We start from the raw sequence: 71292 nt of genomic DNA on the forward strand, positions 1-71292 counted from the left end.
CATGATCTCTAGGTTCCCTGGGTCTTATAGTAGTATGTGTAGGTCGATAGCCCTGCTATGCTTAATAGGTCTCGGCAGAAGTCGAGTGATTTCCTGTCACTCGTGAGCTATAGGATAGAAGTCGAGTAATTCCCGATTACCTGCGAGACATAGGATGTTTTTATATTTCAATATATGAGTTATTGGAATCAAGATGGAAGGAATGGAGATTTGAGACCGGACGGGAAATGATGATGAGATGTAGGATATGGCAACAGGACAGGGTTCCTGGTGTCTAGTCCCGTCTGAGTCGGTTAAGGACTGTTCGTTGTTGGCCCTGCTGATCGAGTTTGAATAGTACTAACCGCATGCCGGGAGTAGGTGGTAGTCGAAACCGGTAAGCCTAGTACTGCCTCACTTCGAAAGTACAGAACTTCTAACCACCCCTTAGGGTAGTGGAGTGGCCGCGAAGAATTGGGATGCATATGTTTACTTTTGGTGGTCTCTCGTAGGGCTCGATTGACTATATGCAGGTGGGGTGGTTCTGTAGTTCGAGGCAGGGAGGTGAATGGTTGGTCCGTATGGTCCGATGGGGCTAATACGTGCCATGTTGGTTAGGTCCATCTTGCAAGGTTAAATCGGATCGATTCGCCGTCAGTCGCTCTCGGACATGAGCACCTTGATCACCGAGTCGCATCGTAGTAAGATACTATGGAATATGGCAGATATATGATGATAATTATCTTGAGTTGTGGCTTAATATTCTACCATGTTTGCTCTATTAGTACTGACAAACTTAGCTAATTAATAATCTATATAGAACTTCGGGCTAAAATACTGAAAGTAAGGATTTACTCTTAGATGCTTTCTGGCAAAACAAGTCCACCAGCCAAAAGTTTTGCATGTCTAGATAGTGGGCTAAGTATACCCATTGTCGGGTAAGTCTTGCTGAGTATTAGTATACTCAGGGTTTGTTGTTTACCCCATTTCAGGTATAGAAGCTAACCAGGATTAACATCGGTGGGCTCGATGTGATGTCCTCACGTTTTCGTAGTTGTCGTTTTGTTTTATTGGTTCTCAAACAAACTCCCTTCTCACAGGTTATATTCGCTTTCACTGCTATCATTTATTGTATGTAAATTCTAAATTTAAAGATGCTTTTGTAAATATTTATGTTGTTATCTATTTTTGTGAAATTATATCATGCTAGTACCGTCTGCGCTCGCCGTCGTGCGAGACTACTGGTGATGTTTCGATCGGACCGTGGGTTGAAACAGGCTGCCAAGTTATGTTTAATTAAGCTAATGCATCTGATGTGTTCAAATGATGGCCATTACTCTTAATTAAGTCAGTTTAACTTGGCGGTTCTGTCACAGCTTACATGCCTAATTGTGTGGCGGCTGGATCAGCATTGTTGCTTTCCTTTGGGTTGTTGTCCCCATCATTTGAACCACCATCTCTGTGATCATCTTTCTTGCTTTGTTTATGACCGGCCTCATCTTTACACGATGCTCCGATAGCAGATCCTTCTAAATATAAAGACACATAAAAAATGTCATGTAAAAAACACAAAAAGTTGCTACTGATCCAACATAAACATGCTACTGACCCAATATAAAGATGCTACTGACCCAATATACAAGTTGTTACTGATCCACATATCATGTCAAGGGGTGTTACCTTTTTTTTCATTGGCCACGCCCATTTTGTCTTGTGCTTTATCTTCATCTTGAAATCCAACCCTCTTGCTTTGCACTATCAGAAAAAAAATTTCTATTGTTAAAAAAAACAAAACCATATGAGATGCTGCTGGACACTTAGGCACATGATGCTTCTACTTTTGTGGCAAAAATGCTCGCTACCTTGCTTCTCAGTACCTCTTGGGTGGCTTTGTGATCCAGTGGTATTATCTTCATCATCATTGCTATTTCCATCAACTTCATCTCCATCTTCACCACAAGACTCGGAGTCGCCATAATCTTCTAATTCATGATCGCTACTAGATGTTTCTTCATCACTCCTAACCTCGTCAATTGGTTCTTCCAAACCATCATGTTTTCTTTTCCTCCTAAGCTCCCGGGTGCCTTTAGAAGTACTAGGTTCTGGACACCCCATTGGCACGGATTGGGCCTGTGCTTATTGTTGTTGAACACCTTGGCGCAAGTTTAGAGCGAGATTCAACACAGCTTGATTGATGGCCATGCTGAACAAACTAAGTGCGCTTTTGAGAACCTCCCGATTCTGCATTGATATGTTTAAAAAATCATGGCACAACTAGATCATAAAAAAAGGTCAAGCAAAAAATAGTGCATGATAATATGAAAACAAAAAGATGGAGCCCAGAAACATACTACTGTGAGGGATTCCGGCATGTTTGAATCAATGAATTGATGAATCCTTTGTGGTGGAATCAACATTGCACATGAATATTCTGGCTTTAGCTACACAAAAGAAAAAAAGAAAACAATGTGCATGAGTGAAAAAGGTTACTGGTTTGATATAAGTTGCTACTCCGCATGTATAAGTTGAGAATATAACATATGAACAAGTTGCTAATTCCACATATGTAAGTTGTAGAGAAAAAAAAGATATGCATGTATAAGTTTTTTTGCTTTATTATTCTTACTTGCAGTTTGCCAAACTGAGAGTCGGATACCCTATCCATGAGGCAGGCTTTAGACACAAGCTTCCCCATCCAAACAATAGCTCTTACTTGAACATCTTTGTTGACAATATCACCAATATCAAGTGAATCCAGATATAATATCTGCAGGAGGGGAGAGCATATTGAACAAAAAAGAAAAAAAATATATATGGTCAGATCTTGAAAAAGGAAAGACTGGAAAAAAATAGGAAAAGTAAATATGGTATAAGTTTAGTATCCATACAGTTAGGAAAAAGAGGCACCCGGATACAGACTTTCGTATCCCCTCCTTAAAATCTGCAATTCCTTTAATGAGACTGTCCACTACAAGTTTACACCAGTTGTATCCTTAGATTTCTTCAATGATTGCAATAGAGTGGAAAGCCGCACACACAACTTTGTGCTCGTTGTTGGGCACAAAAGGGAGCTGATGGAAAACATAAGTCAAACCTTCAACCATTTGTCATCTGCTGACTTCTTTCCCTCACCGAACAACCACTTTTCAACTTCTACGAATATTGTTGCATTCTGATCATTTTTGTGGACAAAAAGTTTGTAGAACTCAATGAATGTTTTAGAATAACTCTTCTTTTCATAATCAATCAAAGTTGCCCCCATTGGTAAACCGAGCACTCATTTTACAGCATGATCGTCCACCTTTATTGTCCCTCTGTATGTAATTGCTAAGTCAGATTTGTTGATATCAAAGTAGTTGATTAACCAAAGAGACAGCTTCTCAGGTACAGAGTTGCACTTGATTTCAAGAAGGCCACCAAAACCAACACTTGCAATGCGCTGTTTCTGATTAGCATTTAGACTTTGATTGATCTTGCTCAGTTTCTTTGCTGATCCTTGTTTCCTTTGATCCTAAAAGAAAAGGTGCATTAAATGAGTTACCACACAGGCATAGATAAGTTGCAACATTATTCATGTATAAACTGCTAAGTACACATACTACAAGTTGCCACAAAAATCATGCATAAACTGCCAAGTAGACATACTATAAGTTGCCCATAAAAAGATTCATGCAGCATTGCCAATAAAACTGCCTACTAAACAAGACAAACAGCCTTGGAGGGCGATGATACCTGCTCTAGATGCTTTTGTGCTTCATCAACTTCCACCGTTGCATCATTTTGTACACCGCCACTAGAAGTAGCCTTGTCCGCTCTAGAAATAGCCCTGGTTGTTCTCTTTGGAGACGAGGCTGTGTTAGTAGCTTCGGTTTTGCACTTCCGTGCCATGCTATTGAAAAGGCAAAAAGAGCTATATCAAACAACAATGACCCCCTTGATAACAGAATAAAGTTGCTACATATGGAATGAATAAGTTGCTAGAAAGAAACCAGAGACAAGCATCAAAAGCACATGATTCAGAGGACTGAATTCCAACATCAAAAGCATCATAGAACTGAGCGGAACCCAGCTCGAATCACTAAAATCGAGGAGAAATCCTCTAAATTTGAGCATCAAAGCATCATGACATAACACAATCTGAATATCTCAAGTCTGAATGACTATAGTAAATATGGATCAAATAGATGGCAAAATGATTTCAGCACAATTTGCCACACAATCTCAGAAACTATCTTAGATGAATGGATACAAAAATTACCACAAAATTTTGCACACAATTTGCCACAAAAAACTATGCAGCAGGGAAATGAGAGAAAAAAGGTGTGTGTGTGTGGGGGGGGGGGGGTGTGGGGGGGGGGGGGGGATAGAGGAGTCACCATGATTTGCCGATGGGCGGGTGTGATGCTGTGCCAGAAGTAGCACGTCCCACGCCCGGCGCCCCTTCTTCTCCAATCCTCGCCGACACTGCCCTTCTCAGGGAGTCGGCGCCTCCCCCGCGGCTCGACATCCTCGTTCGCGGGCGGCTCACAACTTCATCTGCGACATCATCGTCGGAGCTTGCGAACGCAGAGGTAGAAGAAACAGTCAGCCTGGGACCACGCTGCGCGGTCGCCTTCCTCTCACTCGACGCATGCCGCTGGTGGCGCCGTGGCCGGCACCATCCCCGGGGCCTCCTATCCAGCGCTGCTGTTGGATGTTCTTGCCATGCCGGTCCTCCTCGGCACAGCCACGCTCCGCCGTGGCTCCTCGCGCGCAGCCCCTCCGCATGCGGCTCCTCGCGCCCAGCAGCTTTGCCCGCGGCTCCCCATCGCGGCCGCTCCACTGCCGCTCCGCTCCCAGTGCCTGTCGGGGGGAGGGGGTTGGAACCACCGAGATTTGGTTTGGTTAGTGTGGGGGGGGGGGGGGTGAGGGGGAAGCAGATGTAATGGGCTGGTTTGGGCACGGCCGGCTGGGCTGGGTGGTCGTGCTCTCGCCCAACAGTGCGACCGGTCGCCAGGTAACTTTTTCCTTAGGGATTTGGAAAGCTGTTACAATCGGTGGTAACGGATCATGACTGTACTGGTCTCTTCACAATCCAACACAAACTTTATATATTTTTAGCTCAAAATTGTATAAGATAGGATTCCAGCTCTTTTTAGATCCGGTCCTTATATTATATAGGCTAAATTTTGAGAACTATTACCACCCCTAGTTACAAATGATCTAGGTTTATGCACCTAGCTTATGAAAGGTAGTTTAGTACGTACACTACTACAAAAACGATTTGTAGCAATGGCTCGTTTTTTTAGGGGCGGACCCAAATTTGACCTGTTGCTACAAATGACCCTCGGTACTGTACAAATGACCCGTTGCTACAAAACGATTTTTAGGGGCGGTCGGGGGGGGGGGGGGGGGGGAGCCGCCCCTACAAATGGTGTAGGGGTGGCTCACCCCCCAACCGCCCCAACAAATGGAGCCATTTGTAGGGGCGGCCGGTGGGGTGAGCCCTATAAATGGATTTTTAGGGGCAGTTCACCCCCAACCCACCCCTAAAAATGTATGTACAAATTCTGGGCACCTTCTTCCTTCTCCCGACCCCCATTGTTGGTTAGGGAGAGGAGCTCCCCCAATATCCAAAAAAAAGAAAAAAGGGGGGAAGGAGGTTTTCAACTTGATTTCCATCGAGTTGGGGGCTTTAGGAGGTAAGTTAATGCTAAATTCTTGTCATTTGTAAGGGTTTTTTTTTGTTAGATTTATGGCTCAAATGGAGCTCTCTTTGCCTCTCACAAGATCTAGATCACCATGGTGTGGATTAGCCATTTGAGACACTATTTACCTCAAACTTTTGGATGAAGTTGTGCTATTTTAGTAGGAGAACAAGATTATCTAATCATTTGGACTAGATCTATATGTTTTACCCTCATTCCTAAGCAAATTATTTACTAGATCTATGGAGGAGAGAGAAAAAGATTTATTTTTTCCTTTTTTTACACACATGCATGAATTTTATTGAAGATGTAGTGGTACAATAATAGGTTTTAATTTATGCATGATTTTTTGTTTTAATTTTCTCATTTAGTACTATGTAAATTACCTTTTTTTCAATATCTACGCAATTTAAGAAGTATATTTTTATTGTCATTTATGGTTTTCCTTGGAGACAAGAATTTATGAATTTTTTAATCCGTTATTTATTATTTGTTGCTGTTCACAGATGGATAGGGCATGGATGTACAATGCAAATAGGATAGACGCATATTTCCGTGGAGAGCTTGATAAATTCGTTAAAGTTGCGGCGAACCACGCAAGAAAGGAGAAGACACAGTTGATACATTGCCCGTGCAGAGCCTGCGGGAATTGGAAAGTATTTAGCGATCCAACTACAATCAGATCGCATATGATGGTGAGTGGTTTTGTTAAGGACTACACGATCTGGAAGAAACATGGCGAGACGGATGCTCCCCCTCCGACAAAAAATCCACTGGATGAAATCAAACAAGGCGAGGAGTTCGACAGAATATTTGATGATTATTATGATTTTGACAGAGATGATGATGGTGTCAGCGTTGATGACGGAGCAGGTGGATTCCATAGTGATGATGTCAATGACAGGCCCATCGATAGTGATAGTAGTGAAGATGAACTTGACGATGGAGATTTTCTGAGCCAGTTGTTGCGCCACACCAAAGCGGAGGTATTGGCTGCTAGTGCCAGGGGGTTATCAAACTTCGAGACTGTGAGAAAATCAACAGAGGAAAATATATATGACCGATCAAAGAGATGCCCGAAACACTGGACCGTCCTTCATTTCATATTGGAGCTGTTGACTCTGAAGGCTAAGCATAGTTAGTCAGATGGTAGTTTCAATGATCTGCTATGTATCTTGGCTTGGTTGCTTCCAAAGCCAAATAAAGTGCTAGCCAACACATACCGAGCCAAGAAGCTTGTTAGCCCATTCACGATGGGTGTTGAAAGAATCCATGCATGTTCAAATCATTGTATTTTGTATCATGGGGATACTTTCAAAGACTTGAAGAAATGCCCTGTATATTCTGCAAGTCGGTACAAAAACAATGCGGGTTACTGTCGTGATGACAATCAAGGTCCATCCATTGAGGCAGACGATGCTACTTTAGGCATTTCTGAGAAGCAGAGCAAAATTTCCGCCATGGTTATGTGGTACCTCCCAGTTTCTGATCGCCTTAGGCGTTTCTTCTCGAACCCAAACAATGCTGAGCTGATGCATTGGTGGAATTCAGATCAGCGCAAGAAGGGTGACGGAAAGCTCCAACATCCAGCTGATGCTCAGCAGTGGAAGGAATTCGATGACAAGTATTATCTGAAATTTGGGAATGATCCGAGAAATGTTCGGTTTGGGTTGAGTACGGATGGAATGAATCCATTTGGTGAAAGAAATAGCACCCACAGCACATGGCTAGTGATACTAATGATGTACAACCTGCCTACATGGTTGTGCCAGAAGAGGAAGTATCTTTTGCTATCCGTGCTTATACAGGGCCCCAAACATCCTGACATCGATATAGATGTTTTTCTTGAGCCTTTGATGCAAGAGATGGAAACTTTATGGAAGGTGGGTATTGATATCTTTGACGGTTTTACATGGCAGCCCTTTAATCTTAGAGCTATTATATTCGTCACCATCCATGATTACCAGGCATTGTTTATCTTGTCAGGACAGATCAAAGGTAGGACGGGATGTACGGTGTGCGTGGATAGCACTGTATTGTCTTTCCTTGAAGGTTGTCGAAAGGTAATTTACCTTGGGTACAGACGCTTCTTGGTGGAAGGACATAGGTACTGAAGTAAGAAGTTCTATAATCATTTTGATGGCAGGCCTGAATTCCATTCTGCTCCAGTGCAACGAGACGGGCACTATGTTTTCAAAATGGTTCGGACCATCCAGGTCATTTATGGGAAGAAGAAGGAAGATGGGAAGAAGAGAAAGAGAGATAAGGCACCTATCGATGGCGTACCATTCAAGAAACAGTCCATTTTCTACAAGTACTTGCCGTATTGGGCGAATCTTGAGGTTCGCCATGCAATCGATGGTATGCACCTGAAGAAGAATGTGTTTGGGAACACAATAGGGCTCCTCCTAGAGACATCTTCCAAAACAAAGGATACCTTGAAGTCGCGTCAGGACTTGGTAGCCATGAAGATAAGACAAGATCTTCACCTTGTGGATAAAGGGAATGGAAGATATGAACTCCCCCCAGCTAGCTACAACTTGACACGTGATGAGAAGAAGGCAATGTGCGAGAGCTTAAGAGGGATCCGAGTCCCGAGTCGCTTCACGTCCAACATAAGAAAACTAGTCTCGATGAAAGATTTGTCACTATCCGGCTATAACTATCATGATTGTCATGTGCTGCTGACGGTGTTCCTCCCGATTGCAATCAGAGTGATCAAGCCAGTATATGTAAAGATGGTAATCACTCGGTTGTGTTACTTCTTTAATAGGATTTCACAAAAGGTGATCGATGAAGATGAGTGACAGGATCTTAAAGAATTCATTGCGGAGACTATGGCGCAGCTTGAGATGTGCTTCCCTCCGGGTTATTTTGATATAACCGAACACCTAATGGTCCACATTGTCGATCAGATACAAACACTTGGTCCACTTTACCTACATGAAATGTGGACGTATGAGCGTTTTATGTCTATCCTCAACCGGTACGTACTGAATCGTGCTCATCCTGAGGGGTCCATGATAGAGGGATACAATACTGAGGAAGTCATTGAGTCTTGCCTAGGTTACCTAAAGGATAACGTGTCCCTTGGTTTGCCAATTCCATGATTTTTGGGGAGGTTGGAAGGTGTGGGCACAGTCGGCAGGAAAATCTTCATCGACAAAGATTTCAAAAGTATGCAATAAGCACATTATTGCATCATGCAGCATCTCACGGTAATGACACCTTTAATCGATGAACACTTGAGCATGATTCAGGCAGAATGTAATGGCCGTTCAAATGATTGGGTCATGAGAGAGCACAAACGTCGACTTACTACATGGTTGAAGGACCTAGATCTACTAGATAGGGAGACTGTCGAGGAGCAAACGATCAAAAGATTGGCAGCTGGCCAATCTAGCCAGGTCACATCATGGCAAGGGTATGATATTAATGGATATCTATTCTATACTGCCGCCAAGGACAAGAAGACCGTGTCCCAGAACAATGGTGTTCGTATTGAGGCCTTGGATAAGAGAACATGTCAAAATACAACATATTGTGGTGTCATAGATGATATATGGGAAGTACACTATGGTTCCAATATACAAATCCCGGTCTTTCGGTGTCGTTGGGTCAAACACCCCAAAGGTGTTGAGGTGGACGGCTACGAGCTCACAATTGTAGACCTCAACAATATTGGTTATAAAGACGACCCATGTGTACTTGCTTCACAGGTCACACATGTACTCTATGTAGCTGATCCTACAAAGAAGACAAAACATGTCGTCGTCCCTGGAATACAAGATATCATTGGAGTCGAGGGTATCGACGATGTGGAAGAATATAATCAGTATGATCAGATGAACCTCTTCACAGACCTACCACAGAAGATGAAGATTAGAGAAGTAGGCATACGAAAAGATGACAAGCCGTGAGCATGCAAAGATGGCGAATCGAGAATTGTTACCGCTTAATTATATGCAGCTAATATCTCATGCATTTATGTATTTTGAAATTTATATAAATATGAGATATATTAATGTTCGATACTATTTGTATTTGGTCATGCCTTACTCTAATTATGACACTTGGACTCATTGTGGATATGTTTCGAAAATGAACCCGTACGGTACCCAATCATCCAACAAACTCGATACGACTGCATGAAAACACATAAACAAATGATACTAACATAAATTCATAGCCACACATATAGTGTTTAATACATAGTCACAACTCACAAACCCACACTTTGAGATAGAAGATTTAACAAATTCATAGCGAATACATAGTCGCAAAAGATGAATTGCATGCCTACGTTACATCATCTAACGAATATTATTCCGAAGCAAGAGGTACTGAACATAGTTAACATCGCCAATCTTGTACCCCAAGGTTTCGTCAATGAAAATCAATGCACGGATAAGTGCGCTATCCTTTGCTTCACTTCAACGAGGAAGTGCTTTGGCGTAGATGGTGAACATTGGTTCTGCGGCAGGAGATGGCGTAGATCGAAATTCAAAAGAAGCCTAGTACAGACCTTCCCTTGTATATGTTGTTCCCCCCTCAGTCGAATAATAACCCAACTGCTCCACGGCTTGACATAAAATTTCTTCTAAACTCATCGCCATCAAGGTGTTACCAAATATATCCTGCAATGGAGATGGAATACAAATATTATAAACTTCTTCGCACAATCAAAGAAACTATCATAATTCTTTAAATTAACAAAATTCACATACTATGGCATGTAGATTTTCTCGTGAAAGGCTCTCACAGAGACTAACAATATCATGTTGATTCTGTCGAAGTGCTTTGATTTTGAACTCTAACAAATCTGGAATTAGATAAACATAGATCTCAAGTCCCAAAAGGCAGGCTTCTATGGCACTTCTTTCATAAGTCATCTGAACTGGTGATTCTTTCCCACTAGCCACTATTGGAATTATGGTACCTAGATCTTGTCTTACTGGTACCTCGAAAGAGATTGTCATTTGCTTGAACTGTTGGCGTTCTGTGGTTACCACCTGATGTGGTGTACCACCTAGGTATTGTAGTACCTCAGTAAGCCATTTAAACATATCGATCCGCTGCATTAGAGGTAACTGTTGACGCGAAAGATCGACACACCAAGCCTGAGAGCACCGTTCACTAAGCTTAGACTGCAACTCCTTCGAAAAACCAAGCGTGCCAGTCAATTTGACCTGTAAATTGATAAGGAATCGGCAAACGTTAAATTTGAGAGCATATCGGCTAGATTTCTGAATATCCCTCACACAGCGTATCGGCAACTGTTGCCGATGTAGAAAACGACAAGACGAACAAGATTAATTGATATTAATGCAATATGAAAGGATCGGCAAGCGCTGCCGATATAATGATGATGGATCGGCTGGATCTAACCGATGCGTGTGTGGGGTGGTGCAAAAAGCCACGAATGTGTAGATTTAAGCAACACTATCACAAAACTACACTCAAAATAGATCTAATCGGCTTTATAAGATCTTGAACTAGAACAATGAATTCTACAGCCGATCAAACGTATTCCGAGCTGGATAGATTTGATAAAATCTAAAATGATAGGAAAAACCTACAGATCTAGCAAATATCGGTAAACTGTGAATAAACCTAAACGAAGCAACAGCGATACGCTGGTTGAACTAAAGCTTAGATTTAATCGATAAAAATAAAAACTTACCAGCAAACCAAGTCGCTCGAATGTGAGACGCCCTTGATTAGCCCGAAAGAAGTCGCAGAAAAGCAAACAGCGAAGTTGCCGAAAAGAAAGCAAATTGCAAGGAAATTATAAAGGTTTGTGTATTGGATGTGTATCCAACTTTTTACAATGGACGAGGACACATATTTATATCCCTGCGCTAACCGAATCCTAGCCGATCACGGCAGATACAAAACTTGATGCAAAAGAAAAAGACTCCCCAAATAACAATATCTCCTACTAAATCGAGACCCGTTGGGATTTGGTCAAACCTAACCTCCCATCGGTCAACAAAGCCTCCATCGGCAACAAACTATCAGCCGATTTTCTTGCCATATCCCCAGACTCAAGTATCATGAGAGCCATCACCGACGGCCTCACGGTCACCACCGGCTCGAACATCACCACCACCACGAGAGCCATCCCCACAGGCCCCGGTACCACCACTGCCTCCACCACCAGCACCGACCTCGGTTCCTCTGGCCAGATTAGTGCTACCTCGAGTTTTGCGGTCTTCCTGAAACAACAAGGAAGGGTCCGAAATTGTGAATAGATGGCATGCCGCAAACAAGAAGTCTGATGAAAAGGCTAAGAAGGATAAGTCAAAGGAAAATCTAGCAACTTCTAGTGCCAGTAGATGGTCTAGCTTTTCTACACCCCGCACTGACACGGAGCACAAAAAGGTGATTGCGGTTAATGACGTTCCAGACTTACACGATGCTCCTTTAGAGTTTACGTATGGAAAAGACTTGCTACTGGACTGGGCACTAAGGGATTGTCCTAGTTTCATGCAGAGGATGCATAATTGGTACAAGAGGGCATGTATACTTGGGCAAAAAACCATATTTGCTCAGCACCATCTGGATGTATTCGGAGTTAAGAGGCCACAAGTCTATAATATCATGTTCGATTTTGCAGACATCTAGCACATCTTCCGCCTCAAAGAACTTGGTGTCGAAATGGTTCAACTATGGTGCATGTAAGGCTGTCCGCACTGGACACTGTAAACCAAATGCTACGCCACCTTTCAGTACCCCTTTAGCGGAAAAAGGTCCACAGCGGGTACTGGAAAGGCGACCGCTAAAACACCGGATGGCTCGTGGTTCGCTATTTCCAGCGGAGTAGAGGGCGTCTGCCATCCGCCCGCGCCGGCCCCACTCGTCTTCGGCCTTTGCTGCGCCCGCGCCCGCGCTGTTCGCTGCCGCGCAGGCCACAGCCGCCGCCGCCGCGCCTGCTCGCCGCCAGCCTGCGACCATGGCCTCCACGCCGGGGAGCTTGAGCCCGAAACGGATCCAGCCACTGCCGTTCGCGGATCCGGTGAGGGAGACAGGGAGGAGGAGGAGGAGGATGCCGGAATCGAGCTCCTCGTGCGGGTCTCCAATGCCGCAGCCACCGGCCCCGCGCGGATCCGCCGCCGCGGCTGACCTCGGCGCAAGACGCCGCCGCCAGCGCCCGCAGCACCGCCTCGCGACGCGGAGCGGTGCGCGCACCACGCAGCAGAGCATGGCCACCGGCAGGCACGCATAGAGCATGTAGCACGTCGCCGCGCCTCTTCCAGTGGGGTCCGCGGGCACCACCTCCCTGCCGCCCGCCATGGCCGCCACCGCGCAGGCCAGCCGAGACGTTCCGCCGCCTCGCCATGGCCACCGCTGTGCAGGCAGGCCGGCGGAGGGAGGGAGGCGACGTGGGGGAGAGGAATGGGGAGGGAGCAAGGGAGAGAGAGAGTGTGGGAGGATAAAAATACTGACATGTGGGTCCTCTACGTGTTAGTTGGTATAGAGGAAAGATATAAAGGATGGATGAGTGCAGAGAAACTGAATATAGAGGAGAGAATCTTGATGACTAGGATGGAATATTCATTTTAGAGTATGGATTTAGAGGACGATGAGTGCGGATAGCCTAAGTGCCTCATTGATACTAATATGCTATATATTACGGTCTAAAGTACTGTATATGCATAAATATTTAATGTCATACATTATATTCTACAGGATGCAAACAATAGATGCTATTATTTTAAAGGATAAGGTCCGGTACCTTGACCCCGTAGCGATTTGCGAGTCTATGCACGCCGCGCCAAAATGGATGAAGGACCACGATGACCATCTAAAGCCATTTAAAACAAAGCAGGCCAAAGCTAACGAACGAAAAAGATTTCACCAAGAGACCATGAGGAGGGTTGCGGTGTACATGTCGCTTATGATGGAACAATGGCAAGACATGGATGTCATATTTGCGCCATACCACGTCCAGTAAGTCTAATGCCAATTATTTGATAAACCATTGCTCCGATCCATGCCTACAAATTGTACATAATATTTTTTGTTTTGCAGAAATCACTGGATTGCATTCCAACTACAGCCAAAGCTTGGAAAAGTCGTCGTATATGACTCCTTGGACTGGGACACCGAGAGATACCAAGAATTCATAGACCTTATACAATTGTGAGTGAATTTCTTATCTTCCCTATGCACATCCGGCTCGTTTCTCTACAGAAGTATGCCAATATAAATTAACTATCCATTTTTTCAATTTAAAACAGGGTTTACTCGTTCTACGTTTATAAAGGAGGAGCTCATCCCGCCCACAGACCGAAGGAAATGACTATTCGCACAAATTTCCCGTGCCGCAAGCAACCGGCGGGTTCCGTGTACTGTGGGTACTACATGTGCGAGAATTTGGGGGTGCAAGGGAGATATACTACTGATCCCGAATGCATAAGGGGCTACTCTTTATTAGGGATAGATGCATATTTGTACATTGGTTTTTATTGTAACTAGCACTTGCTTAATTTTTTCATGGATTCAATAATTGCAGACTCACCCGGAAAAACACGGACGCCAGCTCCATGAGAGACAACTTCTAAATGTAGTCGACGATTTGTGCAGTTTCATTCTGCATGAAGTGGTGAATGTGATAGACAAATTTTTTAACGAAAGACAAGAATTAGCAACGGACAATAAATACATTTCACTTCGTGAGTGGCACAATCAAGGGCACGGTTAACGCTAATGTAGCATCCCTGGTGAATAGGGCAAAAACATGTATTCAATGTGAACTGTAATGATGTACTCTATTGATATTTTATTTTCATCTAATATTAATTTTGTATGCGTAAGTATTTTATGTCTAACATATTCGGCGTCTCGATCATGAACAAGCTTGATAGATCGAGACTGGCGGGAGTTCAAATTTTAAAGAATAGCAGTGAAGTTCGGACGTTAGCACTGGCGGACGTATAATAGTTCGGACGTGACGGTCCGCTTTAACAAAACAAAATACGTACAATAGTTCGGATGTGATTGTATAGAACAAAATTGCGAATTCAAATCCCATCAAGCAAAAAAAATTGCGAATTCAAATATTTTGGCGGGAAAATGATTTTCAGGGGCGGGTGGGGGTCACCTGCCCCAGAAAATCGATTTGTAGGGGCGGGTGACTCCCCCACCCGCCCCTGGAAATGCATCTTCAGAGGCGGATCTCGTACCCACCCCTGCAAATCGCCATTTTTTAGCAGCGAAAAGCAGGGGCAATTGCGCCGTCCGCCTCTAAAAATGGCGTTTCGCCCGCCCCTACAAACCGTTTCTACAGTAGTGGTAGCTCCTCTCACTTTGCATGAGCTAGCCAATTTTAATTAGACGCTATATATCTTCTACTGAAGGAATATTTCTAATCCTGCTGGCAGCTACCACATAAGAGATCATCTTCACCATCACCTTGCTGGAGCGGAAGCTAGTTCCAGTATCAGATTCAGATGGTTCTTGCCGTGTGAATGAGGTCTTTGTTTGGAAATGTATTTGGCAGGCAGGGGGATCGTGCATGCAGTTGCTGCTTGTCCAACCAATTGTAGGCTGAACTTAGCATATACAAGAATAAGCATCATCAATAGTACAAATAACTCTTCTTTTCTGTTGTTTCTGTTCTTATCTTTGATTGAGGTGCAAATGTTTGCAGTATGAAGATACTCCAACCAATAATTGCTAGATGTGTGCAGATGTTTACAGGTACGAAGAAATGCATTGAGGTGTTCTTGATGCCAACAGAATCATCAATCCATGGGATTATGTATGTAGACTAGTAGAGCTAGTGATGACTGGTGAGTTTGATTTTTGTCTTAAGGCTAATAATTAAGCTGATCTTATTTTTATGTATACCTGATTGTTCACTCTCGCCACAAATGCACACGACGAGTTCTGGAACTTGTTGGGTGGTGGGCCTCACAAGGCTTACTTGGGCCTCAGATCCAGATTCCAGAGGAACGAAACGGCCCAGCGATCTCTTTGTACACCAGTCAAACGCTGCTAAGCAGCCTTCCTTACGAGACGAATTTACTGGGTGGCCAACCACGTCTTTCTTTATTTCCATCTATCCGAATCGAGTTATTTTTTTTGTGAATTCGTACTGTACACATGAAGAGAATTGAATATTTAGGCGAAAAGTTGTTGCAGACCCAACATTTGACCTACTGATCGAACAACAAATTTGTTGTGCACGCATGACATCTAGGCCATTATTTGCATTGCTTGCAAGATGGCACTAGTACAGAGAAAGCTCATTTGTACAGGTTGGGAATCTTTTTTAGTCCTGGTTTTCCAACTAGGAACGCGTCTTGTGGTCTGTAGGACTTGAACCTAGGACCTCTTGTCTCGTGTGTAGCTTACGACCCCACCAATGTGCGTTTCTTTTAACTAACACATGAAGGACCAAATAAAGCCGGGATAAATGTGAAGGACCAGAAACCCTTTCTTTACTAGTGTTGATATATAACACTTAAGTTTATATATTTGCCAAAATAAAGAAAGGAAATATGCAAGCATGCATATGTAGGATCGGAGTAGTTTATCATCGCAAGACACAGTAAAATACTCTCGATAAGTTACTAAATCCAAAATTAGATAATCCACGAATTCTTGTTTCTTTTCTTTGAAAAAAAAGGATATTTGCATACCTTATAAAGTTTGCATACATTCATTTCGAAAATACGGGATATATAACGTTGCGTTTTGATCATCCAGTACATATATACAACCACTGTTGATTGCTACATCATCATATTAATAATGACATGTTTGGAAAATGGTAGTGGTATAAAAGGGTTACAGGAGGCATGGTATCTCATATTTATGAAATAGGATCGAACAGCGTAGTATACAAATTAAATGATCGAAATCTCACCAGCCATTAATTAATTATTCGGCATGGACCTTGCCACTACTTGGTTCTATATGCATGTATAGATATTTGAATTTCATAACTTGTTCGTGAAAAATTAAGACCATCGATCATGAGGTACATACGGTACATGTATTTAGAGCAGCCATATATCTAATACACATATTACCAGGCGTGGGAAAGCATCAGCCCCAACCGCAGACCTTTCCACCGCTGCTCGATGCGCTGAGAATCTGAGATGACCAAGACACGGCAGGGTGCCCAGGACTTGCATGTCGTCCCTTCGCTCGTGCTTCACCCATATATCCAGGTAGGAGAGGGCGGGGAGCCATGCAGGCCTAATCCATGTGGGCATGCGCATCACATCATTGAATCCACCAATGTGAAGCTTGCGTAAGTTGCCTAGTGGCTGTGGCTCCGTCATTGAGCCATCGAGAATAGCTGCATCAAAATTAACAGAAATACGAAGACATTCAATTTTGGTCAGTTTGCCTAGGGATTCCAACAGAGCTGTAATACATGCCGTCCATCCATCATTATTAGCCTCTTCTGTAGACAATCTCACCCAGACATCAAGTACCCTCAGTTGAGTCAGATGGCCCAGCTCTTCAGCAATGTATTTAGATGCCACAATTAACCCCTCTAGCACTTCAAGGGAGATCAGCTTATTCTTCAGCCCATCTGGCAGCCTTGTGCCGCCCCATCCATAACAACCTAGGCACATCAATTATCCTAGACCTGTAATAACACTCGGTGGCAGTTCTTCTACTCTAGTTTTAGATAAATCCAGCGTCTGTAGAAACCTCAGCTTCCCTATCTCTGCGGGGAGCTGAATAGGGCCAACATCCTTGGTACTTGGTAGACCATAGCTAATGGGACACCTCCACATTTCTTCAGAATACTTTTAGATACTTCAAAAAATTGCCTAGGACATTTATCTTTTGATCCAAATATTCTTCCATAGAATAATATTTCAGAGCTCTCATAAGAAAGTGGTTTGAGCCTATAGCAACCGCCGACATGCTCAGCAACACCAATAATGCGGGTGGTTGTAATTATTCTACTTCTCATATTATTCTCCATCAGAGCCAGCCCTATTACCTTATCCCATGGTTCTTTTTCCCATATGTCATCAATAACAATGAGGTACCTATATGTATGACAATGGATAAGGCATATATAAGTATAGATATATATTAGCGATTTAAGTGAATAGAGTTAACTTATGTGGTTCGATCTTTCAACAAACCAACTTAAATTTTCCCATACATGCTGCGCTAGTATAGTATTTTCATCAAATCATAGAAGGCTCATGTGCAAGTGCAAGTGCATGTATAATGAATTTGAGGTACCGTACAAGTAATAAAAAAACCACTTCATACACATCACATAAGGAGATGGCAGGCACGTACCTCTTGTTCCGGAGAAAATCACGGACAAGATCAATGAGGTGCTTTATTTCATCCAAATTTGCACCAGGATGTTCTCCTCCTTTGTGAAGCTCATACAGGATGTCCTTGAGAAGCTTCATAGCGTCAGGATTGCGAGACGCTTCGAGAGGAAGGGCGTGTGCGCCATTAGCTAGGCGGCTAGGCCTAGGGCAACTTGCAGTAAGCTCGGATAAAAATATCGTCGTGTCCACCCTTTTTTTTCCCGCTTACATTCGGGCTTGCTGAGTTCACATTTGAATATCCATTAAAAATGACAATATTACAAACAGCTGGTTGTGTATTATTGTGCAACGGTTGTTGTATGTGTATGGAACAGAGATTATTTATTATATATATATATATTACTGCATGGTGCTGAAATAAATAAATTGTATGCATGTGAAAGAAATTGTATGACAATTATTAATTAATCTATACTATATCAAGATCGAAAATAATTGAAAACTTTTCTCACCCAGATTGGACCCGCCGCACCTCTCACACTTAACCTGCATGTCGGGATCGAGGAGGGTGGGAGGGGGTACAGATTCATACAAAATTGGATGTTAGGGGATGTTTCTACCAAAAACTATTTTTTTCGCTCGCAGCGATCCTACCCGCCCGCGTAACCACCCAAATCATCAACCGCACCTCCGTGTACATGTTCATGGCCTTCTCCTTTCCCTCTGTTCTGTACCACTCCGGCTTGCCGCGTGCCACCGCCTCCTCCTCCCCTCCTCCCGCTTGCTGCGCCACTGCCTCCGTGCTAGCCACCCGCACGCATGCCGCGCGCACTCCACCGCCGCCACCTGCTGCCCACCCCACGTGAGGCTCCAAGGACTCGTGGAGGTTCTGGAGGGCTCAAGCACGCGGTTGCAGCTTGGGGTGGTAAAGGGCCTTAATTTTTTGCCTAGATAATCTAAAGGCCGGGTCCTAAAAGGATAGATCTCTAATCTTATTCAATTTTAAGCTAAAAAAATGAAGGGCCAAATAGGATTGTGAAGAGAGCATTAGGGCCATGGCCCGTTACCACCCCTAGTTGCAGCGAGCCTATTTGTATCATCGAAGCTATTTTATTGGATCAGACATTGGATCTCGACAATCACATTATTCCCGCGCTCCTCATGCAATCATACGATATGATCGTCTTTTTCTACCTTGAACCCGGCAATGATTCGGCCAGGATTATATTGAAGTCCATCAAAGTTTCACACTACTACAAAAGCTATAATTACTGGCGGTTCTATAGGATTTTTAATGGAGGTTTTCAAACCGCCACTACTCAAGTGACTGTAGAAATAGCGATTATCACCGTCAGTTATGGAACCGCCAGTGTTAACTCGTTTTCACTGGCGGTTGTTTTAAAGAACCTCCATTATAAATGGTATCTATACCTAAGGTTTGCAGCATGAACCTCCATTATAAATAGTATCTACACCTGAGGTTTGCAACACAAACCTCCATTACAAATGTTATCGATACCTAAGGTTTCCAACATGAACCTCCACTAAAAATAGTTTGAGGTTTGCACAATGAACCTCCACTAAAAATAGTATTAACAACCGACAGCAATATGAACCACATCCCTAGGGTTTGCGAGAAACATTTCAAGCAAGGAATTATTGGCAAGTACCACATCACCAAAGAAGGAATTCCTTTCTTCAACTCCTCACCCTCTTTTAACCTATCACTGTTCTTGAATCGAGGGCTTTTGCATATTGGACATGCAAGAAAGTTTGCATACTTATTGCGGTAGAGGATGCAATGGTTTCGATAGGCATGTATCTTTTGCACTTCCAATCCAAGTGGACAGATGATCTTCTTTGCATCATATGTTGTAGAAGGCACTAGGTTTGGCTTAGGAAGGACATCTTGTAGCAGACATATATAGGAAATCATCAAAACTTGTATCAGACAAACCATGAGTTGCCTTCAATCTTGGGAGGTCAAGTGTGAAATGCAACAACGTGTGCTTCTCATTACAACCTGGATACAACAACTTGTGCTTCTCATTACAATCCTCGGCCGCTTGAACAAAAGAAAAGACACCATTGATATACTTTGGACTCCCTCTGGGCACATTGTACATCCACGCTCGGTCCATCTGCAATTAAAATAACAAAGACAAGTTTCGAGTCAAATTCACCGTCCTGAATTTTGGAGAGATAATTAAAATAACAAAGATACATCTAGAGGCCGCAACATTCCCCTCGGTCAATTTGCTCTTATTTCTAGAGCTAATTGCCCTTATTTCTAGAGCTAATAATCTACAAAATCAAGACATTGGCAACATTCCCCTTGGTCAATTTGCTCAAGATTAGCATACTGAATGAACTATAGTCTGAAGCCGCACCTCCACTAAAGGAAAATGGGAAATAGATTCATGACTAAGGAAAAGAAAGAAGTACCGTGATATTATCCACAAAACCAGTTCGTTACAGCATAAAAGGAGAAAAACATCCTTGGCATATTTGCACTAACTGAACTAACATGTGCACTACCAGTTCATACCAGTACACATTGCAATGGGATACACACAAAGGCTACCCCAAATTCAGAGCGTTGGTGTTGCTCACCTCCTTGAGCTCGTGAGCAAGTGCGCCGGCGACGGTTATGTGCGAGAAGCCGTCGATCCCGTATAGCTGCTCTGGTGTATCCGGCCGATCGATGTCCTTCACCACCGAAGAGTCTGGGCGCTCTTTTCTGGGCACATGAGAGCGTTCTTGTTTATCAGGCAGCAGAAAAAGGCATAGAACAAGAACAACAGAACAAAGTAGGCGGGAACAGAGCATTCTTGTGTCACGGGGGAGGGGGGGGGGGGGGAGTGTTTACTTGCCGGCTTCCTGTCTCGGGCCGTCGCTCCGTCCGTCGTCCGCCTTCCCAGCCCGTCGCTCCGTCCGGCGTCCGCCTGCCCTGCCCGTCGCTCCGTCCGGCGTCCGCCTGCCGGCAGGGGCGGAGACAGGGGGCGGGCAGGGGCCTGGCCCCCCTATCATCCCCAAATTTACATTGTAAATTTAAATTTTGATTAAATTTTTATAAAAATTTATATGATTGGCCCCCCTAACAATGAAAAAATTATCATCCTGGCTCCGCCCCTGCCTGCCGGCCTCTACCTCGGGCGGCCACGGCGCACGCCGGCCGCGCCGTGCGTTCGAACGGCCGGACCAGCGTCGCTCTTCTAAGTACCCGTCGGCCGGCCGCCACCACTGTTCTGGACGATGGGAGCCAGCGCTCGAGGGCTCGAAGAGCCTCAGGAACCCCGAGATGGGCTGCTGGGCCGTGATTCCCACCGCGACGCCGATTATTAGCGGCGGTCATTAGAAAAACCTTGGGTAAAGATGACATTTATAGCAGCGGTTACTGGAACGAATCTCGGGTAAAAATCATCGCCGTTTTCTACCGGCGGTTCGTACAAAGAACCTACAGTAAAGATGCCATTTTTGATTGCTTCCCTGTCGAACCTACGGGACAAAACATTTTTACAGTCACAAACTTTAAACTGCCAGCAAAACCTAATTTGGAACCACCGTTGTTTTCATCATTTCTAGTAGTGTCAATTGCTAGTCCCCCTCTTTTTCTTCTTTTTTTCTTCACTCTTAATTCTTACCTCTCCTCTCTCTACATGGTGGCTAATTAGGTCTTTGTTGGAGAACCAACTCGTTACCCGGCACGCGCGAGCAACAATCTAGTACTACTCCTATATGATTGAAGATGGAAAACTATCAGCTCCGTATTTGTGATTGCAACGAGCTAGAGGATGAGATTGTGAAATTCGGGACAACAATAATCGAAGCTTGTTACCTCCTTTTCCCCCACCCCCACAGCCAAAGGAGGAGAGGAAGAAGGAAGATGAAGAGAAATAAAACTCCCTAAGAGCTTGTTTGGCTGTATATGGATTCATTCCGGGATGGAAATGATAGAAACAATAAAAGATATATAACAAGAGAACGGTATTTATTCCGAGTCGGAAATTAATTGCAATAAAATAGGCTCATGATAGCTACAATAGGAGATTGAGAATCAATCTATGAGAATCAATAGAAACTCGCACGGTCTTGTCTTGTGTGGTTTGTTAAAAAAAACATAGAATTGCTGCGCATCGGGATGGAGCGTTTTATCTATTTCGCCATAGTTGGAAATGAAGCATTTAATCTTATCAAATTAACATCTTCTAGCAATCAGATTGGTACACTTAGGGCCTGATGATTGGTTCTCGTCTGAGTGGAGCCTATGTCGCACCCAGGAGCCAGGTTTAACACAGCCAGGCTCAACGCATCCACCCTAGGGATGTAAACGGATCGGATACGGACGGATATTAATGATATCATATTTGTTTTTATATTTTTGTTCGAATACGGAGTCGAATACGGATAGTGCTAGTTTTTGCCGGATAAGATTGCAATGGATGTCGACATCATAAAATATAACTTTTGAGCATTCGGATACGGATCGATTACGAATATTGAATACTCGGAATCGGATATGGACGGATAAAAACCCTTACAGACCGGATCGAATTCGAATACAGTCGAAAAATATCTGTACCATTTACATCCCTAATCCACCCCCACGGTGATTGGTTGCTCATTTGCATGCTGGTAGGATGTGCAGGGAAATTGATTGGTTGGCCTACTGGCTGCACCGCTCATCTCTATTTTGCTGCCGCAACGCATACGTCTAGGCATGCGGCGAGCCAGACCCGCCAGAAACACCCATTTTTGCAGCATCCAAGGAGCCTGGCTCGAAGGCGCACTTTGCATCGTGGGAATCGCTCCGGCGCTGCTTCAGCTAGCCAATCATGAAGACGTTGCATCTCGAGAGCTTGACTGCGTTAAAACCAGCCAACCAATTAGGCTGCTCTGTTGGTGCAGCCAGCGTGGGAGGCCAGGGGCATATGGCCCAACGCATGGTGAGCAAGTCTTCCCTTTTTATTTCTCATTTCTTCCACCCCTCAAAAATATTTCTCATTTCTTCCTTTGACATCTTTTTATTTCCTTTAAGCTCTAACTAGCATTTTAGTTTACGCTCTTTAATTTGTTTTAATTAGTTCTTGTGTGCTTAGTTCTTGATAATCTTTGCTAGCTTAATTAGCTAGTCTTTAATTATATTTATTCTTGCTAATTTGAATTAATTTATCCATGCTTAGTTAGGGTGCTTTAGAGGTTGATTAGCTCCTCCTCGGTGCAAGTTTATCTTTGCCGTGCTTTCCATGTTGCTTCCGCTTTGTCTCAAGAATTTCTAATCGTTTCTAGGTGAGCATGTCACCAGTAGACTTGTGTCATCTTGGCGATTAGAAAAGAGGTGTTTTGTGCAGTGAATTGGAGTCGGCTTTTTCGAGATTTTTTTTTGATCGGCTCTTATTCACCCCCATCAAGTCGCCTGTTCCGGTCCCACACTTATGTACCCATCAGTGTTAGTGAAGCTTTGTTAGTTTATTTTGGAATATATTTGGCAGATGTGGGTAGCATGCAGTTGCTGCTTGTTCAACCAATAATAGGGAGAACTTCGAATATAAGGTTGCTTAGACGAATGGTATATACCTTTTGTACAAAAAGAATATTCCCCTCTGTTGAAAGATTAAAACAATTTAATTGGAGTACTGTACTACTCCACAATATTTTTTCATTTTTGCAATGTAATTAACTTGGAACTTTATTACTTGCAGTAATAAGTCACGATAATCGGATAATGGAAAGTCTACTTGCGGCTACTTTTCTCACCTGTCAGAAATAATTTCAATACCACTTATCAGGGGCGGACGCAGGAAATTAAAATAGGGGGGGCTGAGGGCTGACACAACCATAAATTATAGTCTCAATTCTCATAAAAGACCAGCATCATGATAGACCAACATCATATTCCAAAGTAGCGTATATGAAAACATAGAGGACTAATACAAATTACATGTTGAAAAAGTAGCCAAAGACAAATTCACAATTTCTCCACAGCAAGTATGTTTAATACCCATTATTCTTCATGCGGAGCAATCTGCACATGACATAAAAGAAAAATAATTGGTGAGAAACGGCATATAACAACTTCAAAATGGTTTTGAATATTGGAAAAGAATGAACAATGGAGCATACCACTACATTCTGTTTAGGCAACAACATAGGATGTTTTTTCATCTCTTCAAAATGTTGCATGATTTTTTCATTACCAATGCTTCTAAATATCTGCTTCTCAATGTAGCATATCATCAAGTCATTGAGCCATTCATCTTCCATTTTGCTACGCAAGTCTGTCTTTATAAGGGACATAGCTGAAAACACCCTCTCAACTGAAGCCGTGGCCACCGGAAGTATCAAAGTTAGCTCAATGAGCCGATATAGCAATAGGTAAGATGTGTGCATTGTTTTCTTAACCATAATTTCAGTAACTTTTGAAAATTCTGTACATCCACTAAAACTTTGAGTTCTCCTAGCACGGTTAATAAAGTCCTTAAGTTGGCCTGGTAGCAATAAAAGATCCGCAACATTGAAATCTTCAGCATAAATTTCAGCAAGTCTCACAAGCTTAGCCACATCAAAACTAGAGAAATTGTTCCTTCGATTAAGAGAAGCCATGCATACTAATAACTCTGAACTAACTTCATTGAACCGATGATTCATCTCTGACATAATGGCATCAATGGCAGCCAGAAAAATCTCAACATTGTAGTAATACATATTTGTTACCTTTTGCCTTCTACGTGCAGATGTCCCTCTAGCATTTACTTCCTTATCCATATTGGGCACTTTAATATCATTTTTGTCACAGAATAACTTCACACTTTTGAGTAATGGTTCCCATCCATTATCCCTCATATCCTGCAAGCAATCTCTCACATCCATTATCATATTCATTGCTTCAACAATATCTTGATCCTTCCTTTGCAAAGCCTTTGACAAACTGTCTGTAATGCTCAATAATTCTATCATTAAGTGCATGATGAACACAAAATCAAAGCTTTCCATTTTACCAATTAAACCAAAAGCCCCACCATTACATGTTGGTTTAATAGAATCCTTCTTTACAACCTCTAGTACCTCCAAGATAGCCTCCCACATTACCAAAATTCGAAGCAATGTTTTAAGATGTGAGCTCCATCTAGTATCTCCAGGTCTAGCTAGACTACTTTCTTGATTCATACCTCTTCCAGTTGTAATCTCACCATTCTCCAACTTTTCTAGCAACACATCATGATATTTTGCAACCAATGCATCCTTTCTCATACAAGATGCACCCACAGTATTGACTATTAAAGGAACATAGTTAAAAAAATCAGCAATGGCGGGGGTAGAAATTGAAACGGCAACAACCACTAACTGCAATTGGTGGGCAAAGCAGTGCACATAGAAAGCATAAGGATTTATATCCCGAATCAATCTCTGAACACCATTAAATTCACCTCTCATATTAGAAGCACTGTCATAACCCTGTTCACGAAGCATAGAGATGGATAATTTATGGCTGGAAAGCAAATTGACCAAAGCTTCTTTCAATGCGGCTGATGTACATTTCTCAATATGTTTAAGTCCAAGAAACCTTTCCACGATCTTTCCTTCATCATTCACAAACCTGCATAACACATTCCATTGTATGTTACTACCAAATAAATTCTAAAATTGTGAAATCAAAATGACATATTCTAGGAGACCACTAACCTCAAAATCATAGCCATTTGCTCCTTTATTGATACATCTCTAGACTCATCAATTAGCACTGAGAAATGCCTACCCCGGATCTCATCCATAATCACTGCAGTGACCTCCTCTGCACAAGCTTTGGTAAGGTCCTTTTGTATGTGAGGAGACAACATTTGACAATATTTAGAACCTTTTTCATATGCATCCTTCACCTTATTTTTCTTGTTCTTGTACCACTGAACCATCTCTCTAAATGTACCTTTGTTCAGAGAAGTAGAAGACTCATCATGCCCACGGAAAGCTTCTCCTTGTTCAATGAGAAATCTTACAATTTCTAAAGAAGATGTCAAACGAATTTTATATCAAGCTTCTTCCTCTTTAGTGTACTTAACAACTTTGTTAGTCACACTAGTCCTCTGATCCATGAAATCATCACACTTCATAATTGCATTGTTTTGAGAGTGGGAGGCAGCATGCTTATCAAATCTTTCCAAAGCCTTCTTCCATTTCTCATAACCTTTTTTTGCAAAGACATCACTCCCAAATTTTTCAGACTTGCCGGGCACAAAGAAAAGATAACAGTACAAGCAAAATGCAGCATCCTTTGATTCACTATACTCCAACCAATCATATTTTGCAAACCAACTTTGTTGGAAGGATCTCCATTCACCACTTTGCCATTTGCGAGGAAATGAAATACCAACCAGTTCAGTTGGTCCTCTCAAAGCATATGCCCTTTTCATTTGATCTCTAATTTCAAATGGATGCTCATCAATTGGTTTGTGCAGTCCTGGGTCACTAACAATATCCGAAGAACTAAATTCCACCCGTGGTAATTTCGGTGGTCTTGTGTTCTCATTATTCTCTAGGCTAGGAGTACTGCTGCTGCTTGAATAACAGTTGAACAATGTTCTTTTTGACATCTTGCAATCTAGGGATGAATTTAAAAATAAATTGGCTAATCAGTATACTAAAAAGAACAATTTCACTATTGATTTTAGTTAATTGCATTGCATTTCTATAGCTACAGCATGCCAGCATATACACCATACTTTTTTCTTCTTGCAACAGAGCGCTGGCTCGGCGGTCGCCTGTTACGAGCTAGCGGAGTCGCGGCTGGCGGGCTCGCGGTGTGGCCGGCTAGCCACCGTGCACCGGCGCGGTGTGGTGCTCGCGGCCGCCGAGCGCAGTCGCGCCGCTCCGCTCCCCAAGCCGGCCGGCCCCTAGCGGCCTAGCCCGAGGTCACCAGGGTTGGTGCGCCTTGGCGGCTGGCGGGAGCCGGGATCTGGAGGGCGGAGCCGCGGAGGCGCAGTGAAGGCGGCCGGCGGACGGCCGGACGGCGACTCGGCGAGCAGGCGGCGCCGGCACGGGCTCAGGCACGCTCGGCCGGCTCGGGAGTGGCCGGTCGGGCAAACAGGGGCGGCGGCTAGTGCTCAGAAGCTGGGAGTGGGAGGGGATAGGGTTTTGGCGGTTGCTGGGCCGCGAGGGGCCGGATGGGCCATTTTAGTTGGGCCATTGTAATTTGTTTGGTCTATGGTTGGCTGTTCCTCTGGCCCAAGTTGGCCCAACAGCGCAAAAATGTCTTCTTCAACCTCCAGCCAAAGCTCCAGCCCCTTGAGCTTCTTCCCATGACGGAAAAAATGGAGGGGAGTGCCGGGGGGGCTCCACTGCTGCACAGGGGGTAGGGGGCTCGAGCCCCACCTGCCCCCCCACGTTGGATCCGCCACTGCCACTTATTCCATATGTCACAATTCATGATAACCGACTAAGGATGCGAGTGGGTACCAATGATGTTTCAATACCACTTATTCCATAGCCTGCTCCACAGAGAGCGCGGCTTTGCCGCGCCTATATTTCTAGTCTAAAAGTTCATGTGGGCACATTCATCACTTTGTTAATAATCAAGTTCTACTCTGCACAGATGACGAGCACATTGTGTGGTTCAGCCTTATGACCAGCCCATTTGAAATAGAAGCAAACGCCAAAATAGCAGTGCCTACAATAGAAGCAAACGCCAAAATAGCAGTGCCTACCCGCATTTAAATATGAAACTATAGATATGAAGATTTCCCAAATTACTATTCTTATACAAAAATAATTAAGAACAAAAGTAACATGGGCCTCTCATGTTTATTGATCCATATATCATTCTGGACAGTAGAGCTTAATACAGGAAGTAGTATTTGTTGTCAATACATAATGCAATACAAAATAATTCAAACACATAGTGTCCATGGATATTGATATTTTAAGAAAGACCCACAAGAAATTTTCAAAATTTGCCATTACAAATATATCTTCATGTACTCGTCCATGCTGGTGTACTGAACTTCTGGGTACAGCAGAGTAGCCTCTGCTCCATCATCTCCGATTTCAAAGTTTGTCAAGCAACCTTCATAGAAAAAATGGTAGTAGTGGGTTACTCCGACTTGATTGGCAAGGTCAGTACCTGCATAAAATATGTGTAAAATTCATATTGCGTTCTGTAACTGGGAGAGATGTACAAGATGAGAATTCATAGACCCACAATATGTTCCAACAAAAGAAAGGACAATACATATGCAAGTGCTATTATTTCAATGATGGGTGATTTTAAAGGCTTATACTAGTCGATATAACAGGTTAATATTTGAACCAACCTTACATAAATCAACAGTAATCTCATGTAACAAACGAAGAAAATACTGATGATATGTTTCTTGCATGTCCTACATAAGCCCTTTTATCTATTATGTGTACAACTATACAGTTATTAGCCCTTTTATAAATCATCTAGTTACTCTAATACTGAATGTGACCCTTCCACCATTTTTTGTGCCATTAATTACACAAAACGTATTCTTAATCATATACACATTATCCTTAAACATACAGTAGTTTTTGCAGTTACCTTTCATTGAAGCCAAGAATTCATCTGCATGAACGTGGATTTTCTCCAGAACTTTTCCAGAGAGCTTTTCCCATTTTGCAATCACTTCATTCTGAGTGAGAATGTTTTCTTGTGGTCTTATGTATATTGTCTTGTTCAAGGTGCGAGGATCATCGATGGACTTAATTGTATATGTTGCGACATCATCTTCATCCACAAATATCGCTGCATGGTAATAAATATGTCAGAAGTATGTATCCATCCAGTCATCAGAACATGACACTAGGATAGGATGATTAGTGAAAATTTTTGCACTATGTTCTCAAAATAGGACGAAGTTGTAAAAAGTGGGACATGTTATTACTTCCAGTTTTTTATTTCCTCTGTTTAATACGTCCATCTTGGATAGGGCATGGTTTATTACAAGAGACAAGCTAGGCATTATTCACGTTCTATAGAAAGAAAAAAAAAGTCATGTATGATATTCAAATTTTTTTTGAAGAGCTTCATGTACATGCATTTTGATAATCCAAATATGTGTTTATTGTTAAGTAAAGAACATATTAATGAAATTTGAGCTAAATGTCAGATCTGAGAAAAATAAATTAAAGATGATAGGAATGTGAACAAGCAAGTTTGGTGTTTACCTTTGATGTTGCCGTCGCCGTATACATGAACTTTCTCTTTGGGTGGCAAAAGGGTGCGCAGTTGACAGAGGTTAGGACAAGAGTAAGCAGCAAAGAAATTAGCAGAAACATACGTGTGGGGAATGTTCGCCTCTTCTACTGCCCTTCTTATCTCCATCTTTTCATCAAACGTAACGCTTCCTGGTTCAAGAGCATGCCTCATCCTCGATGGGTCCATGCCAAATTCCGATGGTCTGAAACGCTGCATTCACAATTATGTATTTTTAATATGATTTCGCTACTCCACTATTCATTGTTTTATATTCAACTGAGAGAATGAGAGAGATCTGCCCATGTATACAAAAGATATAAACAAGCAAAAAAGTATTTATTGTTCTTCCAACCATTTTTCCTAGCACAGGTGCCACTGCAAAGTCGCTAATGCAACTTATTTTGGTGCTTGTATGGGACAGTTCTCAACAATTTACGAGTGGGAAAAATCAAAATCATCTTTCCGTCTTACCAGAAATATCCTCTATATTTCTCTCTATAATAGAAGTTTATTCCCTAAGTACGTCCTTGCCTTGTACAAACTACATCGGTTCCATGGTTATTTTATTGATTGTTTAAAAATTATTCACATGGATATAATATTTCTCCCAACATATTAGCACTACTACAAAACAACTAATTTGTCCCGGTTGGAAAACCCCTGTTGTCCCGGTTTCTCAACCAAGATCGCCAGACCGGGACAAAAGGGTGGTCCTTTTGTCCCGGGTCTGGCAACTGGGACTAAAAGGGACCTTTGGTCCGGGACCAAAGGTCACTTTTTTTCTAGTTATGCATTTCTCATTTCTTTTTCATTTCAGTTACACTTTCTCATTTCAATTACACTTTTGTATTAGAATTCAGGGTGAGTAAGGACTCCACTAATATATACATATATATTCATTTATATAATATTTGTCCTAGATGGTTTTCATATATAATGTAATTCACATATATATATATGTATACACATATCTATATGTGTGAATTTCTTTACATATGAAAATGTCTAGGACAAATATAATATATATATATATATTATTGGAGGTCTTATATATAATACATACACACTCATAAATAGATATCCTTAGATATATACACATATATATTTACATAGGTATATTTATTTTTAATTACATATATACACGTACATTATCATATTTGCTGCGATTGTCAATGTAAGACTGTCCATCATAGTAGAATTCACCTTTTGGATCGAGGACTTGCTCAACAATAAATCTGGACAATTGTTCTTGAATCGCCATAATCTTTTGCTCTGGTATTAGTTCATCGCGCATCGCCTCGACCTATGGAAAAGTGGGAAAATTAATTTGGACTAATTACAATACGAGTTCAAATACTAACAAGTTTTTTACTTACTGTTGATGCCTTTAACAGATCAACACATGAATGGGCTAGATCGCGCGGCGCGAGGAGGGGCTCGATGCAGCTCCTCCTACGTGGAGCAGTCTGACCGGTCCCGGTCACCGGTGAAAATCGGCGACGGCCTACGAACACTCGCTGGGAGGGACCCCGTCAGGGCAGGCACACGTAGGGTTGCTCTAGGATCGGCAGGCCACCTAGAACACCTTCAGACGTCGCGGAGATGAAGGAAGAACAGTAGATAGAGGTTGGAAAAGCTAGGGTTTGGAGAAAAAATAAAGAAGATAAAATTAGAGTTTGTATTGATTTGATCGATTGGATACCCTCAATCCGCCGTGACCCTCAATCGGCCGTGACCCTCAATCTCTTCTTGTTCTCGTAAGACATCATAATTTGGCGGTCATAGTCTGAAGGCGGCTCTTTAAGAATAAATTTTCTCTTATTTGCTTCACACATTCCAATAAAAAATTTCAAATCTCCCGGATTTATTACTTTCTCCTTTAGCTGTGGCGGCTTCGGTTTGAAGTGCTCTTTAACCCTTTCAGCAGTTATCCTCTCGGATTCTTCAAGACTCCTATCCCATGGTTTAATAGGAGCCTCCTTTGTTTTTTCTTCTGTTCCTTCTTCTTTGGAGGCTCCTTAATTGGTGCTTGCTTCTTTGGCGGCTGTTTTTGCTTCTTCGGCGGTGGAGGAGGTGACCATGGAGGCGACGGTGACGCTTGAGTGTTCATTGGCTGCCCAAGAGAATGTTCTGGTGAAGCTTGCAGAGACAGTGCTGTGCTTGGAGAGGGTTGCGGAGATGTAGGCCTTCGAGAGGGTTGTTCATTCGACTTTAGGACGATGTAGCGCTTGTACCATAGGATGTAGCCATGAATGGCCTCTGCTAGTGTCATCTCCCCGTTGCCTCCAGGAATATCAAGCTCGAGCGTCCCCCAACCCTCGCACACCTGCTCCACGCCAACACTAGCGTATCCTGCCAGAATTTGCTGCCCTTGGTACACGTCTCCTGGTTGGGTTGGCATGGCGATAACGTATGCTACCATGAACGTTAAGTTCTTGACGGCACTCTGCAAGTCACAAGGTATCTGCTGGGTGATCTCATCCACTAGAAACCGCTGCTAGGCCATCGTTTCAATTGAGGCCTAAATTCCCGTTGTCTCGACAGTGACATCTGTGGAAGCGCAGCTGCTTTTCCGCTGAGATAGATGATCGACTGTGACATTAGGTTCTAGAGGCACCGCTTGCGCTTGCTGTTGCTGGCTCATTGCTATGGCCACTGCATGTGGAACCTCTCCCGCCAGTCTTTGATCGTGTGAGAGGAGTAAATCACTAAGTAATTCAATGAAATATTCACTTAGTAATTCACTAAGTCATTCTCCAAGTAATTTACTAAGTAATTCACTAAGTAATTCTCCAAGTATTTCACTAAGTCACCATGCAATTATCTATAATATTTTGTAGTCACTAAGTAATATACATGAAATATTCAAGAAATATTATAAACATTTGATTAAGTAATTCAAATATATGTAGTGTCACTAAGCAATCAAATGTACATGTAATGAGTATTTCAAATAGATTTCACTAAGTAATGAGTAATTCAAATACATTTCACTAAGTAATTCAAATACATTTCACAAAATAAATTCACTAAGTAGTGTGTCACTATGCGATGAAATGTACATGTAATGTTCTAGACGTCGGTTACGTTTAGGTGTCAGCGAGGATTGGATCGGACAACGTAGATGGACGAGGTCGAGAAGGGGACTATGTTTGGATTGGACTATGTTTAGATGGACGAGGATTGGATCAGACTACATTTAGATGGACGAGGATTGGATCGGACTACGTTTAGATGGACGAGGATTGGATCGGACTACGTTTGTAAAATATACATGTAACACACTTTACACACACATATACATACACACATGCATACACATTCATACATTTACAAATTAAATATAATTTCACTATAAATTAACACATTAAACAAATTAACATCCTAATTTATATTTTACAAATTAAACAAATTCACACATTAAACAAATTAAATATAACTTCAGACTACATTTTACAAAGTAACACTATAAATTAAACAAATTAACACCTAATTTACATCAAATTAAATTAAACAAATTGACACAAGAAATTTCACAACATAGTTCACATTAGGGTTAAACATAATTCACAAAAATTCACAGTTAAACAAATTTCACACAATGCATCATTATGGTTAGGGGCGGCGGCGGCGCACGGCCGGTCTAAGGCGGTGCGTGGTGCGCAGCGCACGTACGGCGGGCGGCGGCGGCACACAGGCGAGGGCGGGGCTCAGCGACGGCGCACGGGCGAGGAGCGGGTGAGCTGGAGGCGGAGCTCGGGGACGACGCCAACGCAGTGGTGGACGACGGTAGGCGGAAGTGGCCGGGGACGACGGTGGCGCGTCCTCCTCTGGGAGCATGTGGGGAGGACGACGGCGGCGCTCTGGGCGGGGACGTCCTCCGGGCAGCGCTCAGGGATGATGACGGCGGCGGTTGGGCAGGGTCGGGGTCTTTGCAGGGCGGCGGAGCTCTCGGGGCAGCGGTGCTTCCTCTGGGCGGCGCTCGGGGACGACGGCGGCGAGGAGGAGACGGTGCTCGGGGACGACGACGTTGAGCAGTTGTAGGCGACCGCCGAGGGAGTAGGGGACGATGATGTCGCAGATCAAGAATGGCTAAGTGTTGGGGGAACATGGGGCGAGAGGAAGAAGGGGAGATATATAGGTGGAGGGGGGCTTTGGTCCCGGTTCCAGCCACGACACGGGACCAAAGGGTCTTTAGTCCCGGGTGGTGGCTGGACCCGGGACAAGGGGGGGCGTTTTGTCCCGGGTCCAGCCACCACCAAGGACTAAAGACCCTTTGGTCCCAGGTCGTGGCTGTAACCGGGACCAAAGGGGCTTTTTGGCGGGCAGGCAAATTCCCAGCCTGCGGCCCACCTTTAGCCCCGGGTGGATCTATCACCCGGGACAAAAGAGGCCCGTTTTCCATCTTTCCCACCAAACCTTTCTCTTTTTCATTTGTTCCTTTTTATTTCTCTTTTAAAATAGGCTATCATTTGTCAATTGAGTAAAAAATAAATTATGGATCCAAAAATTATCAAACAACATTTCTGATTTTATTTAGACTTGATATACACAGCAAAAATATTTCATTTTCATTAAAGTGATTGGATCCACGAAATATATAACTTTGTACATATTATATTATTTATTTTGACCATGCAAAAATGTATTAGGTAAATAAATTTTTTCAAACTATTGTTTCTCGATAGAAAATGGGTTCTATCACGACATTAATGTTTAAAAAGTGAGTTTTACACAAAATTAATCCATTTCATGGAATTAATGAGTAGTGTGTGGCTTTGTGAGATAGTGTGTGTTAGTGAAAGAGTATAGTGTGTGTCTAATTTCTTGAAATAAATATACTTAGTTTAGTAATTCAACTAATTGCATGAAAATTATCCTTGAGTTTGATAATTATGTGAAAAATATAAAAAATGATATATAAAGGATAATGGTACAATACATATATAATCAAAATATTCGAATTGCCATTACTTTTTTATAAAATAATATAAAATTATTCTAGTACATCAAGTATCAGCAGCTACTGGTACGGTAACAGACTTTCTCTTCACAAATATCCCTTGATTATGATCACGGCATAAGTATGGAGCATCCTCATTAGCTAGCAGGATGCATGGATCAGCATTGACTTCGAAAGGTGGAATGGCAACAAAGTTATTATAATCTTCTGACAAGTCTGTGTTGTCCTCGACTCCAACGATGTTTCTCTTCCCTGATAGAACTATGTGTCATTTAGGCTCATCCTTTTGCTTGTTTATCCCCTTCTTTGGCTTGCTGGACATGTCCTTAATGTAGAAAACCTGAGCGACATCCTGGGCTAGGACAAATGGCTCGTCTCTATACCCAAGATTGTTGAGATCAGCTATTGTCATCCTATACTGATCTTTTGTTACACCTCCTCCAGATAGCTTCACCCATTGGCAATGAAATAGAGGCACCCTAAAATTGGGACCGCAATCCAGCTCCCATATCTCTTAAATGTAGTCATAATATGTCTCCTTTTTTTCATTCTTGTCCATGGCATCCATACGGACACCGCTGTTTTGGTTGGTGCTCTTTTTATCTTGGGCTATCGTGTAAAATGTGTTTCCATTTATCTCGTACCCTTGGTATGTTAAGATATTTCAAGATGGTCCCCTAGCCAATAAGAAAAGTTGTTCACTTATATCCAAGTTATACATTAGATGCTTCCGCAACCAGCTGCCGAAAGTATTCATGTGCTCACGTGTAATCCCGGCCTCAGACTTTTCCGGGATTTTGGAGAGCAGAATCTTCTTATGTTCCTCGATATACGGATCCACCAAGGATGATTGTTGAAGAACGTGTAATGCGCTTTTTTGAATGAGACATCATATGTGCAGACATATGATTTCTTTCCTAGTGTACCCTTTCCATCTAGTCTCCCCTCATATCGCGATTCAGGGACCTCAATCGGTTTAAGGTCATCAATAAAGTCAACACAAACGTTAATGACCTCCTCAGTTCCGTAGGCACTGGCGATGCTTCCTTCTGGACGAGCTCGATTATGAACACATTTCTTCAGTACCCCATGTACCTCACGAAGGGGAACATGTTGTGTAGGAATACTGGTCCGAGAATATCAATCTCTTTCACAAGGTGCACTAGAAGATGTGTTATAATATTGAAGAAAGATGGTGGAAATATCAGCAAAAATCCAACAAGGCATTGCACCACATCATTTTGCAGCATTATCAGTTTGTCAGGGTCAATTACCTTCTGACAAACTGCGTTGAGGAAGGCACATAGCTTCACGATGGTTAACCGGACGTTGTCAAGCAGAATCCCCCGCAGCACAACCGGAAAAAGTTCGGTCACAAGCACGTGGCAGTCATGGGACTTTAGATTTGTTAATTTCTTCTCTGCCAAATTTAGGATTCCTTTCATAATACAAAAAAAATTCTATTATACTCCTTTCATAATTCATTATAAAAAACTAGTATCCACAATATGGTCATATATACAAGTAAATCACATGAACTGTCTACACTCATTCTAAAAATTTCTACTATCCACATACTCATCTCAATCTAAAAATAAAAAATATACTACACTCATTTATAATATATAGCCATTTATGCAAGGAAAATCACATTAACTCTTTGGATCAACTAAAACAAGTATACTACACTCCTTTGGATAAACTAAAACAAATAAATCACACTTACATATGCAATTTAAGTGAGCAAGAAATGAGCTACACATTTTCTCTATTTCTAAAGCATGAAATGAGCTATACAAGCAATGAAAGAAGAGGGAAACAAGTCCCAAACCTTTAGCGCCAATGGGTGGACGGGGGAGTAAAAAATCTTCACTAATGTGGTGAGCAAATGAGCAAGAACCCCCCTCACCCGAGCCAAGAACAGCAAGAACAAATGAGCTGAATGGCTCGGGCGGGAGGAGGGGGAAGGGGATAAGGGGGGCCAAGAACATTTGTCCCGGTTGGAGGCACCAACCGGGACCAGAGGACCCCTTTTATTCAGGTTGGTGGCTCCAACCGGGACCAACGGGCCGAGGGGACGTTGGTCCCGGTTGGAGTCACCAACCGGGAGAAAAGGGGGTCCTTTGGTCCCGGTTGGTGCTCCAACCGGGACCAAAGGCTCCTGTCCCCCCCTCCCCCGCCTGCCCGGCTAGCCGTTGGACCCGGGACAAAAGCCCCCTTTAGTCCCGGGCCCAAAGACAGCCGGGACAAATAGCCTGGATCAAAGGCCTGATCTGTTGTAGTGTAGTTTGCTTCCATATAGTTACCATGGATGGAACCCAGATTCCTCTATCCCAGAATATCATATGACCAAAACCCATGTGACTAGGTTTCATCTAGACAAAACTCATCTCTCCTCTCTCCTCAAAATTTTTTGCCATGTCATAAGTTTTGCTGATGTGTTACCTCATTTAATGAGAATAAAACTCGTCCCACTAAGGCCAGTCTCAATGGTAGTGTCATGGATGTTTCATAGGCATTAAATCCATGACACATCAGCAGTTTTGGTGACATGGCAATGAATTAAAGAGGAGAGAAGGAAGAACCGTTTCATCACCACGACACGGTGCTGGACCAGTTACCAACGCCGATGACACGCGATGAAACTCGTATTGAGGCTAATTCGTTTCATGTCTGGATCCGCTGCTCCCCCTTTCACCTTCCGTTTCATCTCGCTGCCGCCCCGCGCCTCCGCTCCCCGCGCTCGCTGACGCTGCAGGTACGCCGCTGCCGACGAGCCTCACCTGTGGGGCGCCGCCCGCCGTTGCTGATGATGCCTCGCGCCCTCGCCCATGGACCGCCGCCACACAGGCCGGCACGCGCAGGCTGCCGCTGCCATGATGCCTCGCCCGTGGGCTGCTACTGCCGACGAGCCATCAGATCTAGACCCTGCTGCGGTGCTGCCTCGTATGCGAGTTTATCCCTTCTTCCTGAAGCTTCCCTATCCCTGTAGCATCATCAAGAGAGCAGGAGTTGTTGCGCAGTGCTCATGCGAGAGCAGCTTGCAAGTGGTGGTGTTGCGTACTTGCGTTGGCTCGATCAAAGTTGTAGCATGTCGATGCGATTAAACTGTGAGCCTGTGACCTGATTGATTGCTCTCTGATTTGGGAATGGAGTTGCCAATTTGGGGGGAAGAAGAGAGCAAAGATGGCTTGGCGTGAGGGAGATGGGAAGGTACTAGCCGGTTAGTGCAGAGAGAAGGATGGCGCTGCAGTCAGGTGGCCATATGAGAGATGGGTGCGGGAGAGAGTATAGAGAGATTGGCATTACAAATGGTTGCATAGTCTATATGGCATATTTGATCACATCACTATTGCACAATTTAATATTGCAATTTGTATATGAAATTTGTGTAGTGAAATTGTGTACTGAGAGAGGTAGTTTCATTCGAGTGTCAAGCTGACATGACAGTCTTGGTAACTGTGCAATAAAACTCTCCACTGAAACTGGCCTAAGAATTATCTTGTGACTAGTGGGTGGGAGGGAGTGCGAAGTAAATTTTGGTCCAAAGGAACAAGGCTTCTCCTTGGCAGTGTCTGAGAAATACTGATGTATAGTCACTGCCCAGTAGATTGAGCTTCAGCATGTCCATAGCCGATTTAAAAAGAAAAGCACACAGCACCATGTGAAACGTGTCAAGTGAGCCGCCCCTGAAAATGATTTTTCCAGGGGCGGCTGACGCCATAACCCGCCCTTGAAAAACCTTTTACAGGGGCGGCTCAAAGCATGAGCCGCCCCTGAAATGTAATTCCCGCCAAGCCAAAATTTGAAATTCCATTCACATTTCTATTTCCCGCCAATTTATTCTAATTTGTTTCCCGCTGTATTTAATTATTCTAATTTATGTTTCCCGCCAATTTTCACCTCTAAATCAATTGCGCGATTCAATTTAGCTTTTCAAAATTATATTTCCACTTTATTTGAATGGATCGATGATGAATATATTTGTTAACATAAAATCATATACATTGCATATCATTAAAATTCAACATAAAATCATACAAAAGTATCATTACAGTGCATATCATTAGAGTACAAACATCATGAAAGTGCATCATTAGAGTACAAACTTCATTTACATTGACTAACGCTACTATTGCTGGCTCGAAGTGCCTGATTGTCCCACTTACAGAGGCTTGCAAATTTTGGGTCGGTTGATAATTCATGCTCAGTGTGAACAAATTCCCCATCTATATGGACCACTTTATGCAAAATGAAGTGACATAAATCGTCGACTATAAAAAGAAGTTGTTTCTCATGGAGTGGACCATTGTGGAGTGGCCGTTGATCCTGAAAATAAGAAATCCATTCCAAAATTAAACCAAGTGTTAGATGCAAACACTTACAATATGCAGTTATACATCTATCCTAGCAAAGAGTAGATGCTTACCAGTTCGGGATCTTTTGTGTACCTCCCGAACTCCCTCACGTGCTCGCACACGTAGTATCCACATTACATGGAACCGGCAGGTTGCTTGTGGCATGGATATTGTGTGCGAATCACCATTTTTTTCCTTATCAGGGGGGGTGCTCTCCTCCTTTGGACACGTAGTGCCTGTAAGACCTGTTTTTTAAGAAAAAGAAAAGAAATAAGTAGTTATTTATGTATGCAAGATTCTGCATGAAGTCGAAGTATAGAATAACAATTTTGCTAAAATGTTGAGGATGCCCTCGAATTCCTTATAAGTATCCGGATCGAAATCAGCAGAGTCTAATACTAACCTGGATGGTCCTCACCATTCTAAAAATATAGTGCTTGTCTCTTTTTACTGGAGCAGAATGTAATTCAGCCTTGCCATCAAAAAATGTATAGAACTTCTTACTTCGGTATCGATGTCCTTCCACCAAGAAACGTCTGCGGCCAAGGTAAACTAACTTTCTAGACCGTGCATCCCGTCCTACCTTTGACCTGTCCCGAAAGGACAAATAGAGCCTGGTAATCATAGATGGTGATGAAGATAATAGCTCTGAGATTAAAGGTCTGTCGTGTGAAGCCGTTAAACATATCGATACCCTCCTTCCAAAGAGTTTCCATCTCTTGCATCAGAGGCTCAAGGAAAACATCAATATCGATGCCAGGATGCTTGGGTCCTTATATAAGGATGGACAATATAAGATATTTCCTTTTCTGGCACAACCATGTAGGCAGGTTGTACATCGTCAAGATCACCGGCCAAGTGCTGTGAGTGCTAGTCCTATCACCAAACGGATTCACTCCGTCCGTACTGAACGCAAACCTAACGTTCCTTGGGTCCTTTTCAAATTCCAGATAATACTGCTCATCAAATTTCTTCCACTACCGAGTATCAGCTGGATGTCGAAGCTTTCCAACACCCTTCTTAAGCTTATCTGAATCCCACCAGTGCATCAGCTCAGCATCCTTTGGGTTGGAGAAGAAACGTCTTAGGCGGTTGGCAACCGGGAGGTACCACATAACCATCGCCGGAATTCACCTCTGCTTCTCAGAGATGCCTAAAGTAGTATTTTGGTGCCTCTACAACACTATTTGCTGCACCCTTCCTCTTCCTTTTATTCCTGTCTCCTTTACCATGATTATCGCCGCCATAATAACCATCATTGTTTTTGTACCTATTTGCAGAACATACAGAGCATTTGTCCAAGTCTTTGAAAGCATCCCCACGATACAAAATACAATGATTCGAGCATGCATGAATTCTTTCCACACCCATTGTGAACGGGCTGACAAGCTTCTTTGCTCGATATGTGTTCGCAGGCACTTTATTTGGCTTTGGAAGCAACCAGGCCAGCATACCCAGGAGATCATTGAAACTACTGTCTGACCAGCTGTGCTTAGCCTTTAGGGTCAACAGCTCAAGTACAAAACGAAGAATGGTCCAGTGTTTCGGACATCCTTTAGACCGCTCATATATATTTTCCTCTGCTGATTTCTTCACCGTCTCGAAGTTTTCTAACCCCTTAGCACTACCAACCAACAGCTCCGCTTTAGTGTGACGTAACAACTGGCTCAGAAAATCAGCACCATCAAGTTCATCGCTATCATTATCACTGCCAAGATCGATGGGACTCCCGTTGACACCATCAAAATGACCACCACCAACACCTTCATCCTCACAGCCAGCATCATCAAAGGCATCAAACAATATATTAAACTCGGGCTCTTGCATTATTTCATCGATTGAATTCTCTCTCTGAGGTTGTTCTTCTTCACCATGTTTATTCCAGATTATGTAGTTGTCTACAAAACCACTAATCAACACATGCGATCTAATTATAGTTGTGTCGCTGAATGCTCTCAGATTTTTACAGGTTTTGCATGGGCAATGTATTATTTGTGTCTTCTCAATTCTTGCATGATTTTCCACAGCTTGAATGAATTTATTAACTTCTCCACGGAAATATGCATCCGTCCTTTGTGCTTTGTACATCCAAGTTCTATCCATCTCTAAACACCAACAATAGAAAAACAATACCTGATTCAAACGAATTAAAACAAGCTCTTAAATAATTTGCGAAATATATGCCAAGTAAATCTATACATAAGCGTAAATATTGGATAAAGTCAATTTACTATGTCATCCGATATAATAATAAATCTTTAAACAAGGGTTAATCCTAGGGTTAAAGTCTTGCGCTTTCTGAAAGTATTTTGTTATTCTTTTGGATTTCACATAATTTCAAATAAGAGAAATAATAATTCTGTGAAAACATAGGATGGAAAAAAACTATCTTGCATGTGTATAAATATATGAGGGAAATCATATCATTTTCTCTCTCCTCTATAATTTTTGGAAATATGTTCACATCTAAATGAGGCTAAAACTTAAAGATTGGTCCCAAATAATTACCTAATCATGTGCTCCAACTAAAATAGCCTAGATTTATCCAAAAAGTTAAAGCAATTCATGGCTTAAATGATAAATCCACCTAATTAAGATCTACATCTAGATAGAGGAATGAGAGCACAATTTGACCATTAAAATTAACCCAAAAGCTTAGAAAAAACATAGAATTAGGTGCTACTTACCTCCTAGAGCCTCTAACTTCAAAGAAATCAAGTTTAAAACCTCCCCCCTCTATTTATGATGCATGGAAAATTCAGACAGCACCTCTCCCGAGAGAGCACTGTTCTATCGGGAGGAGGAAGATGGTCGGCGCCCAGATATTTATGACATTTTTAAGGGCGGGTGGCATTACCAGCCGCTCCTAGAAATGGTTTTCCAGGGGCGGCTGATGCCACCAGCCGCCCCTGAAAATGGGGCGCATTTCCAGGGGCGGCTGATGACACCGGCCGCCCCTGGAAATCGGATCTTTAGGGGCGGGTGATGGCTGAAAATGAACCCTATTTTCAGGGGCGGGTGGTGCCGTCACCCGCCCCTGAAGATGCATTTCCAGGGGCGGTCGAGAAGCTACAGTACCCAGCTCCTGTTGTAGGAGCGGGGTACATTTGCAGCCGCCTCTGGAAAAAAACTGGGCGTCCCTGGAAATTATTTCTGTAGTAGTGAACACAAGTCCATTTAACCCCATAGCACAAAATATTTGACACGTACAACATCCTTGCATTAGCAAAACAACACTTCCTTTAATACATTTACACTAATAACATCCACAATCTATGTATCATTTGATATATAAAGTGTCATGTGATGAAAATGATTTTCATCGTGAGAGTAGTAATTAAGATCAATTTTGTATTGTTAGTGCATATATCTTCTTTTAGTTACCGAATATCAAACAAAAAGACTGACTTGGAACAAATCTAAATAGACTATATTTAGAATATTTTGCTGTCGATCGACGAGAAGTTGGAGCTGGTAGATACATACATATGGATGTTAAGCAGAATTTTTTTTTTGCGAGTAAAGCAGAAAACTAAAACATGAAGAAAAAGAACTGGTTGCATGTAAAAGAATATTTTTAAAACGAAACGTGAACCTGATATCTTACTTTACCCCAAAATCAGGAAAAAAAATTTATTTATAGAACTCATCATGCATCCAATAAAAAGGAAAAGCGTCGATCTAAACAGGGCATAAATAATAAGCACGTACAAGTGACCTTGACGTTCCCGGCCTCGTTGATAGCCTCGACGAGCTTGTGCTGCAAGTGTAAGTTGTGGCTCCGGATGTGCGCCCCGGACATGGCCGAGACCACCACGTCGGCCTGCGAAACGGCGGCGACGAACCCCGCGTGGTCGTCCAGCGACGTCTGCACGAGGCGCGCGCCCTGGGCCTTGAAGGACAGCAGCATCTGGAGCTTGTCGATGTCGAGACCCATCTCCGGCCGCATCAGGACGAGCGTGGGGTGCCCCTGCGCCAGGCTCGCCCGCACGATCCGACGGCCGACGTAGCCCGTGCCGCCCACGACCAGCACCCGGCTCTTCACCATGGAAACCGAGGAGGACGACGAAGGCTGTGGGCGTGTGGCTGTGGCGTGGAGTAGTATGCAGCAAACTGCATGCAACTCCTTGGGGGATGTAGATGTTTTTGGTGGGGGCCGGGATGTCAAAGATGGGTGCGATCCAGACAATGATCAGTTACTATATACTATATATAGTAGGTCAATTGCGCGCTACGCCGCGTGCATTTAAAAATGTGAAGCAAAATAATTGATATGTGTCCTCTATTAATTTTCTATTCTGTGGATCCCGCTTATCAGTTTTTTTTCTCCTTTTCCCCCACCGCTGCTCTCCCTCCCTCCCACTCTCTTTCTCGATGTGCTCTCTCTCTCCCCACCGAGCGCTGCCTCCGCCTCGTTTCCTCCGCCACCTCCTCACCTCCCCAGCCGGCGCGCCTCGTTTCCTCCGCCACCTCCTCACCTCCCCGGCCGGTTCGCCCGCCATCCGCGCGCCATCGAGCAGGCGCGGCCGGCGAGGTGCGGAACGAGGCGGTGAGCTCCGGCGCCGGCCGGATTCGGGCCCTCCGCCGCCTCCTCCCCTCCCCGGCTCGCCCGTCTCGCGTGTGCCGGCGAGCAGGCACGGCCAGCGAGGCGCGAATCGAGGCGGCGAGCTCCGGTGCCAGCCTGAATCGGGCCCTCCGCCGCCTCCTCCCCTCCCCGGCTCGCCGCCCCGCGCACGCCGGCGAGGCGCGAATTGAGGTGGCGAGCTCCGGCTACGGCCGGATCCGGGCGCGCCGAGCACTGAGCCATGGAGGCAGCCGGATCCTCCCTCCCTCTCCTCTCCTCTCCTCTCCTCCCCTTCCTCTTCGCCTTCCCTCTCCTTCGACGCCAGCTCCTCGCGGCTCCGAGCTGTGGTGCCCGGCCCTCCCCCCGACCCCTTCCATGGCGGCGGCGGCGGTGGAGGCCATGCGCGGCGGCCGGATCCATGGAAGGCATGGCGAATCTGCGACGGCCGGCCTTCCACCCCCTCGTCCTCCCTCCTTCGGTGGCGGAGGCCTGTGCGGCGGCGGGTACATGCTCCGAGCTCCATGTGTGCGTGCGGCTCGGAGGAGCAAGGCGCGGCAGGTCACTGCGGCGCGGCGTCGTGGGGAAAGGAGCGAGCGGCAAATCCACACCCCGCGTCGGGCTTCTCCAGGACACGTGTCGCTTGTGAAGCGTCCGGTTACTCTCAGCGCTCCCTCCCCACGGCGTATAGGAGTAAGAGTATTACAGTGATATGGCAGGACCTCGTGATCATCATAAATCATAGTAACGACTTTAATTTGCTGACTCGATGTGATTATATTGCTGTCCGTGCATGGGGTCAGATTTTCATTAATGGATGCGTGCCTTCCAAATACTCAGCTCCGTCTCAAATTATTAGTCGTTTCAGCTTCCTAGATACACAATTTTTTACTATATATTTAGACATATATTATGTCTAGCATAGCAAAATCTATATATTTAAAAAAGTCAAAATGACTAATAATTTAGAATGGAGGAAGTACATAAAACTATAGGCAAGGTGGCAGCTTATACATTGATTGCTTTCTCTGTTTCGCAGTTACTAGCAAATAAATGCTCGTACGTTGTACTAGCAAATAAATGGTCGTACGTTGCAACATGAGAACAATTATTTGATTTAAAACTAGATATTCAAATAACATTATTTCAAAATGTATATGCTTAAAAGCTAAGTAACCGTGGATCATCCATTTAGGCATTGAACTGATACCCTTGATTCAACCGACCGTTTGCACTAAAAACATGCTCTCTCTAAACAATGCCCATACCGATGCACCGACCCCTCTTAATAGCACCGTCGGTTTAACCGGTCATATTGTGTATTCTTCATTTGATCTTCAGTTGCACTGTCCAATGCACCGATGTTTACATTCTTCTTGCTGTTGGTTCAACCGGTCGAGCTGACATTTCTAGCTCTTGTTAGAAGATGCAACTTCCATTGCACATACCGTTCAAATAACTTACTGTCGTTCAACCGATGCCCTGTCTTATGCCGAATTCATCCAATTCGATATTTCTTTGGGTTCTTTCTTCGTTTCATACTTTACTAGGGCTTTATACTTTGTTTTTAGATCTAAGATCATTCACTTGACGCACTTGTCAGTTCCATGATTATATTATCATTCAATCACCAAAATCATGAACTATGATCTAATGGATCTAATGGGGTTATGTTTCTTTGCAAAAAGTCCATAGCCAGGTTGTAGCCCGTCGATCATGGAGATATCATCATAGTAGGCGTTGGCGCCGCCGCCGCCGACGGTGGACTCCGCCAGCATCAGGGGCGGCTTCCTGGACAGGGTGCACGAGAGCGCCCCAGCGCTGTGCAGCGGCCACGTACGTGGAGTTAGCCAGGAAGCGGGGAGTTACATTGGCTGGTAAGCGCATACATGAGTATACCTGAGGCACACGGCAAAGGCCCTATTGCACACGGCAAAGCCTTTGCCGTGTGTTGCACATGACAAACAGCACACGACGTATAAATATCGGCAAAGAGCACCTTTGCCGTGTGTCAGAGCGATACTCGGCAAACATTTTTTCCAAATAAATAAAAAAAAACACCGGCAGCCGCTACCGCCACCATGCCGGCCACCATCACCACGCCGTCGGCCGCATCACCACCACCACGCCAGCCGCCGCCGCCCGAGACCGCATCGCCGCCCCTTGAGGCCCGCGTCGCGCCGGCCGCCTACCCACAGGTGACCCCGCCGCCCGTAGGTGCCCCCACCGGCCACCGTCGCCACCCGTGCCCTGAGGCCCATGCCACGTCGGCCGCCACCCGTGGCCGCGCCGCCGCCGCCGCCGCCGTCCAAGGCCCAAGGCTGCACCGCCGCTGCGCGAGGCCCGTGCCACCGCCACTCGGATTCACACCGGTGCCGCCCGAATCCACACCGGCGACGCCCAGATCCATGCCGGCGCCGCCCGGATCCACGCCATCGACGACAAGGTGGTCCCCGCCGTCGCCGCTTGGAGGAGCCGCCGTAGACCCCGTCGCCACTGCTCCTCTTCATGCGCCACCGCCGCACCTCACCCCGCCGCTGCTCCTCACTGCCGGTGAGGGCGAGCAGAGGGGGGAGGGGAGGGGAGGCAGAGGAGGGACCGGTGGAGGTGGGGAGCAGGGAGGAGCGAGGGAGGGAAGCGAGGGGAGCACCGTCAGAGGGAGAAGCGAGGAGAGAGGCGCCAGCGGAGGGAGGAGCAAGGGAGGGGAGCGCCGTCAGAGGGAGAAGCGAGCGAGGGAGAGGAGCGACGAGCGAGAGGGAGCCGTGTGTTGGAGGGCAGAGAGGGAGGGAGCGGTGTGAGAGTTTAAGTGTGGGGCGGTGCAGCTTTGCCGTGTGTTCCAGTTTGGCACTCGGCAAAGGAAGGCTTTGCCGAGTGTTTTTTAAAAGCACTCGGTAAAGTAAGGCTTTGCCGAGTGTTCTTTTTTCGCCGTGTATTTGAGGTGGCACTCGGTAAAGGGGATGTTTGTCGAGTGAGAGGCAGTGGAGGCCTGCTCCTTTGTGTGATGAGTGATTGCCAACACATAGAGTGGACTAACTGTGTGTAGTCGCGACTCTGTGGAGATTGCGCCAGTTCTTGGTCTGTGGTGTGCAGGTACACGGATGGCGCGGTTGCAGCGAGATGGTTTGGACAAGAGCGAGGCGCGTGCCTATGCACCATGCGGCGGCGTTGCCGTGGCTGGGAGCTCGACGACCATGCGGAGGCGGGAGACCTTGCGGTGGCGTTGGAAGCCCGACCGGACGACCGTGCGGTGGAGGAGGACGGCCCAGATACTTGGGCCACTGCTGGGCCGCGTGGCGATCCACTCCTGGCGCCAAGGCGGGACGGCGTGGAGTTTGTTGGTACCTCGGGAAAAACCAACGGCAGGATGTGTCGACGTCAGCCAAGTCGAAGAGGTTTCGGCGGGAGGTCGGACACGTGGCGTCATCGGGCTTGACGGGTGTGCCCGGAAACATCACGCGGGAAGGGTTCGCGGTTCCCTCCAAAACCGCAACCGAACTCGGTTTCGGCAGTTTTCCAAAAACTGCCCCCGGAAGATTCCAGAAGGACGCGTGGCGACATCAAGGGGATTGCGTCGAGATGAAGCAAGGTTCTCCGAGTCGTCGCGGCCGGCGGATGGTCTTCAATGTATCTTTTCCTGTTTTGCCCCTAAGGGCCTTCTAGTTTTATTTCAGCACTTAGGGGTATTGTAGTCTTTTAGAAGAAGACTTGGAAGGCAAGGAAGGGAGGCAGCTGGCAGGTGAGGCGCTTGGCTCTGGAACAAAAGGAGCGCCTCCTCTCCCTGGTGAATGGGTGTTGGACAGAAAAGAAGAAAAGAGCCAGCCGCCCTCCTCTTCTCCCTCTATGTTCTTCCTCCCTTTATCTTCTAGGTAGGATTTTAGCCATGGATTTGTGAAGATCTTGTACTGAATTTTCGTGGGAAAGGAGGCCCATTCCTCCTTGTGCCCTCTGGGAATTGGAGTAAGTTTTCAATCTCATATGCTTCATGTTTTGGTTGTGACTATTTGTGATTTCGTTTGTTGGATCATGAAGTGCGAGATTGGTGTAGTTCTTTGAGCTCTTTGACGTGATTCTAAACCTTCTTGCCTAGTGGAAATCCTCTGGAAATCACGAGCTCGTTAGGATCTCATTTCTTGAGCTTTTCATGTTTTTTCAGAAAACCCCGTTCTTGATCACTAAACCTGCGATTCCTCCCAAACCATGGAGTGATTTGTCAATTCCTTGCGTGGACATGTTCACAAGCCCTTTGTGATCATGCCTACAAAATTTGGTAGGGTTTGGACTTGATTTGATCCCTTAAACTTTGAGTTTTGGATTGATCCGAGAGGAAAACAGAGTTTCTGGGCTTAGACAGAATTTCTTCCTAACACCGGTTAAACCGACGCTCGAGTTCAAGGTCGTCGGTTCAACCGGTGAGTAGGTTTCTCGCTAGTTGGGGTTTTCTGCGTGTTGTTGGATTGCACCGGTGCTTTCTCTCTCTATAGCATCGGTTCATCCGATGTTGCTTCTGTGTGTGCTGTTTTGGGTTGTTTAACCGCCGTATCGACTTTTCTTAGCGCCGGTTGAACCGGTGCTGTGCACTCGACTTTGACAATTGGTGCACGTCGGTTTAACCGGTGCTCACAGCACGGTTTTGGTGCATTTTGTTGCCCCTCTGGACAACTGCACCGACGTCAGTCTCTGATTTTGTCGGTTAAACCGGCGTCGCTCACCGGTTGAACCGACGCTATTCAAACCAGGGCGTCGGATCAACCGGTGATTGCTTTCTGCTGCTGCCGGCTCTGTATCACCGGATAGACCGACGTTTTCAAGCTGTATACGTTGGTTCAACCGGTGATAGTATACCGTGCTTTACTTCTTACGCTGCTTTGTGTGTTTGCTTCCGTGTTCGATCACGTTTGTTTCTAGGATAGTTTTGTGTTAGTGTAGCTCCCTCGTAGCTGCTCTACACAACGCCTAGAACTCTGGGGTTGGGATGCACTCTTGAATCTAGAGCAAAAGTTTTCATTGCGATAATTTTTCGAAGGCTCCCATTCACCCCCCCCTCTGGTCGCATTTCTTGGTCCTACAATTGGTATCAGAGTGGGGACGGTTTCTCTATAGCCTTCTCCGGTTCGAAACCGTTGTGCGACCATGGGTTCACCGGGCAAACCCCCGATCTTCGATGGATCCGATTACGACTATTGGAAGGTGCGCATGCGTGCCTATCTTTTGAGTCTAGGTTCCGAGGTCTGGGAGATTTGCGTGGACCCTGATTATGTGAACCTTGCGGTCCGCACGACCGAGCTTCAGGTTAGGAGACATGAGGTCAATAGCAAGGCGTACAACGCTCTCATAGCCTGTCTCTCTCGTCCTGAGTTCGATCGTGTCAGCGACCTTCTCACAGCCCGGGAGATCTGGACACGGTTGGCCAATTTCCATGAAGGAACCAACCATGTCAAGTCGAGGCTGTATGAGACTCACCGGCGGGAGTACGAGAACTTTTCTCAGTTGCCGGGTGAGAGCATCGACACCATGTTCAGTCGTTTTCAGTCGATTGTGAACAAGGTGCGTGCGAACCAGCCACAGGGCACCCAGGCCTACTCCGATCATGAGAAGGCTATGAAGCTTCTCTATGCTCTTGATCGCAAGGTCTGGGAGGTGAAGGTCTAGACTATCATAGAGTCTGCTAGCTATGAGACCCTCACTGTGGATGAGCTGTTCAGTAAGCTCAAGGCTTCGGAGGTGGAGAAGCTCTCTCGAGCTAAGATGGAAGGCAATCATGCTGATGCCTCCGCCTCCAAGTCTATGGCCCTGGTAGGCAACTCTGGAGCTAACCCTGACTCCTCTCTTGGAGGTTTTTGCTTGTCTTCACTTGTGTCTGTGACAGATGAGCAGTTGGAGGTGCTTGGGAGCGAGGAGCTTGCATTGATCATCCACAAGTTCCAGCGTGCCTTCAACAACAGACAAGCACGAGCGAAGACCTGCTTCAACTGCGGCAAGACCGGCCACTTCGCCGCCGAGTGCCCCAGGAAGAAGAGTTCCAGGGATGATGACGGCCGCTCCAGGCACGAGGAGTACCGCGAGCACCGCCACAAGCACAAGAGTGGGCACTCCCACAAGAAGAATGGCGGACGCTCCAAGCGGCACCGCGAGCGGAAGAAGAAGAACGTCGGCAAGTACAAGGACAAGCAGGCGTTCGTCGCCCAGAGCGAGGATCACTCCTCCACCAGCCAGAGTTCGACGTCTTCATTCTCATCCAGCTCCAGTGACTCCGACTGACACCACCGCGGCGAGAAGAAGCGGAGCTCCAAGAAGAAGGCCACGGAGGGCTTCACCGGTCTTTGCCTCCATGCTGGGAAGGCGGCCGGTTTCTGCACCATGGCCATCGACTCCGACACCGACGGGACTCCTTCCACTACGGCAGCGCCTGCACCTCAGCCAGAGCCTAGCTATGAGGTACGTTCTGAGCACCCCACTCCCGAGGAGTTGGAGGATCTTTACACTGCTTTAGATAATCAGGATTTGATCATTAAGGATGCTAAGAGGCAGTTTAGGGCGTTGAGACAGGAGCTGAAGGAAGCTAAGTTAGCTTTAGAGATTGCTCAGTCTGCCCCCGTAGTGGAGGATTGTATTGAGGAGGATGAGTGCAGTCAGTGCATCGGCTTGATGTCTGACTTGTCCGAGCTTAGGAGCAAGTATGATGAGAACTTGCTCAAGCTCGAGGAGGGCAAGAAGGCCTTGGATGAGCTCAAGTCCCGGCCTACCCTCTTGGGTGCTTGCAAGGAGTGCCCAGCACTTAGAGAAGAGCTTAAGGAGAAGAATGTTGCTTTGAGGAAGTTGGAGAAATCCGCAGTTCCTAGCTCTTGCTCTGCTGATTGTACTGTGTGCCCAAGCCTGATCTCTGAGCTTGAGGAGGCACGGAAGGACAAGACCCGGATGGAGGAGGAGAACTCCCACCTTCGGGAGATTCTCAGTTGGGTGTCCGCCCGCGAGCCTCAGTTGGGCATGATGGTTCAGCAGTTTAAGCGTCCTGATGGTGTTGGGGTTGGTTTTGCTTTTACTCCTGCTGACTTTGTCCAACCCTATGGTAAGATTGGTGAGATACTTGAGCCGAGTGTGAATGTACTCTCTTCCACAGCTTCACCAGTTCCTAAGCCAGCACCAGTTAAGGACGGAATCCTCACTGAGCCACCTAAAGCTCCACCTAAGAATCCAGTGTGGGTTCCCAAGCCTAACCATCTCAAGAACCGACTGGATACACTCCCTCCTAGTGGTAAGCCAATTCCTAAGCCCAAGGTGAGGACTCAGCCCCCCAGAGTTCCTCAGAGAGCCCCAGCTTCTACACCACAGCCTACACACAAGAGAGAGCCTTACCTGTGTGAGTGGTGCGAAAGGGAGGGTCACTTGGCAGAATTTTGCTTCCGGAGGTTGAGGTTTGAGCGCAGGCAGTCTGAGAGGCGCGCTCCGGAAGTGTTCCACCAGCCTACAGGTGGACACACTCCAGCTCGACGTGGGCAGAGGCGGGATGCCAGGCCACGTCGTGTAGGTGGAGGAGGGGGAGGCGGTGGTGGTTACCGTGCTCCTGTTGGTGGTTTCGCCGGCCCCGTTCCACACCGTGCTTTCGGTGATGGTCAGCGTGGCCGAAGCTTTGGTGGCGGAGGCGCACCACGTTATCCTCAGCGTGGTGGTCGCCAGCCACAGTTTTCGTTTGAGGATACTTACCCTGCTTTCGAGCAGATGGCACGACACTGGTTTGCTTCTTTCTGTGCTAACCCCAGTGTCGGGCCATTTGCCCGCTCTTTCTCTTCTTACTGAGCAGGACACTCGAGGCCTGGAGGACATATGGCTCATGGACTCCGGTTGTTCGCGCCACATGACCGGAAGTCACAGATGGTTCTCCAGCCTCACCCCGATGAAGGACAAAGAGTACATCACCTTCGGGGATAACAGCAGACGAAAGGTACGTGGAGTTGGCGCTATTCGGATTTCAGATGACTTCACCTTGAGAGAAGTTGCTCTTGTTGATAAGATGGGTTTTAATCTGCTCTCTGTTTCACAACTTCTTGATGATGGGTTTGAAGTGAGTTTTAAGAGAGGTTGCTCGCGTGTTCTTGATTCCAGAGGTGATTTTATTTGCGGCATTGTTCCTTTTGGTCGTGTGTTTCGCATTGACTTTTCTGGATCTTCTTCGAGCACTTCTCACTGTCTGGTGACTGGTCAGTCCTCTGAGCTCTGGAGGTGGCATAGGAGACTCGGTCACTTGAGCTTTGATCTACTAGTTAGGCTCAGCTCACTTGGTCTGATCCGAGGATTGCCCAAGCTGAAGATGGACAAGGACCTTGTGTGTCACCCGTGTCGTCACGGGAAGATGGTTTCCCTTCCGCACCCACCTGTAAATCAGGTGATGACATCGCACCCTGGCGAGCTTCTTCACATGGACACCGTTGGTCCTGCTCGCGTGCGCTCTGTCGGTGGGAAGTGGTACATTCTTGTGATCGTTGACGACTTCTCTCGGTACTCTTGGGTTTTCTTCTTGGAGACTAAGGATGAGACTTTTCAGCACTTTCGTGATCTTGCTTTGAGGTTACAGAACGAGCTTCCACATGCCATGAGGGCTATCCGCAGTGATAATGGAACTAAATTTAAGAACGCTCGTTTTGATGACTTCTGTCGTGACTTTGGTCTTGATCACCAATATTCCTCTCCTTATGTTCCTCCACAGAATGGCGTGGTTGAACGCAAAAATCGGACCTTAGTGGAAATGGCCAGGACGATGCTCGATGAGCATAGGACTCCTAGGCGTTTTTGGGCCGAAGCGATCAACACCGCATGCTATGTTGCCAACCGCATCTTCCTTCGCTCCTTCATGAAAAAGACTTCGTATGAGTTGCGGTTTGGTCGACAGCCCAGAGTGTCCCACCTGCGTGCTTTTGGTTGCAGATGCTTTGTTCTGAAGGAGGGAAATCTTGATAAGTTCGAGTCTAGGAGCTCTGATGGCATTTTTCTTGGCTATGCTCTTCAATCCAGAGGCTATCGGGTTCTTATTCTTGAGACTAACCGGATCGTCGAAACTTGTAATGTAACCTTCGACGAGTCCACTCCTTCTTTGTCTGCTTCTTTGGAGTGTGTAGGTGATGATGAGTTTGGCCAGGACATCTTCGAGGATGAGGATGAGCCTGAGACCTTTGAGGATGATGGTGGTGTCCCTGCACCGGCTGCAGGCCCACTTCCTGGAGATTCGAGTTCTGACGACGATGGCGGCCCGCTCCCCACAGCTTCGACTACGGCCGATCCACGTCCAGCTCAAGGTTCTTCCTCCGGGACCCATGTTGAGGGCGGTGGCGAGGCGACTTCGTCAAGAGAAGCACCACGACACATTCAGCGTCGTCATCCACCTCAACAAATGTTAGGTGACCTCAACGAACGAACCACGAGGTCCAAGGTAACAAGTATCGCTGGCTTTGCTCATTCAGCGTTTGTTGCCTTCTTTGAGCCCAAAGATATTGGACATGCTTTATCTGATTCTAACTGGGTCAATGCCATGCATGAGGAGCTAGAAAACTTTGAGCGAAACCAAGTCTGGGTCCTTGTAGAGCCTCCACCAGATTGCCACCCTATAGGTACCAAATGGGTTTTCAAGAACAAACAGGGTGAGGATGGGATGGTTGTGAGGAACAAGGCTAGGTTAGTAGCTCAGGGTTACAGCCAGCAGGAGGGGATAGATTATGAGGAGACCTTTGCACCTGTAGCTCGTTTAGAGGCCATCAGGATCTTTTTAGCCTTTGCAGCTTCGAAGGGGTTCAAGCTGTATCAGATGGATGTTAAGAGTGCCTTTTTGAATGGGTTTATAGAGGAGGAGGTGTATGTGAAGCAACCTCCTGGCTTTGAGAGTCCCAAGTTTCCAGACCGAGTCTTCAAGCTTCAGAAGGCTTTGTATGGTCTGAAGCAAGCCCCTAGAGCCTGGTATGCGAGATTGAGAGCCTTTTTGCTTAAACAGGGGTTTGTCATGGGATCGGTAGATAAGACTTTGTTTCTCCTCAGGCGTGGTGCTGATTTTCTGTTGGTTCAGATTTACGTGGATGACATTATCTTTGGTGGCTCCTCTCGCTCTCTTGTTTCTAGTTTTTCTGATGACATGAGCAGGGAGTTTGAGATGTCTATGATGGGTGAGCTTCAGTTCTTCCTCGGGTTGCACATCAAGCAAACCCGGGATGGCACCTTCGTCCACCAGGCCAAGTACACTAAGGACATGCTCAAGAAGTTCAACTTCGGAGACCTCAGTCCCATGCCGACTCCTATGGGCACTTCTACGGCGCTGGATGAGGACACTGAAGGTGTTGCTGTGGACCAGAAGGAGTACATGAGCATGATCGGCTCGCTCCTGTACTTGACGCCACCAGACCCGACATCCAGTTCGCGGTCTGTCTCTGCGCGAGGTTCCAGGCTTCTCCGCGCACTTCTCACAGGAACGCTGTGAAGAGGATTTTCAGGTACCTTCGATACACTCCTGAGTTTGGCTTATGGTACTCTGCTTCTTCTTCTCTTGCGTTGGTTGGCTTTTCTGATGCTGATCATGGTGGGTGTCGGATTGATCGCAAGTCGACTTCAGGCACCTGTCAGTTTCTTGGAACTTCTCTTGTGTCTTGGTCTGCCCGCAAGCAAACTAGTGTAGCCCTTTCCACCACAGAAGCCGAATACATTGCTGCTGCTAGTTGCTGCTCCCAGATCCTTTGGATGAGACACACTCTCAGTGATTATGGCCTAACCTATGGCAGAGTTCCCATTTTCATTGACAGCACCTCAGCCATTAGCTTAGCCAAGAACCCCGTCCTACACTCTCGCTCCAAGCATATAGACGTGAGGTTCCACTTCCTGAGAGATCATTATGAGAAGGGTGATGTTGAGCTGACCCATGTGTCCACTGATAATCAAGTAGCCGACATCTTGACCAAGCCCCTAGAACAAGCCACCTATGCTCGCTTGCGGGGAGAGCTTGGCGTGTGCTACCCATTTTGAGTTGGGTAGTTGTTTTGTAGTTTAGGTTTTGTTTTTCTTTCTTTTTGCTTTTTCTTGCATTTTGTGTACATACCATCTTGCATTGCATTTGCTCATATGCATTACACTTGCACTAAGCTTCTCATGTATGATATCTGCATTTGCTTGTGCCTTGTGCTATGCTATGAGTTGTATATATGCTTTGACCATGTGTAGCTAGCTCCTTTGAATATGCTGTATATTGGCTCTGAGCTTAGCTATTTTATTCTCTGAAAATCATAAAACATGGTCACCTTCAGGGTCTGCTACTAGCATGTGTAGGTTTGTATGCTTATGCTATCTTGATCATGCTTAGTGGCTAGGTCCTTTGCTCTCACATGCAACAAGATGCCCTCTTTTCTGTTGGAATAGTTTAATTGGTATCTAATTTCAAAAAGTCCAACAAATTGGTTTATCTTGGGTTGCTTTGAGTGAAAAGATCCAGGTGGGATTGCTTGCACCACTGTTCTTGTATCGAGACTGCTCCTCTGGAGAACTTGGACAAGGCTGTGGATGACTGAGAGTGGTGTCTTAAGCTTCTGATGGTCCTTGACCTAGGCTTGGCACATTCGTTAAGTTAAGCGCTTGCAAGCTTTCAACCCCTGGCACCGAAATTTGAAAGTTTTCAATTGGTATCAAGGCTGCTTGAGTGGCAGTTGCTGTGATATGGTTTGGGTAGCTCACCTGTATGTTCTTGCTAGCTCTAGCATGCTTGCTTGCCTTCTAGTATGCTAGGTCCTTTATGGTGATGCTTTTCTTTTACAAATGACAAATGCTTGCTCATGATCTGTATAGATATATTCTTATGAGCTTCTTCATGCATTGTCTTTGTATATGCACCCTCATATGCTGATTTGACCCTTGCAAATGCTCTTGTTCTGTACCTGGAAGCTTTTAGGCACGCATGCACTTCATGGCATATTTCCAGGGGGAGCATCTAGGCAGGGGGAGTTTCCTTGACGTGTGCCTTGTCAACAAGGGGGAGAGAATGTTGTTTTTTGTCTCACCTTAGGGGTTAGGGTGAAATTTCTTGATCCTTGTCCAAAGGGGGAGAGTTTGTTTGTTTGATCTCAGGGAGAGATTCAGACTTTGAGTGTGCACACATCGGGGGAGAGTTGCATAGTGAGGGGGAGCTGCATTTCAGGGGGAGTTTTTGAGCTTTTTCATGCTCTTTGCTGGTTGCGTTGAGCTTAGCCTCTTTCTGGAGGAACCAGATTTGCACATGCTTGGCTGTGTTGAGCCTTGCCTCCTTCTTGAGGGGTCAAGCATGTTTTGGAGTCAGTGCGTCGAGCCGTTGCCCTTGTCTTAGGGGCTGACTCTTTTGGCTTTGCTATCTTCAAGTGATCTTTTCTGGCTTTCATTCGCTTTTGATCACTTGAGTTAGCTCTCTTTGTTTTCTATTTCTTTTTGGTTACCCTTTTCTTTCACCAGTGCCCGTGTGGGGTATGGTGTTGACAATGCACTCATCAAGGGGGAGATTGAGAGGCAGTGGAGGCCTGCTCCTTTGTGTGATGAGTGATTGCCAACACATAGAGTGGACTAACTGTGTGTAGTCGCGACTCTGTGGAGATTGCGCCAGTTCTTGGTCTGTGGTGTGCAGGTACACGGATGGCGCGGTTGCAGCGAGATGGTTTGGACAAGAGCGAGGCGCGTGCCTATGCACCATGCGGCGGCATTGCCGTGGCTGGGAGCTCGACGACCATGCGGAGGCGGGAGACCTTGCGGTGGCGTTGGAGGCCCGACCGAACGACCGTGCGGTGGAGGAGGACGGCCCAGATGCTTGGGCCACTGCTGGACCGCGTGGCGATCCACTCCTGGCGCCAAGGCGGGACGGCGTGGAGTTTGTTGGTACCTCGGGAAAAACCAACGGCGGGATGCGTCGACGTCGGCCAAGTCGAAGAGGTTTCGGCGGGAGGTCGGACACGTGGCGTCATCGGGCTTGGCGGGTGTGCCCGGAAACATCGCGCGGGAAGGGTTCGCGGTTCCCTCCAAAACCGCAACCGAACTCGGTTTCGGCAGTTTTCCAAAAACTGCCCCCGGAAGATTCCAGAAGGACGCGTGGCGACATCAAGGGGATTGCGTCGAGATGAAGCAAGGTTCTCCGAGTCGTCGCGGCCGGCGGATGGTCTTCAATGTATCTTTTCCTGTTTTGCCCCTAAGGGCCTTCTAGTTTTATTTCAGCACTTAGGGGTATTGTAGTCTTTTAGAAGAAGACTTGGAAGGCAAGGAAGGGAGGCAGCTGGCAGGTGAGGCGCTTGGCTCTGGAACAAAAGGAGCGCCTCCTCTCCCTGGTGAATGGGTGTTGGACAGAAAAGAAGAAAAGAGCCAGCCGCCCTCCTCTTCTCCCTCTATGTTCTTCCTCCCTTTTCTCTTCTAGGTAGGATTTTAGCCATGGATTTGTGAAGATCTTGTACTGAATTTTCGTGGGAAAGGAGGCCCATTCCTCCTTGTGCCCTCTGGGAATTGGAGTAAGTTTTCAATCTCATATGCTTCATGTTTTGGTTGTGACGATTTGTGATTTCGTTTGTTGGATCATGAAGTGCGAGATTGGTGTAGTTCTTTGAGCTCTTTGACGTGATTCTAAACCTTCTTGCCTAGTGGAAATCCTCTGGAAATCACGAGCTCGTTAGGATCTCATTTCTTGAGCTTTTCACGTTTTTTTAGAAAACCCCGTTCTTGATCACTAAACCTGCGATTCCTCCCAAACCATGGAGTGATTTGTCAATTCCTTGCGTGGACATGTTCACAAGCCCTTTGTGATCATGCCTACAAAATTTGGTAGGGTTTGGACTTGATTTGATCCCTTAAACTTTGAGTTTTGGATTGATCCGAGAGGAAAACAGAGTTTCTGGGCTTGGACAGAATTTCTTCCTAACACCGGTTAAACCGACGCTCGAGTTCAAGGTCGTCGGTTCAACCGGTGAGTAGGTTTCTCGCTAGTTGGGGTTTTCTGCGTGTTGTTGGATTGCACCGGTGCTTTCTCTCTCTATAGCATCGGTTCATCCGATGTTGCTTCTGTGTGTGCTGTTTTGGGTTGTTTAACCGCCGTATCGACTTTTCTTAGCGCCGGTTGAACCGGTGCTGTGCACTCGACTTTGACAATTGGTGCACGTCGGTTTAACCGGTGCTCACAGCACGGTTTTGGTGCATTTTGTTGCCCCTCTGGACAACTGCACCGACGTCAGTCTCTGATTTTGTCGGTTAAACCGGCGTCGCTCACCGGTTGAACCGACGCTATTCAAACCAGGGCGTCGGATCAACCGGTGATTGCTTTCTGCTGCTGCCGGCTCTGTATCACCGGATAGACCGACGTTTTCAAGCTGTATACGTCGGTTCAACCGGTGATAGTATACCGTGCTTTACTTCTTACGCTGCTTTGTGTGTTTGCTTCCGTGTTCGATCACGTTTGTTTCTAGGATAGTTTTGTGTTAGTGTAGCTCCCTCGTAGCTGCTCTACACAACGCCTAGAACTCTGGGGTTGGGATGCACTCTTGAATCTAGAGCAAAAGTTTTCATTGCGATAATTTTTCGAAGGCTCCCATTCACCCCCCTCTGGTCGCATTTCTCGGTCCTACATCGAGTTTCCGATGAAAAACACTCGGCAAAACAATAGCACTCAGCAAATAGCGATTTTCCGGTAGTCAGAGATGAAATCCGTAGTGCGCTTCCGCGTGTTGGATCAGCTGGAATCATGTGGCATACAGGCTTCGTCATCGAGAGCAAGATAAGGATTTTTTTGGTCAAATGTGCCAACAGATTTCGCGTATGTACATCATCTGGTTGCACAAGGTTTCCATGGAAATTTGCGTCCACAAGCCAGCAATCAGCTACTGTTCCAAGATGCATGTAATTCATTAGTTGCCCAAGACTTTCTTGTTCGGTGCCGAAGACATGTCCAACTTCAGGGTTGTATGCATGTGTGCATGACTCGTCAACGATGACTACAACTACGAAATAACTGCCCAGGCACACTGGCCCCGTTTGGTTGTCATTCTAGTACTCTAGAATGCGTCTTTCTACACAACGCATGAAGTACTAAATAAAGTCTATTTTCGAAATCTCTTTAAAGATGAGTGTAACTTTTTGCGATAAATCTAATGATGATAATTAATTGATGATTGGCTACAGGGATGCTACAGTAACCGTCCACTAATCATGCGGTCAAAAATCTCATTAAATTCGTCAAGGTTCATAGCGCAGGGGCTCTGGAATTAATTTTGTAAACTGTCTTTGTTTGACACTCCTAATATGTGGTCAAAGTCCATTCTAGAACTTCTATAATGGTTCCGCTGGCTCTCCTCACCGTTGGTCAACCTGCATGGAGCATTTTCTTAGGAAGGAAGAGTTGTAATATGGGGACCATATCTAGTGCAAATCAGGGTAGTTGTGCAAACTTGCAAACTATGGATTCAGGCCACATGATTCTAATCTGATGGCTCCCTTTAGAGGTGGGTTTATTTTGCACTTAAACTCCCACCATTAGCAAAGCTAATCACAGTTTTGGAAAAAAAAACCCCCTCCAAATCTCTTCTTTCCTCTATCCTCTCGTTCACCTCACTCACATCGGTGGCAGCCACGCGCGCCCGAGCCCTCGATGTCGCCGGCTGCGCCTCCGCCAACTCCGTGCTTGCCCCGCTGCCCCCGCGCCCGTCGCCTCCGGCAGCGACCTCCATGGCGGCGCGGTTGGACTCGGCGCCAGCTCCAGCGGAGGACTACATGGAGGCGCGCAGCGGAGGGCAGCATGGCGGCGGCGGTCTGCAGCATGGTGGCGGTGCCGCCTAATCAGTCGTTTTAATTTGCTCATCACGTCGTGTGACAGATTGCATTTTCCCTATTTATAGGCAATTAGCTAAGCATCGACGGAATCCGGCCAGACCATCATTTGTGACAGCTTAGTTAGTCCTTGATCGCTAAGAAGACAATAACCGAGATCATCACAAATTACATGCCATGTTTGTCTAAAAACATTATGTATGTGATAATCGAAAAAGACTTATTACATCATCATCCGTATTTTGAAGCGCTACGGGTACATAAATCCAGTTACAATCATGCATGCACGCGCGTGGGCGACGACTTTTATTTCACGACATCGATCGCCTTATTCATCATCATCAGCTTAATTATTCTCCACTATATATAGTAGTACATATATTATCATCATGTATATATGCATCGTTCGTTCGACGACCAGCTGACGGCCTGATCATGGGCAGAAGGTGACCTGGTAGTTGCTGTTGCCGGCACACGCATGGGTCTTGGTGTCATCGTTGGGGAAGAGGTAGGCGTCGGGGCATCCAGGGCCACTGCAGTGCAGGTTCACGCCGGTGCTGCACGAGAAGTCCATGGCCTGGTTGAAGCCGTCTACCAGCGAGATGTCGTAGAAGTCCTGGGCGCCGCCGATGGTGAACTCGGCCAGCGTCGCCGGCGGCTGCCCGGAGACCGTGCAGGACAGCGCCCCGGCGCAGTCGGCGCTGTCGCAGTGGCCGCTCCCGCCGTTGAAGGAGCAGCCGGTGCGGCCCCAGAACCTGCCGCTCGTGCCGGCGGGCACGTCGACGGTCCACGTCTGGCCTGGGTCCAGCTGCGTGCCACCGCCCACCGGGATGCCCGCTGGCCACACCGTGTAGCCGCAGTTATTCTTTATGTTGAAGGTGGCCGCGCTGGCGCCGGCAGCGAAGGCGGCGAGGACGAGGAAGAGGACCACCGACACCGAAGAGGCAGCACGGGACGCCGCCATTGATGACGATGCTTGTGTTGTCTAGCTAGTACGTGGCCGGTTAGCTAGAGCTCAATTTGTAGTGTGGGAGGAGTAGTTATGGAGCGTGAGTATTTATAGATGGCAACGGGCTTAAAGGTCAGGTCTTTTGGAATGAGAAAGGTGCCCAGCTGCTTGGTGGCCAATACTGGCTGACGACAGTAACATATTGAGTACAAAAAAGGAAATTTTTATTCCGTCCTCTGCATGAGTTTTGCATCAACTATTCAGTATTACTAATCTCAAAAAAAAAAAAAACTATTCCGTATTACAATTCCAGGCTCCGGTTGATTAAAGCAAGCTCTGAAGAAGAGGGGATAGAAAAACTGAGGCGTATTACACGGCAGTAATTGTGCGACTTAATTAAAGTACGTCCACATAGCCCCGTTTAGTTACCAAAAAATTTCACCAAAAATTTTTTGTCTCCCCTTTAGACACATGCATAGAGCATTAAATGTAATTAAAAAACAAAACTAATTATACAATTTGGATGTAAACGACGAGACAATCTTTTAAGCTTAATTAGTGCATGATTAGTCATAATAAGTGCTACAGTAACCCGCATGTGCTAATGATGCGGTCAAAAGCCTCAAAAGATTCGTCTCGCGGTTTCCAAGTGAGTTCTGAAATTAGGTTTTTAATTAGTATTCGAAAATCACTTCCGACATCTGGTCAAATATTTGACGTGACCTTTAGACTAAAAATTTTCATCAACTAAACGGGCCGCGGCACAAAGGCCTCCACGGCGAGGCGCACAGGAATACTGCAGGATGTAGTCAGCAACAGACCTCCCTTTTATGTTGAAAGATACGTCTATATGGAGTACGCTCCTTCCAGATGATCCAAAATTACTAGAAGCACAAGGAAGGGAGTCTTGTAGTCTTGTGCTGAAATTTTCTTATATCTAACTGCCGAAATTTACGGAAGAAAACATTAAATGAATTGAATGTGGAAAATACTAGTACGTGGCTGGTGGCGGGCCAAACTTGCATTGCAAGAGATAGATGGAGGGATGGAAATGGTCAAAGAGATCCACCAGTCAGCAGTCAGCTCTCTATATATGGAGACTTGCATTGTCACAGAACATGCATTTTGGTGTAGTGACCACATCCTCGATCTTGTGCATGCTCGCTCATGACAAAATCTGTGGAAAATATATATGTGGTTCGCGGACAAGTCAGCAAGTCCACCCTCTGGAGAGAGACCTAAGGCTCTGTTTAGTTCCCAAAAATTTTAATACAGTACTCATCATATCGAATCTTTAAATTCATGCATGAAGTATTAAATCCAGTTGAAAAAATAACTAATTACAGAGTTTAACTGATTAGAAGGAGACGAATCTTTTTGTGCAAATGTCTGTCCGTTGGAATTGACAAATAAAGGTGCCCAGCTTTGTGGCCAATACTGGCTGACAGTAAACATATTGAGTATCTTTTGTAGAAACAATAATTCTTTATTACAATTCCAGCCTCCAGTTGATTAGAGCAAGCTCCGAAAAAGAAACTGCAGTTCCATTTAGCAAATATAAGATGTTTTTGCAAAATCCAAAAGCCAACCAAAGATCTCAAAAGCCACAACTACTTCTACTCAAAAGTTACTTTTGCCTTATTACAAAGTGAAAGCACCTCTAGCCCCTGCTTTCAACTGATTTTGGGTCAAATATTTACCCATCTGCCAATAGTTACATAAATAACAGTTCATTTTGTTTTCCCCGTCACCCACCTCCTTCCTCCTCGCCGACCTGTCTGGCACCACCACGCCGCCGCCCGCCTCGTGCCGTCGCCTAGGCCTCCCGTCTAGCACTGTTCCCAGGACGCCTGCCTCGCCTGCCTCGCACCACCTCGTGCCGCTGCCCAGGCCGACCGTGCCGCTGCCCAGGCCGACCGTGCCGCCGCCGCCCAGGAGAGGGGGGTGCGGCCGAGTGCAGGTCTCGACGATGGAGGGCCTCCATGTCGGTGCACGAGCACGGCCCTAGCTCCATGACTTGCCCACGGGGAGGAAGAAGAAAGAAGAAGGGCTTACGCGCGGGGTCCGTCTTTTAGAGAAAGGGGGAGATTGTTGAATGGTCAGGAATGTAGATGATAGTTGGGGTCCGTTTATTAGTTTTCCAGAAGCCACAACTGCTGAACCAAACAGTCTTCTGCTTTTCCCACAACTGCTTTTTCGCAGCCCGAAGTTCACAGCAATTTTTTCAAAAATCACGCCTCAACCAAACACACCCAAATTAAGTTAGTCCGCAATACCTGTAATATAATCCAACGGTAGGCGCATGATATATTTTTCATTTTTTTTTGATGACCACGTATCTCGTTAATTTGGTTCTCTTGCCTGGGACTAAAGGGTCTATGCAATGCAAAAATGGGCCTATGCAATCCAAAAAAATTTACTCCGCATTCAGTAGGGCTCGAGTCCGTGATCTTATGCCTCGCGCATAGCTTCCTTACTACCTCACTTACACAACACATATAAAACTTTGGGATGTTTTCCTTTTAACAACCCATAACACCCCCTTTAATCCTGATTGGTGTTAGGTCCATCTCTGTTGGAGCCTCCAACTGGGACTAAACAGTAACTCTTTAGTCTCGGTTGATGTTACTAACTAGAACTAAAAGTTTTGAATCTTTAATCACGAATTGTAACACCAATGGGGACTAAAGCTCATTGGAGGCTCCAATCAGAATAGAGATCTCCCTTCTAGCCTCTAGCAGTAATTTCGGATCCAATGATAGCTAGGATAAATGTACAAGACCAAAAACCCTTTCTGTACTAGTGAAGAAGAAGTGCAAAGTTCGTACGCCCTGAACCGCAGTTCACAGCCTAGAACCCTAGAGTCGAAAAAGGAAAACAAGAGAGAGAGAGAAAAAAAAAGAGGGAAAGAGAAAATTGAGACGTATACACCATTTACACGGCAGTAATTGTGCGACCTATAAAGTAAGCCCACAAGCGGCCAGATAAGGGCAGTTCCAATGCAGACTCCACTCATAGAGTCTAAGTCTCAAAGACTCCATCACAAGAAACTATACTTTCCAATGCAAAGTGTGTTACTTTAGTTTATATGGCCCACTTGTCTCTCTCACATTTATTCTTGATTTACGTGAAGACTTGGAGTCTAAATAAGACTTGGAGTCTTGATTTCTCTCCCTATCTTTCATAAATATACTGCCACATCAGCAAAACACAATAAATAGGAGGCTTAGACTCCATGGTAGAGTCTGAGTTGAGACTGCCCTAAGGCTCCAGCAACCTCCTCCACGGCGAAACCGACCTCTCTTTATGTTCAAAGACACTTCTATTACGCTTCTTCGAGATGATCCAAATTACTAGAAGCAAGGGATCGGAGTCAAAGCATCTCCGATTATGACTTTGGAATTCTCTACCACCGTGGATGGTATATTTAATTTTACTGCCTGAGCCACTAGCACATATAATTTCTATGTTCTAAATTATTAGTCGTTTTGGCTTTTCTAGATACTACATACATACATGGTTTAGGGTTTAGATAGATATATATATTTATGTCTAAATGCATATATATAGCAAAGTTGATGAATCTAGAAAAATGAAAATGACTAATAATTTTGAACCGAGGAAGTATGTAGTATATGCCGCTATTCTACTTGTTAGAAATTTGTTGCATGTATTGCCGTGTAGCACTGGTTAGAATTTGTCTAGCTAGATGCACTGGAGCTAGGAAGTACTCTCTGTGTTCCAAATTACAGGTTATTTTACTTTTTTATATATTGTTTTACTATATTTATGTGTGTATAGCAAAAGTGATGTACTTAAAGAAATAAAAGATGACCTATAATTTGGAAGGGGAGGAGTATAGCATTATTATAGCAAAAAAACATGAACACTAACAATGAAAAACGCTGAAATTTTGTGAGTTCTGGATTAATTATCTATAGCTAGTTGTACATTGTGCTGTGTTTGTATACACATTAAACAAAATACCCTTCAATTCCAGCTTGGCCGGCTTGCAGTCTTGTGCTGAAATTTTCTTATATCTAACTGCCGAAATTTGCGGAGGAAAACATTAAATGAATGTGGAAAATACTATGTGTTCTGGTGGGGGACCAAACTTGCAAGAGATGGAGGGATGGAAATGGTCAAAGAGATCCACAAGTCAGCAGTCAGAGCTCTCTATATATGGAGACTTGTCACAGCACATTTTGGTGTACTGACCACATCCTCTTGTGCATGCTCGCACATGAGGCCAAATTTGTGGAAAATATGTGGCTCGTGGACAACTCAGCAATCCATCCTCTGGAAAGACCTAAACAGCATGCTAGCTATAGCTAGCTATATCTCTCTATATATTTATGTGATATTCGACACCAGGCTGTGTTTAGATTCCAAAATTTTACATTTAAAAATGTCACATCAAATGTTTGGATTCATGCATAAAGTACTAAATAAAATCTATTTATAAATTTTTTTGCGCGGATGGGTTGTAAATCGCGTGATGAATCTAATGAGCCTACTTAATTCATATTTTACAACAGTGATACTATAGTAATCGTCCGCTAATTATAGTTTAATCATGAATTAATTAGACTCATTAGATTCATCTCGCAATGTCGGTACATGCGCGTGTCGTTTTCTCGTTGGAGGCATTGTCTTCGGGAACCTAATTCATAGTCCAAGTGTTGCTACGGGTGTGAAGAGGCTGAAGGTGAAGTTACATGTTGTAGTTGTTGCGGCATGATCTTTTGGTCATGACGTTCCTTTTTTGTTTTTCTTTTTTTTTATTGGCTATGTGTATCCTAGTTATGCAGATGTCGGGTTGGATCTTGTATAATTGTCTAAGATCAATAAAGTTTCCCTTTTCAAAAAAAATGTATGTAGTATGACAGATTGACAAGGAAATTGAACCAAGACGCATGAAGAGTATATATATATATATATATATATATATATATATATATATATATATATACACACACGTACATGGCTTGACACCAGGGGCGGATCTACATAGGGGGCTAGGGAGGATCAAGCACCCCCTACCTCCCCAAGATCCATGGATACCCACCAAAGCTCCCCCTCCATTTTTTTGAACCAAAGAATGAAGAAGAAGATGAAGAAAGAAGAAGACAAGGAAGATGAGCCCCCTCTTAACTTGGCTGCTAGATTCGCCACTCCTTGACACATAAGGAAAGAATGCGGATGCGAAGAGGAATGTTGGGGTGGACAGCTGTCTCCTGCTCAAGCTTCTTGAAAGCAATCGGGTGCTCTAGCCTAAGAGGGGGAGGGGGTGCATTAGGCACTCTAAAAACCTTAACCTATGGCTCCAACTAGTTTGCACAAAACTTAAATTAAAATAAGCTATCTAGATGTGCAACTACAGTTCACCTTAGTGTGAAATCTTTATCCCAAAAGAGTTTTGCAACCTATAGCCAATCCTAGCAAGATACTATACTAAGAAAGTAAAGGCACACAAGTTGCAATATGAAATGCGGAAGCTTAAGGAGAGGGATGAGAGGAAGCGAACTCTCGACACGAGGATTTATCCCGTGGTTCAGATTGCCACAAAGGTGCCCCTACGTCCACATTGTTGAAGCACTCACGAAGAGTATCGCTTCCCGGCAATCAAGTCTCCTCCATAAACACAACCACGGTCACCTTGATCCCGATCTTCACTAAGGGAGATTGCCCACGAAGGAGGGGTCTCCGTCTCCCGCAAAAAGTTGTCGACGCCGCTCCACAACAAGCCGGAGGGTCGTTGACGAGCCGGCGAGCCACCAATGCTCCAAGTAGGCCGGCGCACCGAGATACAAGTTTGGTTCACTCTAGAACCACAGCACAAGGATCTAAACCTTACTTGATCACTCACTCAAGAGCTAACCTAGCACTAACACTCACAAAGCTTGTGCTAAGGACTAAGGATTTGATCTCTATGGTCTTGGATGGCTTGAAGGTGTTCTTGGATGTGTGTGTGATGTCTTGGGACTCCAGCAAACTCAAAATGGCCGGGGTGAGTCGTATATATAGGCCACCAAATCTTGTAGCCGTTGCTCCAACGGTCAGCAGAAAACAGCATACCATCGAATGAACCAATGCCTCTGCATGGGGTGGCGTCGGTTCATCCGGTCACTCTCAGACCTGAAGTAGCTGTTGAGCTTCTAACGCACAGTCTGCAGCACCATTTGTTTAACCGATGACTGGGTGTCGATTAAATCGGTCACTCTTAGCACTCAACTAGCCGTTGGACCTCTTTCTCTCTTGCTAACGTCATTACACCGATGCTATGCTCCGATGCACCGTCGGTTGAACCGGTGCTGAAGACTTGGCTCCTGGGCACTTGACATCGTCTCTGGAACATAGTACGTTGAATGCACCGATGCTTGACTTGACACCGTCGGTTCAACCGGTGCTTCACTTCTTTCTTCACTTGATCTCCAGAGGCGCTCAGTCTTACACCAATGCCAGGGCGTCGGATCTTCCGACAACCATCGGATGCACCGATACTATAGGCATCGGTTCTTCCGGTGCTACTGATTTCAGTAGAACTCGTCCAATTCAGCGTTTCTTTGAGTTCTTTCTTTGTGTTTTGCTTTGTATGGTCTTTTTACTTCATCCCTGGGATCTAGAAATATTTACTTAATAAAATCATTAGTCCCATTGATTGTGTTGTCATACGATCACCAAAATTACTCGAAATGGCATAAACAGTGCCATGTTCGTTACACTTCTCCCTCACAACATTGAACTTATCAGGTTCGACATGAAGATAATATATAGCAGTGATACTCCGAAGGGACGGGAGGTTGCCAAGGCCCAGGCCCTCAACGGCCACATTCTTCCCTAATTGCTTCAGTCCGATATAGAACGCAAAGTCCTGGAGCATGGGCATTGCGCCTCGTGGGAACGTACTTGGGACCACGGTTGTCCCTCCGTCCACATCCCATATATCGAATACACATATTACCAAGCGCGGGAAAGCATCAGCCCCAACCGCAAACCTTTCCACCGCTGCTCGATGCGCTTTGAATCTGAGATGACCAAGACACGGCAGGGTGCCCAGGACTTGGATGTCGTCCGTTCGCTCGTGCTTCACCCGTATATCCAGGTAGGAGAGGGCGGGGAGCCATGCAGGCCTAATCCATGCGGGCATGCGCACATCATTGTATCCACCAATAATGTGAAGCTGGCGTAAGTTGCGTAGTGGTTGTGGCTCCGTCATTGAGCCATGGAGAATAGTTGCATCAAAACTAACATAAATACGAAGACATTCAAGTTTGGTCAATTTGCCTAGGGATTCCAACAGAGCTGTAATACATGCCGTCCATCCATCATCATTTGCTTCTTCTGTAGAAATGATCTTGACAACAAGTACCCTCAGTTGAGTCAGATAGCCCAGCTCTTCAGCAATGTATTTAGATGCCACAATTAACCCCTCAAGCACTTCAAGGGAGGTCAGCTTATTCTTCAGCCGCAGCCTTGTGCCGAAACCAATCCAACCACCACTTAGGCACATCAATTGCCCTAGACCTGTAATAACACTCGGCGGCAGTTTTTCTACTCTAGTTTCAGATAAATCCAGCGTCTTCAAAAACCTCAGCTTCCCTATCTCCACGGGGAGCTGAAAAGGACCATCACCCTCGGTACTTGGTAGACCTAGATACCGTCGGTGAGACAAGTTCCCAACAAACTGTTGGAAAAATAGACAACTGTAAGTTTCAATTCCGAACTAGTTTATCATGACGAGAATTAAACCTAGCATGCATGACTCTAACATACTAGACAGTACGTATATCATAAACATGATCTCAGAAAACATGATTATGAAACAGATCTGATCACAAAATACGTACTGTGCGGGAGCCGCCGGGAAGACGAAAGGTTCAGACGAGACGAAGACGGTCCTTCGAACGGAGCGCAGCAACCGGCGTTGCAGATGACGGTACACCACAGCTCCTGACTTGGACGGAGGACGAGCTGTGGCGAAGAAGATGAGCAGTCGCGCTTAGCGCTTCCCAAAAACCTTATTCGCCCTCTCCCGGTGCAGGATCACAAGAGCGAGCGGTTCCGGAGACCTGCTCTCCCATTCACCGGTGCACGCCGGCGCTCGGGATGGAGAAGACTACGGTGGCGGCACAGCAACGAGAGGAGGCAAAACCCTAACTCAAATTAGATCTTCTTATGAATTCCCAAAGCTTGGGGACTCCACGTATAGCGATCTATGGTTCACTTTTTCCATGAGGGAGGTGGTCCGTATTTAAAGGGAGAAAAACCCCTTACACCCTCGTCCATTAGCAATACGGGACTATTAGATGGTGTTCCTCCTCTTAGCGCTAATGAGCCTTTGAGATTTATTAGGATTATTTATATGGGCCAAGCCCATAAATCTAACAAACCCCCACCAGATCTCAAATACCCATTTATAGATTTTGCATGTTTCTCATTACTGTTTGATATACCAATGTTTTAGTGAGGACTGTTAAGTTGAACTCTCACCTAGAGCTCCAAGCTACACTTATCCATAACTTGAACAATAGACTACGCCTTGAATTGCAAGTTTGGTGCGAACAAGTTTCACTCAAAGTCATAACCAGTACATGGCTGCCAGTAGCCTTCTCCGCGGGTGGAGCATATACGTCGTACTCCCTGGTCTCTTCATGAGTTTACTAGAGATCACCCTAAATCTCACAGACTGTGACGTTAGATAGTCAGACTCATATAGGTGTGTTCTTTCAAGAATGCTCTGTAGGACAGCACCTTTGCTCATTAGAGCCAACAAAAACACATTAAGGCAAATAGCCAACCTGCCTTACAGCAACTGAGAGTATTGCATCTTTTCTTAGAGAGGGTTTAACCATTACTCTCCTCAGTTCACCATCAGCTTGTTCTCCCCAAGTCCTAATTCACGGGATCTCCGATCATATAGGTTGGATTACCACTATGGCAACTTATACGGGTCTCATACCCATCTCCCTTGATGCACTATCTATCACATTCCGTGATAATCCTTTTGTAAAGGGATCTGTCAGGTTTTTGTCTGTTTGAATATAAGTCACAGTTATCACTCCGGAGTTTCTCAACTTCCTGACAGACTTCAGTCGTCTTTTAACATGTCTAGATGACTTTGCATTATCCTTAGCACTGTTCACTTTAACTATCACCGTTTGATTGTCACAGTTCATAAGGATGACCGGCACTGGTTTCTCAACCACAGGCAAGTCCATCAAGAGCTCACGCAGCCACTCTGCCTCAACAGTGGCTGTGTCCAAAGCAATAAGTTCTGCTTCCATGGTTAACCGCGTCAAAATGGTCTGTTTGCAAGATCTCCATGATATCGCACCACCTCCAAGAGTAAACACATACCCACTCGTGGCATATAGCTCATCAGCGTCACATATCCAGTTTGAATCACTATATCCCTCAAGCACAGTAGGGTGCCCAGAATAGTGAATCCCATAACTCATAGTACCTGCTAGATAGCGCATAACACTTTCAAGTGCATGCCAATGATCAGTACCCGGGTTTGACATGAACCTGCTCAATTTGCTCACAACAAAAGATATGTCGGGTCTCGTTGCACTAGCTAAGTACATGAGTGAACCAATAATCTGCGAATATCTCAGTTGATCTTTGGCAATTTTTCTGTTCTTTCTCAACATCACACTGGGGTCATAAGGCGTTGGAGAAGGCTTGCTGTCGATATGGTCAAAACGGCTCAAGACCTTTTCCACATAATGGGATTGTGAAAGAGTAATCCCATTCTCAACTTAATAAGCTTGATGTTAAGGATAACATCAGCTTCTCCCAAATCCTTCATATCAAAGCTCTTTGATAGAAAGGACTTGACCTCATTGATCACATCAATGTTTGTGCCAAAGATCAGTATGTCGTCCATATAAAAGCATAATATCACTCCTCCACCCCCACCATAACGATAGTACACACATCTATCAGCCTCATTAATGACAAAGCCCGCAGAAGTTAAAGTTCTGTCGAACTTCTCATGCCATTGCTTAGGTGCTTGTTTCAACCCATACAAAGACTTCAAAAGCTTACACACCTTGTTTTCTTGATCTTTCATTATAAATCCATCAGGCTGATCCATGTAGATCTCCTCATCCAACTCTCCATTTAGGAAAGCTGTCTTAACATCCATCTGATGAATGATAAGACCATATGAGGCAGCCAAGGAAATTAATGCTCGAATAGTGGTCAATCTAGCGACAGGTGAATAAGTATTAAAGAAGTCTTCGCCTTCTTTTTGTGTATACCCTTTAGCAACAAGCCGAGCCTTGTATTTGTAAATAGTACCGTTAGGCTTAAGCTTCTTCTTAAATATCCACTTGCATCCTACTGGCTTGTAACCATAGGGTCGTTCAGTGAGCTCCCGTGTTCCATTAGAAAGAATTTAGTCCATCTCACTTTGGACTGCTTCTTTCCAATCATCTGCATCTGAAGATGCATATGTCTCTGCAATGGACGTGGGAGTATTGTCCACAAGGTACACAGTGAAATCGTCACCAAAGGATTTTACAATCCTTTGTCTCTTGCTCCTTCTAGGAGCTTCACTGTCATCCTTCTCTAGGACATGCTCATGTTCATCGGATTGTTCAGAAGACTCGATAGGTACTGCATGTTGAGGAGTTATCTCAGTCGAAAATCTAGAATTGCTATGCATATCTTTCATAGGAAAAATCTTCTCAAAAAATGTTGCATCACGAGATTCCATAATAGTATCAACATTCACATCTGATATCTCAGATTTAACCACTAAGAATCTATAAGCAACGCTCCTCTGAGCATATCCTAGAAAGACACAATCCACTGTCTTAGGTCCCAACTTGCGCTTCTTTGGAATAGGCACATTAACTTTCGCTAAGCACCCCCACGTGCGCAGATAAGAAAGTGATGGTTTTCTCCCATTCCACATCTCATATGGAGTTTGATCTTGATTCTTGTTTGGAACTTTATTCAAGACATGACACGAAGTCAATACAGCCTCCCCCACCATGCCTTAGAAAGACTAGCTATGTCTAACATGGAGTTAACCATGTCAGTCACCGTGCGGTTTTTCCTCTCGGCAATCCCGTTTGATTCGGGATAATAGGGAGACGTCCTCTCATGAATAATTCCATACTCCTCATAGAATTCATCAAATATTTTGGGAAAATACTCGCCACCACGATCTGACCTTAGACACTTGATCTTTCTCTCTAGTTGATTCTCAACTTCAGCTTTATAGATTTTAAAGTAGTCTAACGCTTTGTCCTTAGTTCGCAACAAATAAACATAGCAAAATCTAGTCGCATAATTAATTAACGTCATGAAGTATCTTTTCCCACCTTTTGTCAACACACCATTCATCTCACATAGATCAGAATGTATGAGTTCAAGAGGTGCCAAGTGTCTCTCCTCAGCAGCCTTGTGAGGCTTCCAGGTTGCTTTGATTGCACACAACTATGGCACTTAGAACCTTTGGCAATGGTGAATTTCGGAATTAAACACATGCTGGAAAGCCGAGACATCAAACCAAC

At 45.2% G+C, this 71292-nt stretch overlaps 5 protein-coding genes across 5 annotated transcripts; 1 reads left to right on the plus strand and 4 right to left on the minus strand.

Annotated features, from left to right (window-relative positions):
- Window positions 1–17229: 17229 nt before the first annotated feature.
- On the minus strand, window positions 17230–18083 carry LOC120667040 (disease resistance protein RGA5-like). The gene is made up of 2 exons (XM_039947049.1): window positions 17952–18083; window positions 17230–17689 (listed from the first exon to the last, which is right to left on the minus strand). The coding sequence occupies exons 1-2, from the start codon at window positions 18068–18070 to the stop codon at window positions 17353–17355; spliced, it is 456 nt and encodes a 151-aa protein (XP_039802983.1). The 5' UTR covers window positions 18071–18083; the 3' UTR covers window positions 17230–17352.
- A 5724-nt stretch (window positions 18084–23807) lies between these two features.
- LOC120667036 (zinc finger MYM-type protein 1-like) lies at window positions 23808–26524 on the minus strand. The gene is made up of 3 exons (XM_039947043.1): window positions 25616–26524; window positions 24647–25529; window positions 23808–23957 (listed from the first exon to the last, which is right to left on the minus strand). The coding sequence occupies exons 1-3, from the start codon at window positions 25840–25842 to the stop codon at window positions 23937–23939; spliced, it is 1131 nt and encodes a 376-aa protein (XP_039802977.1). The 5' UTR covers window positions 25843–26524; the 3' UTR covers window positions 23808–23936.
- Window positions 26525–27695: 1171 nt separating this feature from the next.
- Window positions 27696–42534, minus strand: LOC120667037 (isoflavone reductase homolog). The gene is made up of 4 exons (XM_039947044.1): window positions 42184–42534; window positions 29114–29354; window positions 28488–28691; window positions 27696–28046 (listed from the first exon to the last, which is right to left on the minus strand). Exons 1-4 carry the CDS (start codon window positions 42511–42513, stop codon window positions 27883–27885), a joined length of 939 nt encoding a protein of 312 aa, XP_039802978.1. The 5' UTR covers window positions 42514–42534; the 3' UTR covers window positions 27696–27882.
- Window positions 42535–45107: 2573 nt separating this feature from the next.
- LOC120668083 (basic proline-rich protein-like) lies at window positions 45108–49284 on the plus strand. Its single transcript, XM_039948027.1, has 3 exons — window positions 45108–45579; window positions 48245–48315; window positions 49006–49284. Exons 1-3 carry the CDS (start codon window positions 45108–45110, stop codon window positions 49282–49284), a joined length of 822 nt encoding a protein of 273 aa, XP_039803961.1.
- Window positions 49285–58961: 9677 nt separating this feature from the next.
- On the minus strand, window positions 58962–59835 carry LOC120667039 (thaumatin-like pathogenesis-related protein 3). Its single transcript, XM_039947048.1, has one exon. It carries the CDS (start codon window positions 59774–59776, stop codon window positions 59246–59248), a length of 531 nt encoding a protein of 176 aa, XP_039802982.1. The 5' UTR covers window positions 59777–59835; the 3' UTR covers window positions 58962–59245.
- Window positions 59836–71292: the final 11457 nt, after the last annotated feature.

The sequence above is a fragment of the Panicum virgatum genome, chromosome 3N (assembly GCF_016808335.1).
Source record: "Panicum virgatum strain AP13 chromosome 3N, P.virgatum_v5, whole genome shotgun sequence".
Taxonomy (NCBI): Eukaryota; Viridiplantae; Streptophyta; class Magnoliopsida; order Poales; family Poaceae; genus Panicum; species Panicum virgatum.

Excerpts from the sequence above, each read along its gene's own strand:
- LOC120667040 (XM_039947049.1), bottom strand. The coding sequence starts at position 18,070 with ATGAAGCTTCTCAAGGACATCCTGTATGAGCTTCACAAAGGAGGAGAA. Across the intron at positions 17,690-17,951 it reads GATTTTCTCCGGAACAAGAG|GTACCTCATTGTTATTGATG; the intron begins GTACGTGCCTGC and ends TCATACATATAG.
- LOC120667036 (XM_039947043.1), bottom strand. The coding sequence starts at position 25,842 with ATGGTTCAGTGGTACAAGAACAAGAAAAATAAGGTGAAGGATGCATAT. Across the intron at positions 25,530-25,615 it reads CAAATGGCTATGATTTTGAG|GTTTGTGAATGATGAAGGAA; the intron begins GTTAGTGGTCTC and ends TGTGTTATGCAG. Across the intron at positions 23,958-24,646 it reads CTGCACGTAGAAGGCAAAAG|ATTGCTCCGCATGAAGAATA; the intron begins GTAACAAATATG and ends TGTCATGTGCAG.
- LOC120667037 (XM_039947044.1), bottom strand. The coding sequence starts at position 42,513 with ATGGTGAAGAGCCGGGTGCTGGTCGTGGGCGGCACGGGCTACGTCGGC. Across the intron at positions 29,355-42,183 it reads ACGAGGCCGGGAACGTCAAG|CGTTTCAGACCATCGGAATT; the intron begins GTCACTTGTACG and ends TTGTGAATGCAG. Across the intron at positions 28,047-28,487 it reads ATTCTTGGCTTCAATGAAAG|GTACTGACCTTGCCAATCAA; the intron begins GTAACTGCAAAA and ends TATTTTATGCAG.
- LOC120668083 (XM_039948027.1), top strand. The coding sequence starts at position 45,108 with ATGCCGGCCACCATCACCACGCCGTCGGCCGCATCACCACCACCACGC. Across the intron at positions 45,580-48,244 it reads GCCGCTGCTCCTCACTGCCG|GTTCCGAGGTCTGGGAGATT; the intron begins GTGAGGGCGAGC and ends TTTTGAGTCTAG. Across the intron at positions 48,316-49,005 it reads TCCGCACGACCGAGCTTCAG|ACCGGCCACTTCGCCGCCGA; the intron begins GTTAGGAGACAT and ends AACTGCGGCAAG.
- LOC120667039 (XM_039947048.1), bottom strand. The coding sequence starts at position 59,776 with ATGGCGGCGTCCCGTGCTGCCTCTTCGGTGTCGGTGGTCCTCTTCCTC.